Source organism: Danaus plexippus, chromosome 14, assembly GCF_018135715.1.
Source record: "Danaus plexippus chromosome 14, MEX_DaPlex, whole genome shotgun sequence".
Classification (NCBI taxonomy): domain Eukaryota; kingdom Metazoa; phylum Arthropoda; class Insecta; order Lepidoptera; family Nymphalidae; genus Danaus; species Danaus plexippus.
In genome coordinates, this window is record NC_083546.1 from 6,714,919 (window position 1) to 6,787,007 (window position 72,089).

General features: G+C 30.5%; 1 protein-coding gene and 4 long non-coding RNA genes across 6 annotated transcripts; all 5 read left to right on the forward strand.

The window, feature by feature from the left end:
* The first annotated feature begins 208 nt into the window (after positions 1-208).
* LOC133319172 (uncharacterized) lies at positions 209-24,969 on the forward strand. Of its 2 annotated transcripts, XR_009752855.1 has the most exons (3): positions 361-525; positions 728-841; positions 24,851-24,969. It is a non-coding gene; the product is annotated as an uncharacterized LOC133319172 (long non-coding RNA). The 2 variants fall into 2 exon arrangements; XR_009752854.1 differs by lacking the exon at positions 24,851-24,969 and having other exon boundaries at positions 209-525.
* LOC133319173 (uncharacterized) lies at positions 12,862-13,535 on the forward strand. Its single transcript, XR_009752856.1, has 2 exons — positions 12,862-13,251; positions 13,392-13,535. It is a non-coding gene; the product is annotated as an uncharacterized LOC133319173 (long non-coding RNA).
* Positions 24,970-30,106: 5,137 nt separating the features above from the next.
* LOC116769407 (uncharacterized) lies at positions 30,107-30,589 on the forward strand. The gene is made up of 2 exons (XR_004353462.2): positions 30,107-30,365; positions 30,467-30,589. It is a non-coding gene; the product is annotated as an uncharacterized LOC116769407 (long non-coding RNA).
* An 8,967-nt stretch (positions 30,590-39,556) lies between these two features.
* On the forward strand, positions 39,557-39,943 carry LOC116769599 (uncharacterized). Its single transcript, XR_004353478.2, has 2 exons — positions 39,557-39,762; positions 39,833-39,943. It is a non-coding gene; the product is annotated as an uncharacterized LOC116769599 (long non-coding RNA).
* Positions 39,944-48,725: 8,782 nt separating this feature from the next.
* Positions 48,726-53,706, forward strand: LOC133319192 (uncharacterized). Its single transcript, XM_061522656.1, has 5 exons — positions 48,726-48,887; positions 51,490-51,616; positions 52,444-52,589; positions 52,889-53,030; positions 53,192-53,706. The coding sequence occupies exons 1-5, from the start codon at positions 48,851-48,853 to the stop codon at positions 53,409-53,411; spliced, it is 672 nt and encodes a 223-aa protein (XP_061378640.1). The 5' UTR covers positions 48,726-48,850; the 3' UTR covers positions 53,412-53,706.
* The last annotated feature ends 18,383 nt before the right edge of the window (positions 53,707-72,089 follow it).

Genomic DNA, 72,089 nt, shown 5'->3' on the forward strand with positions numbered 1-72,089 from the left:
TTATGATAACCCCGTAATAAATAAAAATTAGTTAATTTAATTTAAATGAAACTAATATTTTTCGGATAAACCACGCGGATTTTTATTATTTTAAAAAACTACATAATCCCGACGTTTCACACATTAAACATTAATTATTTCTTAGATCTCATTAGTTAATTTAAATCATACATTTATTATTATATCGCTATTTCTTCTTTAAAATTTATTTACTATGTAGAAAATTCAATATTTCTTTGTTACCTCACTTTCGTTTTTCAATTTCCCATTCCTTGGGGGATTCCTTGTCATATAAATGTTAATTTCTCGAACACATTTTCCTTTATACAAATTTGTTACTATAAAAGCGTTGTAGCTCACCAGACTCGTTTATTTTGTTTCAGTGTCGTAAAGATGAAGGTTATGATAGTAATGTTGCTTATATCTATGGTGTAACAAATGTCTCACGGTGACACCGTCCATGGAGTGAATGTTCCTGCATCTACCACAGCTAAGTCATGGACAAGGAAGTTGGGCGAGAAAGCGGTGGGTAGAGAATGGTAGTTGTTTACTTTAACCAAAAAGCCTAAACCTTTTTATACCTTAGTCTAAACCTACCTTAGTCACTTATTTATTACGCAGCATAATAAAACAGTCTTAATTAAAAACAAATTTAAATTAAAGTGCTATTTCATTCATTGTTTAATCTATAGAAAAATTGTTTAATATAATGCTATATTGTTCTCAGAGCAAGGTACTGTATGGCCTGTCAGTGATCGGTCAGGTGCAAGGAATAGTACAAGGAGGTCGAGGAGGTCACAGACATAAAGGGACAGCTCTCAAAAAAACAACATAGTATACGGTAATACATATTCAGTACAGGTCACTAAAGTATCTTTAACAGTTTTATGTTTGTTAAAAGTTAATTAAAATTGTTATTTGAAGCTTCTAACCCGTTTATTATATGAATAGACAATAGTTATGTGTTATGTATTGTGACGATGAAAACTTGGATCATGCCTACTCACAACTGTTGTTATAATTAAAAGCACTTCTGTACCAAAACATATGTTTTTCATGACCAGTTGTTACGTAATTATATCATTATTAATATACACAGGTTTCTCCACACTATAATCGTAATGTATTTCACTGTGACACATGCCTACAATGTCTGTCTCTGGTAATAATATTATCATATAAATTGCTTGTAATAGTCATTCATCAATTAGTTTCCTAGTAGCAGCATCTCAGTCTGGATCTTTGTGAAGATTTTTGCTTAATATTTGTTTTAATTGTAAATATGTCGTTGAAAACTATAAAATTAAGAATTAAGAATAAAATTAATTGAAGGAAAAGGCATTTATGTATGTATATTAATATTATAACTTTTAGTGCATAAAAAACACCACCAATTTCAAGATATTCAAGACAACATCATGACTTCTATTTAAATTGTAATTTAACCAAGCCGTTAGCAGCGGCCGATGGAAGTTAGTTTAGTTAGTTAGTTAGTTTGTTTTTACGTTGACAGATAGCACTTTTAATAATCTTACCAAATCGTGAATCAAATGACATTAAATGTCTGTAACCATTCGTATAGCGTAATGTATTATTAAAAGTATGTAAGTGAGTGTTAAACAATGTAGGTTTAGGTGTTGTATGGGGAAGGTAAGCAGTGCTAATTGCATCTATGGTGTGCACGCCACTGAGTTTATGCCATTGTATTGTTAATAATTAAATAACGTTTACTTCAGTCTTCAGATTTAAACAAACATTTAATATTAAAATATATTTTGTCCTTCTTTTGTTCTGACATCTGGTGAATGTGTAATTGACTTATTTTACGAGATAATTCAATTATGTTAGAACAACAAAACTTACCATAAGTCATCAATCAATCAAGTTTATAAGACACTAAAACTTGTTAAAAGTGATATTTTTAAAAGTAATTTTTATTTTAACTGAAAGGGTTAATTTTTTGAGTTAAGTTCAATGAAAAGGAATAGACTCAGGTCACAGTATCACTCGGCTTCAAAAAGCAGTCAATGTTTTAGTCAAACGGTTTCTCGAAGGGAAATATAAATAATTCCTGAAAAGAACACTGCAGTCCCCCTTCCCAGAAGTCCACTTATTGGTACTTATAATATATCAATAAAATTGTACGACAACCTCATTCCTTGGCAAAAAAGAGTCAAATATTTAGGAGTCTCTTGAATGGTTGTCCAACCTGAGTCAGTCAGTCACTTACAGAGCCGCCAACCTCCTAGGCCGCCTACACCATTTAGTCTAAAAAAATCTAGTTACGTCACAAAAAGTAAACTTTAAATTATTTTTATACTTCCAGACAAGTCGTAGCCAAGCGTGTGCTCGCTCACGCTTGTCACTCAACCCTTATCAAAGGGTAGGTGCTACAAAACAAATTAAAGCACATCGGTGCCGTCCATCAGGAATTCCGATATCCACAGGATCTCCAACATCTATTATAAACCTACCTCTCCCACTACCGCAACTCCTTCATTCTTTTTTTCTCGTTTTTTTTAATGATATAGACAATACATAAAGAGGTATATATATTTTGAGTCCAATATATTGTTTCACTGCCAATAACTTTTTCCAGTATTGAACTAGCGTCAGCTGTTTTAAATCAATAGATATTTTGAGTTTGAAACTTTTCAGAAATCTGGCATTGCATTCAAATGTCAAAATATAGACAAGATTTATTAATCTCAATCGAGTTGTTACCTAAAGACGGCTCTGTTTGTCTAAATTAAAGTATTTTCTTATGTTTATCTAAGAAGCAATTGCTATTCTTCTATCAGGGTCGAGATAGCCCACGTACAAACTGGATATTACTTCTAGATTTTAAGCTTGTAAGTTTAAAGGTTGATACCTATGGGGTAATATAGAGCAAAGAGTTTTTATTGTACGATCTTAATCATATTTCGTTGCATCCAGAATGAAAGTTATATATATAGACCTCAATACATTTGGAATAAGATTATTAATTTTAAATATGTATAAATTAGTAACAATTTATAAATAGGAAAACATTTGTCTTGCGTACATACAACTTGATATCTAATAATGAGATCTAAGATTTTCGCGAGTTTTATTCATTTAAATGAAACTAGTATTATTCGGATATACTACGCGGATTTTATTATTTAAAAAACTACATAATCCCGACGTTTCGGTTACTTTGCAGCAACCGTGATCACGGGCAGACGAGATGATATCTAATGTTTAGTGATAGATATGTGAGAAATGATTTGAAGCCCATGTTAATTCCCAAGTGATTTATTCCGGGCATATATTATGTTTAATCAGAAGTCGCCTCACGTTAAGCCCATATCGAGAAGGAGATCGGTTGTTGATGTAGAAATTGAGAAACAACGACATTTTTAAGGTTCAATTAAGGAAACTTTGGTTGTTTTTATATTTATAATATTTTAAAAACTTAAATGTTTTTGTTAAATTGAGATTTATTCATTAAATTATTAAACTATTTTTATCATCGTTTCCGTTCGGTTTGGTTCGAACGTTTTGGTTTGTATTTTCTTATCATTACAATATTCGAAAACATTTTACATTATTTTAAAAATTAATTATATCTCAATAAATTACAGATATTTATTTTATTCAATACTTTTCGATCGTCGCTAATATAAAGCATTGTTTTTGATTTCGTTTTATAATCTGTAGTAAGAAAGTTGTGTTTAACGTCAGATTTTAGACTTAAAATTATAAAAACACTTCCTTGGAAGACGTGGCCGTGCAAAGATTTGGATGTCAAACTTATTTGTGGTTTAGAGAAGAAAAAATTAATTTAATTGAAGCCATCGACCAACTGCATACTCATATAATAAATTTCCCAGTCGCGAAAGGATCCTCATAGCGAGTAGTCTGATATTCTTTCAAAGTTACGTATCATTGGTTTCATGTTCAAGAAACTATTTCCCTTCTCACATTCAATTGAGTGTTGAGAGGCTCGTATGGCTGTACTGACTCAAATATTTTGTATTTGTCGCGATAAGAAGAGTAAAAATCTTTTTCTTTTGTTATACTTTGAACTCTTCGTATCTTATAATTTGTATAGAAATTGCAATCTTACAACTTACTTAAATCTCACAATGCTCTTTGTTAAAATTTTCTTGAGCACAAAGATATTTATTTGATATTGTACTAGGAAATCAAAACCGAATCAGATTTGGTGCCAAGTTTCATCAAAACATTGTTGAAACTATTTGTCTTCTCTTAAACCAAAGTTCTCAGTAATGAACTTATAATATTTATTTCTTTATTTTAAAGTGCTACGTAGGAAATCTTTTTTTATATTACTCATAACAATTTTCTTCAATGAGAAAGCTATAGACCAATGACGTCCCAAATTATCACACGATAAAAATAAATATTCCTTTTTTCAAGTATTTTTTTCAACTACAGCATTTTATTATTAATTTCCTCAAAATAGTTTGAATAATAATAAGTTACTCTTTAACAGGGTAAAACGTCTATGATTTGAAAATAAAATTACATCTTACAAGGTTTTATGTAAGATTAAGATAACGTAAACGCAGTTCAGCATGAACACAATCTGTAGAGACAATACACCTAATAATACATGCTATCTTCTTATGATTTGCTTTTCTTCTCTTTTATCTTTTAAATTTAATAAAATAAAGAGACGAAACTATTTAAAACGCGTTAAACACTTACCTCAACCGTACAAGCTCCTCTCCCTGCCAAACTAAATTTGAAAGGAGCCTACTAGGGCCGCCTTCGAAGTACGTTCCATGAACAAATTTGATGTTAGTCCTGGACCAGCCCAAGACTTTTAGTAGGTTGTAGAGAGATTAATCTGTCATAGCTTTCGCTCCCACTTCTACCGCGTACAAATCTACGACCAACCTATTCCTAGTGATTCGTTAGTGAGCTCGTAACACTCATTGAAATGGATGGCGTGGTCTTTGAGGATATCGGTTTCCCAAAGAACCGTAAGCTCAATTAACACTTAAAACACTTAAAATTCGCGAATACATAAATATGTCTGGTACGAAAGACTAATCGCTTCACGTATGATTTCTAGAACCCTATCGTGACGACGCGAATATTGACCTCCATCCAGGAGTGCCTTCTATAGCACCAGCAAATTCTTAGCAGTCACAATAAATTAAAAGTAACATAACGAAATCTTAAATTATCTGTATCGCTTGTTATTTTTTTTTATAAGTAATTATTTGTTGGCGAACTCCTTGGTACCTCTAAATTTAACTTATATAATTTGACGATAACCTTTCAGTAAGAAAATTATTTGAAAATTTACAACACAAGAGAAAGATATGTATTTTATATTTATAATCATATTTTATTCAGCATAAAAAAAAATCTAAAATCGTTTGCTATTTAAATTGAATTCTGAAAATTCATTGACCTTGACAACTTATATCGAAGTAATTCTGTGGAATCATTTTTAAGGGAAACTCATTGCAATGGATTATAATGCTTACTGAAACAAACAATTTAAATGTCTATACGAAATAATTAATGTTTAATGTGTGAAACGTCGGGATTATGTAGTTTTTTAAAATAATAAAATCCGCGTAGTATATCCGAAAAATATTAGTTTCATTTAATTTATGTTTTTTAGAAGTTACAATATGCATGACATATATGGCAATTGAAACTATTAGAGATCCGAAACAATTTCGCTACGTATATAATAAATAAAAAAAAAGTCGTACTCACAAAGCCTCTAGCCATTTCAATTATTTTACAACAGTTTATGTTGTCGTTTGCACTAACTTTATTTTGGTGTACGACCCTAAGGTTAAATTTTAACGCCTTAAGCTCACCTTTGGTTAATTTTTTTATATACGTGCAAAGAAATAAGATGAATTTTAGGTACACATTATAATATATTTACATCAAATGGAATTTGTCTTAAAATGCGTAATAAATATGTTATTTCCACAGCTCTCTCTACAGTGACTATTGAGGTACGCTCAATTCTGACTTTGGATATTATCCCTGCACACGCTAACGATTGTCCGAAGAAAACTTGTTCTTTCTAAGCAGTGAATACCCAAGCACAGGACATTCAAGTCCGTAGCAATTGTAAAATATAATACATTTTAAGTCTTTCTGTTAATCGTCTACAAAATTTTTGTGATTATTTTTTTTGAAGAATGGAAAACTTTATACAGAGTAACATTATTCTGTATCACTTTAGGATGTTATAATGATTATCAGTACATTGAATGCTATAAACATTTTTATACGGATACAAAAATGTGAAGTGACAGTGAAAAAGAGCTGATAAGATACGTCTTACACATTGGATACTTATTTATAATAATGGATACGGTTCCTTGATATAATGTACCTTCAAGTCATCAATAAGGCGCGAGAGAAGATGTTTTGAACGACCAGCGATGTGTTTATATCTTAATAACTTTGAAAATCCAAGTAGCTGACTGTAATACGTTTCTGTAATGTCATTTATTCAATTGTTTATTTATTCAGTATAAAAAAAAACCTACTGTTTTATTCTAGAAGAAAATATTCTGTATAGTTTGTATTGAAGTATGCATGCACGTGCATATAGAGAATTGTATTAATCTGTGGAAATATATTATTTTTATATATGAACGTACTCTATTTTGGTTAACAGAATAAGAAACTTAGTATCAGATATGTATTTTTTTCAACGTTTTTCTTGTCTTAAAGTTCCCTAAAAGCTTAACTAAAACTTTGAAGACATTCTTGATTATAAACTTTAAATAGGAAGGCGGACTTTAACATCGTTAAAAAGTAGCGCCTTGACTCTATAAATAAAAAAATACACAACAAAAACAGTGAAAAACATTAAAAAAATATATACTTCAGTATCTCTTGACGCTTGTGTTGAAAAAATCTACCATTTAAAAATATTAAGACAGAAGACCAGTCAGTCACAGATGAGGAAATTAAAATGACAGAGTTAAACCCTGTTTAAGATATTAAATAAGGTTTAAACAAAGTACGATATATATTACATTGATTGCGTGCGTAAGTTTGTTATCAAGTAACAAGTGTTATATATAGTAATAACATGTCATTCTGTTGTATGTCTGCTCCCCAACTTAAAGATAAAGGGATAACGTGTTAAGCGGATGACGGTCGCAATAAAACCTCTCCTCCGTGACCTTCACTGGTGATATTAAGTGACGCCAAATTACTTATATTAAAATGTGTAAGATTAAAATACTTACATTTCAAGCAACAAGTTAATTTTCAAAATATTTATATTTATGTTGTTTTCTATATATTGCAAATATAAGGTAAATTCCTATGTGTATTTCTCGTAAAGATTAAAGAAATACTACAGTAAATTTATTGTTATATATGTATATAGAAGGTATATTCATGACATTATTTATGTGTCAACGATCCTACCGATAATGCAAATTGTCAAACACCGAAAAAACCCTTTCTATAACATGCCTTTTCTTTCTCCCGTAGTTCCAAGGATGACATTGCTCTTGTTGTAACGAATGACAGGTGACAGTAGCATGTTGTATTGAGTAGACAGTCCTAATTTTATTGCTTTAGATTACAAGAGTAACATGACTAGGAATAAACAACAACACTTACATAGTAACACATTTTAATTTGAAGAAAATATGCCTAGTACTTGATGGGTTACTTGAAGGTTACGTAAGATCCCGTGCTCTTGAAGTTATGAAGTTTCTAATTTATTATTAAAGTATAAACTTCTACGTTTAATATAAAAATATGTATTGGATCAGAAAACAAACTGCGTAGTTATAAGACAAAGCTATTTAGTTTATTAAAATTGAAATTATCTTGAATATTTACATCAGAATAATTTCTGAGAAAAGTTGTATTCAATTATAATGAATTCAGTTTTAAATGATTTTAAAATATTTGAACTTTGTTCGAAAAGTCAATACAGAAATGAAGAGAGAAGAAGTAGCAAGGCATAATATATATAATTCAGAAGACAAATAGAACGATCAAATTTAATGTCTTCAATAAATTTCACATTATGGATGGAATTAAAAGATTAAGAAAATTTTTACAATTTGGTTCGATTGAATTCGTCGGTGTATATAAGATTAATAGTTGAAGCTATTTTCGCATTTCTTTAAAATTACTGCATACGTATCTGGTATCTGACTGTTCTTGTGACTTAAATAAGACTACTTAAAAGCATCATGTCGTCTATATTATGGCAGATATTGAAATAAAAATGTGTACATTTATTTGATACAAGAAAATAATAGTATTGTCAAAATAATGATAGACAATAATTATTTCTTTAGCTGTAACTGTGCGAGTAAAAATCATTGGATCGGAGCCAGTTTGCAACAGTGCAGATGAATTGTGCCACACAGCTTAAATCTTGAGTAACTTTATATTCAAACAATTCTTTAAGTCTGCTATTGAGTAAAGAATCTTTGACTCCATAGACACTCACAAACAATCGTGAATTCAAACTCGACTTGCATTATATGTTTGAAAAATAAAAACAAAAGACAAATACTACTTCGAGAAATACCTGATGTAATACAGCAATTTTGTTTTTAAGAAATAATGCTTGTGAAATACATATTACCGAAATGGAATAATTAAATTTATATGAAAAATAATATAAGAATAAACCACAAAATAATATGTTGACAAATATAATAATAATATGCTGTTAAAGCTAAATACCTTTTACTTAATATTAATATCTTTTTCAAATTGAAAACGCAATGCAATATCAAAATGAGGGCGGGATACCTCCACGAGGAAATATTCCGTCTGAGACATGACACAGGTGATGTTCTGCTTGTTATAACGTCTCTTACAGTTACCGATACTAATATTACTGTGTTTTTTTGTATCGTACTTAAGTACGTTAAGAATATGGTTTTAACGTTATTATTTGGTAAATTATAAATTTAGCAATGTCTCAGTAAAAAAAACTGAAATTGTTCTGGTAAAATGTATTGTATATAAAAATAAATATTGAATGTTAAAATAAATCTCTCTCGACTTTGTATGGCACTGAATCATCTGTATGATATCTGAGATTTTCACGAGTACACGTTTAATACAAACTACGTTTTTCGGATATGTCTAAGCCGTTTTTTTCAAATTTAGTCGACGTTTGGATTACCTTAAAGTAACCGTGATCACGGTCAGCGGAGAGGAAAGTGTCTCATTAAAAAGTGATCACGGATTTTGGCATATACCGATAAAAAATAAATTCCAATGCAAAATAAAACATAATGTATAGATTAAGTTTGGACACGTGATTACTATTAGTGACATAGATAACTTCTGAAGTTCTGAATGACCTGGAAAAGTATGATCTGGAATAGTCAAACATCAATAGATCCGGAAATGAAAATTGTTTAAAAAGAATAACGAAATATTATTTGGAAACATATTTAGTATTAAGTACTTTCTCTTCCATCAGTTAAGAGTTAGATAAGAATTACAGAGACATAATATTTAGGTCACACAGTCGTACCGACTTTTCATAACAATAATATAATACAAATACTTAGACCAACGAATAGTTAAAGAATTAGATAACGAAATACAAATATTAAATCTCTATTTCTCTTTTAGCCTCTTTTAATCGTATTATTAATATAAAATTACGCTTCTGTGTACAATGATAAAGGGTGACGTGGAAATTATTTAAGGACCAAAAAACGACCCATCGTTTTCTTTACGAATGTATTAAAACCTCAAGGTTCTTTTATAATATGTAAAATCTCTGTAATACGTAAAATATAACGGAGGAGAAAATAAAAAGTGCTTAGATGTTTCGCGAAAGTCGTTTTACGTGTTTACGTTACTGTAATAATATATATTATATTAATAAAAAGGAGCTGATAAGATGTACCGGATGTTTACGTTCATTGATGATCATAGCTTAGTTTCGAGTTAGCAACACCTTTAGGAGACGGTTGAATGTGTTACAGACGAGATGTTTACATCAGAATGACTTTGATAACGAAATACCACATTGCTCTGATGTAACCTCTTTACTTATTCATCAGATTTTTTACCCTCCTCTACGATCACACACTTTCTTTTGTATGTTGATAAATTGTTTTGATAAAAAAACTTTTTTCCTTAAACCTGTTACTAACGAATTCCTAAAAAGTACCATTCTAAATTTATGCCTATAACATTTCTTCAAAAACTTTTTTTTTTCTGAAATCATAAACTAACTCGGCGCTTTTAACTGTCTATAACATTTTCATTGTATAAACTTATATAATATATTATATGAAAGATTCAGAGAACACTACTGATATTACGTGGGGGTGAATGTCTCGTATTATAAGAAAAAAATCTTTACAGTTAGAAAAGTATTCATTATTAGTGATGTCGCTGAAGTGACAGCGTTTTTAAAGGATAAGTTAAGTGTTGGATTCGATATTTGAATTATGTTTTAACTTGAACTTTTTTAATATTTCCAGCAAGTCAAATTTATCCTAACGTTTGAAAGAACCTCATTTGATTATATTCTACTCTCTATACGAGCCACGTTGAAGACATTATTGAAGTAGCTACGTTCCTCTCAGTTTGTGAGGATGACATAAACTTTTATTGCAATGTTAAAAGTGCACTTTTGTTGTTACAGAAGTTAAAAATTAGAGAAATAAAATAAATTAAATCTCACATCACCATCGCTATACATCTGTTGTTATAATCAGAATTGAGAAAGTGTGTAACCTTAACTTGAATGGGTGGAAAAATACTTTTTATAACCATACAATCCATCCATCTGTATGATAAAGAAGAAGAATAAGAATAAAGAAGAATCAATTTGAAAGAAATTGATAAATAATTAATCGGTATTGGAATAACCTCTTTGTTAATTAATTATATTTTTATTTGAATATTGGCTTCACATGAGCTCTTATAGATCAGTAAAATTTAATGTATTGCCTGGGTTTACTCAGAAAAACAAAATTATAAGATAATTATGAATAAACTTGAAAGACTGACAAAATATAGATTTAACAAATTTCATACTAATGTTTAGTTTTTAACACTAATGAATAATAAATAGTTTGTTAATATGTGTAGTTTTCATGGACGTGTTTATAAAACATGAACATACTTAGAGATTAAAATAAAGTATTGAGGGTTGAAGTCTTGGTGGCCTGGAGGTTAAAGGTCCGCCTCTCATACGTAAAGGTGCGGGTTCGAAACCTGGCAAGTACCAATGTGATCTTTTCCGAGTCATATGTACTTTCTAAGAGTATTTAGACACCACTGACAAACGGTGAAGGAAAACATCGTGAGGAAACCTGGACTTATAAATACAATTTATAAGATTGAAATCGCCAATCTATCTTGAGCAAGCGTGGTGATTAATGCTCTTACCTTCTCCATGTGAGAAGAGGCCTTTGCTCAGCAGTGGGCTCCGGTAGGCTGATGATGATTGAAGGCTGAAACTTAAAATAATTATAGAATATCATATTATTGTTATCTCCTGACGGAGATTGGAATCAGAAGAAATCCATAACTTCCAGCCAGAAAATATAACAGAATCTCTGTTCTAAATCATTTTAAATTTGTAAAGTATAAGATGTTGTTATGATAAATAAGCATTTGTTGAATATTCAATAAGTTGAAGTCAAATGTACATTAAATTTACAAACAGAAACAATTAATTCTTGGATGCTTCCTTTGGCTTCTGTCCAAATGATCGTCCTCTCAAACAAATGTCCAGTGAAAATTTTACTCTTTTAAAATATAATATAAAAATTACTGATACGAATAATTCTGTAATACGAACGACTGAAAACTTTTCTTATTTGGTAGGATTCAGTGAATTTTTTCGATTAGGTCTTTGTTACAATTTATATAATTGAATTATTTTTATGCTTTTCTTTTGGCGAATATTTGTATTACATACGGTAACAGCCATTTAGTTCGATATTTAGGTAAGTCTGTTAAATTTTAAAAGGTTCAAAGAGACAAGGGAACACCATTGTCATATTTAATAAATTGTCTCTTTTTAAAGGAATAAAAAAATTTCACGATTGTCATTATTAATATGTGATATCAGCGGTGTGTTTATAAGTAGATTATTGCAGCTGAAAATATGAAATTTTAGAACTGTCATAATTCGGGTACCTGGCAATAGCTTTCAATTATTACCATGTATACGAACTGGGGTATTTTTGTATCGTAGAAAGAAAAAACTTACCTCTACGGCTATTATGTGTCATTGGATATTAACAATGAATGGGACGAGTTATATTTCGTACTGATAAAATCACGGAATTATAGAATTAATATAAAAACTTCGTAATGTATTGGTTTTGTGAATTGGCGGCAAAATAATACATACTTTTATAGACTAAGACAATATTGTTTAGCACATGCTATGTTTAGTTAAAGTTACAAGGTGAGAAGTTTGTAAAGATAAAGAAATTTAAATAAAATAGAAAGAAGATTAGTACATCTTTCTAAGATTTATTGAGTCATTGATTCCAAAGAAATTCCAGTATAGAAGAAGACATATATGAGGCCAGCCTAACCTAATGATTTATGATTGGCTGAGAAACTTATTTAGGTTTGTTCACATTTTAACTTTATTACTAACTTGAATAATAAAGACTTATCATCTACTTCACGAGAAGTGTTCAAACATTTGTGACATTTATCTGTAATCCTGATGTTTTCTGTTCTGCAGATCCAGTAACATGAACGAAATGCCTTACGGTTAATAGCCAAATATATTAAAATTAATTTTGTCCATGAGCGTGCTGATAATGGAATCAAATACATGATAAATGAAACTAGTATTATTCGGATTTACTACGCGGATTTTATTATTTAAAAACTACATAATCCCGACGTTTCGGTTACTTTGCAGCAACCGTGATCACGGTAGTAGTTTTTAAATAATAAAATCCGCGTAGTAAATCCGAATAATACTAGTTTCATTTAAATGAATACTCGCGAAAATCTTAGATCTCATCAAATACATGATAGTTTTCTAATGAATCGGAAGATCCTAATGCTCTTGGTTAGTCCAATGTCAATGTATTAGAACATTAACGTCCTTTAAATAGTGTGAGATGTGATTGCTGAATATCATTAGGCGTGCTATCAAGTGCCGAGTATATTGTATTATAATAACTAAATATGAAGTTCTCATTAGTGTGCGTGTTGTTGATGTCTGTGTTTATGTTGTTTATTACACAGAGCTCTGCCAACCCTAGAGTTAACTTCGGAGCTATTGTGAGTTTTGTTATTTTTGAAGTTTTTATTTTTAATATCACATTTCAAACACTTGACCCCTCTTCCAGCGACATTAACATTTACAACTAATTTAAGTGTATCCAGTTCAATGTTTTTGACAATTACAATTTATATTTCAGAAGAAAGGCCTCGGTATTCTGAGCGCGGCGGGAACGGCTGAGAACATATACGAGGAGTGGAAACACAGACACGGATAAAGAAACACAAAATTGTTAGATTGAAAATTCCACTAATATGATTTTAATAAAGAATTTCTTTGGCTATTCTTTTAATTTTATTTACTCTATTATAAAAACATCCTCAAGCAACTTCCATGGTATTTAATTTATTACATATCAAATAAAATAAATGAATTTTAATTTTTAAGAACATTAACGTCCTTTAAATAGTGTGAGATAGAAGAACTTTTATATTTCAACACGACGTTAGACCTAATCCTTAATATAAATTGGTCTGTTTTAAGTTAAATTGAATATTTGTACCTGAATTTATTGGCAGTTTTATAACTTTATGAACTTTGATCTCCTTTCAATTATTACGAGTGAAGTAGTCAAGACATTATGTTCTATTGTTCAATGGATTCTCAATGTTTCAATATGATTCCGTTGACCAAATCCTAAATATGTTAGAAGTTTTTGCAAACAATTATATTTTAAAGTTTTTTTAATGATGCTTTTGTTTTAAAGTGAAATATATTTTTAAATACTATCACTTTGACATGGATATAAATAAGCACAATTATTTAAGGACTGATTTCTCTTAGGGTCATATATATTTGTCTTTTATATGTAGGTGTAACATATACATATTATAAATTTATATACCTATGTGTGTATTTTTATATAGAACTTGCGTGTATCAGATTCAATCTCAATTAAGTTTAACACAGAAGGTAAAACAAGTTAGGTTTTGACTCTGTAATTTATATCATAATTGATTGATAATTGTATATCCTGTGTGTAGTATAAGTGAACCTATTAATACACTACTTACAAAAATTTCAGTTTCTAAATTGTCTCATTTATAGGTTCGGGTGTCTTTGCTATGTAATAACTACTCACAGACAATGTTTATCCAGCTTATTCCTGGTCCGAGGCAGACCAAGTGGAGTACGAGGAGTTTTATCTACACGCACCTTCCACTCCTGAGGGTCACAGCTGACTTCACTTCTCTCAGCTCCACCGCCGTCTACATCTCAAAATCAGAATATGCACATTTTAATTCCCTACAAATCGATAATTATAAAATCGACTTTATATGATTATTTATCTATTTTTTTTTCAATACGTCGGTTAAAGTCTTATGTAAGTTTTTTGAGAATTTGTAAAGTTTCTAAATTTATCTGTACGTCTCTCTGTCTGAACTAGACACAATTTATCCATAATATGCCAGCTAAAATTCTTTCACGATCACCTATGAGTATCATTGAGTTCTGATTATTTTAATGTTATTAATTAATAATTTATATCAAAATCATATAATGTAATGTCATTATGGAAGTTTTTATTACCATATTAATATATTTATTAATATTATTAATATTACACCTGTTCATTATATAATACAGTAAATAGGTAATATTATCATGATATAATTATAGAGCTAGAACAACGTAACGTCGATAAGGTACTTGTTATTTCAATCATGTATGCTGTCATGTCTTGACTACGTTGATATTTGTAGCTTTAAAATTACCCAAAGTAACTTCAATGTGTTCTTGAAAAAAAACCTTAATACATGAGTTATTAAGGTTTGTTTCGGAATGCAAAAATACGATTGTAATTATTTTTTTGTTATAATAGTTACTTTCACTACACTTTATAGGTGGTAGAGCCCAGCTGCGGTCAAGTAACTATAGCTCGAACATGGCTGGCTCGAACGGATAAGTACCACTCTATCACAGATCGGCCTGAAGTAGTCATTTATGACTGCGTATCGTCCGATGAGTGAGAGAGCCGGTTACCCTTTTCCTGTTCTCACCCTTTCCTGCCATTTCCTTATTCCCACCCCTCCCTCTCCATCAACAACCAAGGTTGGCAACGCGTCCCTAATTAGTAGCTTCATTTATCACAAGGTGATAAAAAATATATAATGTTAATAATAATTTCATTGATATAGTAGATTATAATTTATGCACGTAATTGCATGTTCCACGTCAAAACCGACAGTGCTTTGATGTGGTGCAATCAACATATAACCCGTTCATTATTAGCAATTACCTTCGTTAAACCTGTAATCCATACTAATAAATGAAATTGAAATGTCCATTTGTAATTTCGTATCATCAGACTTTCATTGAACTCATATAGAAATCGACATTTATAAAAAAAATATTCCCTTTTACTAAATTTCTGCACTTATGACTTTTCATAAAATGTATTAATAAAAAAAAATTGGATTTTTTTACATAGGTCATGACAATTATGAAGGATGACATAAAAAAATGATTTTCAATGTAAACCAAATGACTGTATGGAAAAGTATGAATTGTATGGACTAAAAAAACTAAAACGATTAAATATTTAAAATCCCAATAGTCGGGTCAAATTAGTCATTCAAGGTTACAAAAATTCCGACTTGGCTGAATATTGGTAGGATTGTTCAAAACACTAAGTCTTCATCCAGCACGTGCAAAAATATTTACTCGGGGCCAAAGGACACAAAACGGGTTTTTCCCGATATTCAGCAAAACAGTACGTTTTATCATAAAATTAGTTCAGACAAAAATTGTAGATCAGAAAATAAAAAATATCTCAATCCTTTTTTGTCCTAAGAGTCACCAGTTTCGTGATATAACGATTCAAAAAATTTAAAGAGTTTGAATAGTCATAGTATGCACTCGTTTCCAGGCCATCTTTCAGGTAGTGTACTGAGCGCGTTTTTTATGTGGTTTTCCCGGTAGGCCTATTCCACTGATCTCTTGTGATTCTGTTTAGTTTGAAAATATTGAATGAATGTAGATAGTGACAAGGATTTAAAACGATAAAAGGGGTGTCATTTTCTACATTTCATTTATAATAGTGTTTTGAACAATCCTACCAATATTCAGCCAAGTCGGAATTTTTGTAACCTTGGATGTCTAAATTTAACGGACTAATAATAGATCAAATCTTTGGATACCTGAAATGTGTAACAAGTTATAAAAGGTAGTGAAAAAATATATATTGATCAAATAGGAATCCAACACCAGTAAATCCGGTGGAAATCTAAATTGAGAAAGTACATTATAGAGGTAGATACTAAATATTTTGAATTATAAGTTAGTACTATATACAAGACGCTCACACTAAAAATTACTAGGAGATCTTCGCCTTAATTTTTTTCTTTCGCTCGAAAAAATCGTGACGCGATGTCATCGTTTCGGTACAGAACCGATTTTATGGACATCGGTTTCGTTTTCCAGCCTTGAAATTGATATTGGTGGTCCGATATAATATTTTTTAGATAAAAGCCACCCCAGATAATTGGTATATCGAAAAGAAAAAAACCTCGAATCAATCGGATACTCGCTCGCCGAAATCATCTCTGAATGACTGAATGAAATAATGACTCAGGAGTACTCAATTGAGGGTGAAGTATATTTATAAGTCTAGTTTTAGTCTGTTGAGATTTATTGCGAAAATGTTTCAATAAAATAAAAACCATAGATAATGAATTTGTCAAATTTAAAGAATCCTAATAATAAGTTTAAATATCAGCGACCTGTCAAAGAACGTACGAAAAAGTTTTTATATTTACAATAAAAACTATACTCTGGTTTTTAAGGGAACAGATACTTCACTTGACATATCAGCGACTGTTGCTCTATATGGTTTTGATAATTAACCTGTGTGTGTTTTTTTATATTCTTTGATCAATCCATAATATTTTCTATCTTAGAAGAAATTGTCTTCTTGACAAATACACAATCACTGATGACCAAATATAACAATATATATAGCATATGTCCCTTTGATTATATTTGTAAGGGCCTAATTACTTTAAGTCTTTTACTTTTAAGTATTTTTGTATTAAGGAAACTCAAAATTATAACCTTAATATTTAAAACCAAACTACAGTCGTCTTCAGTAATAACTCCTTTAACAGAATCACACCTTGAGTTCAAATTTGACATATTTATTCAATAAAAAAAATCATAAATGCTTACCAATATAACTCCGTACTAATTGAGTGGAACGTGGCGTCATGTTATACCACAAATTTCCTTTACTTATATTTGAAATTTTATATTTGAAATTATGTTACTATAACTATTTTGTATCTTAGAAATTTTACAATTAATAATTATCAAAAACTAAAACGTTTATAAGTTACAGTTGAGTTGTATTGTAACATATCTGATTACTAAAAAAATTCCTAACATCATAAGAGATAATCGTGTTTATTTGACAACTACTTTTGTTTCATGTTTATTAATTATATAGGGTGGTAAGCGGAGGTTCCAGGAAAACTACGAAACTTACTTTTATGTATATTATAAAAAGAATTACATATTAAAACTTATAACCTATACCTAAGACTATTGCCCCGATGTTAGGATAGCCATGTCATTCCATTGCTTGTGTGGTATCAGGAATTTTCTGGTTCACACGGCCTGGTGTTCGTTCTGCGGACACAGCAACCTCACTCATTGTATGATATTTCATCCATACAACGAGGTAGCCTCGGCTATATAAATTTTTTTTCAATACGTTGCGCGTACGTTACATAATTTTAAATATTTACTTTGTTTACCCTCATTCAGTTTTTTTAGAAGCAAGTATTTTAATTACTTATATCATATGTATAATATTGTAAAATTTTAAGCAAGTTGTTTTTCATTGAGGCTATAATATTTCTACGAAAAATTATATCTATATCTATTGACTGATAGTAATTTTAATATGTCTTTATAATTTCTAATCTGATTTAAGAAATTTCATTATAAAACAGAAATCTCACTTTAATAATATGAGTACATGGTTACTGTGGAAACAGTCTTATAAATATTATTAAATTTTATAAGGGTAGATCAGATACATCACATTATACTGAGTCGAGCACACGTGTACCTCAAATTACGTCTCAAGATATTAGTACATAACTTGATTGCATAAATTTTTTTGTTAAAATCTATGTTATACTTTATAACATTATATTTCTTCTATTCCATTAGACTTATTTTATTTCTTTGTTAATTTACATAGAAAAAAAAGATATTTTATTGTTTAAATTATATATATTATTACTTTATCCGTGTCTGTGTTTCCATTCCTCGTATATGTTCTCAGCCGTTCCCGCCGCGCTCAGAATACCGAGGCCTTTCTTCTGAAATATAAATTGTAATTGTCAAAAACATTGAACTGGATACACTTAAATTAGTTGTACATGTTAATGTCGCTGGAAGAGGAGTTAAGTGTTTGAAATGTGATATTAAAATTAAAAACTTCAAAAATAACAATACTCACAATAGCTCCGAAGTTAACTCTAGGGTTGGCAGAGCTCTGTGCAATAAACAACATAAACACAGACATCAACAACACGCACACTAATGAGAACTTCATGTTTAGTTATTATAATACAATATACTAGGCACTAGATATAACGCCTAATGATATTCAGCAATCACTTCTCACACTATTTAAAGGACGCTAATGTTCTAACACATTGACATTGGACTAACCAAGACCATGAGAAATACCTGCCCGTTATGAAAATAACAGATAATTGATGTTCTAATTAAAGGGCTTTTATTTTTATTAAATAAAATTTATAATTAAGAGTGATTAAACAATAATATCAACATTAATTTTGATAGGTTTTTCCACGCTGTTACAGGAATATTTAAGTATGAAATAGGTACAATTACAATATCAATGTATCTTTTAATTATATATGGATAATATAATAAAAAACTAACGTATTGTCCATTCATCAAACGTTTTTCAAAAGTATATTAATATAAATCTATGAAAAACGTTTTGTTTTTTTCTATGTTTATTAGTTTTCGTTTATACGTGAAAATTAAAAATAAAAACATCATTTTCGGATCGTCGTGATGAAGTACCAAAAATTAATTTTATATCAGACCTAATAAGATGAAACCTCTTTGGAATTTATTCATTTAAAGCCTGATTCTTTTTTCATATATATTAAGTTCTGAATTGAACACTTAAACATTATTTTGTGGAGTGTACGCAGTACGAAGACATTTAAAAGAAAATTTTGATGGTTTCCATTTCAATGCAGTCATTGATATGTATGGGGTTTTCCAATAGGGACGCTTGAACTTTGACAGCTGATTGCGGCCATGTTGTTTGAGTGACAGCTGTCAAATGCAGTGTGTTATATTCATTCCGTCCTCCCAAACCACCATGACAGGTTACAGTGTCGAGCAGCACGTGCAAATCATAAAATTGTTTTATGAAAATGGGTCTTCAGTTCGAGCAACGTTCCGCGCACTTCGCCCGTTTTACGGTCGCGATGATCGTCCTGCCGAGTCGACTATCCGTCGATTGGTGGACAAATTCGAGTCAACCGGGTCAGTTAACAATCAGCCGGTTCCCGTGCGTCAACGTAACGCGAGATCTGCCGAGAATATCGCCGCTGTGCGCGACAGTGTCCTCGAAAACCCGCGGCAGTCAATTCCGCGTCGCGCACAGGAACTCGGCCTTTCGCAGACGACAACTTGGCGAATTTTGCGTTGTGACTTGAGCCTGCACCCGTACAAGATCCAGCTGACCCAAGAGCTCAAGGTTAATGACCATAGACAGCGCCGTGTGTTCGCTGACTGGGCATTAGAGCAGTTGGAAGTTGACGCCGATTTTGGCGAAAAAATCATCTTCAGCGACGAGGCGCATTTTTGGATGAATGGCTATGTCAACAAGCAAAATTGCCGTATTTGGGACGAGACCAATCCACACGAGGTTCACCAAGTGGCAATGCACCCGCAGAAAGTGACTGTTTGGTGCGGATTTTGGGCCGGAGGCGTGATTGGTCCGTATTTTTTCGAAAACGATAATGGTGTGGCCGTCACCGTCAATGGTGAGCGATACCGGTCGATGATAACCAACTTCTTTTGGCCTGAAATCGAGAATATGGATCTGGACAACATGTGGTTTCAACAGGACGGCGCTACGTGCCACACAGCACACGCTACGATGGAAGTTCTGCACGAGCAATTTCTGGACATGGTCATCTCGCGCGGAGGCGACGTGAACTGGCCACCGAGATCGTGCGATTTGACCCCGCTGGACTTTTTCTTGTGGGGTTTTCTTAAGTCGCAGGTCTATGCCAACAAGCCGCAAACCACCGATGCCATCAAAGTCAACATACGCCACGCCATCGATCAAATACAGCCCGATTTGTGCGCCAGAGTCATCGAAAATTGGACCTTTCGTGTGCGCGCCACCAACCGAAGCCGTGGCGGTCATTTGAATGATGTCATATTCCATACATAATGGGGTCGATAGACCTTCCAAATAAAAAAAAAATTTCGTAAATATCTTTCCTACATGTATTTTTTTTTGCATTTCAAAGATTAAGCGCCCTTAATGGAAAACCCTATAATTATTAAATGAACCTAATATTTTTCGGATATACTATGGGTGATTTATTTTTGTAAAAAACTACATACTCCCGATGTTTCGGTTACTTTTCAGCAACCGTAATCAAAGGCAGACGAAATGTGAGTGTCTGTCAGTTGGTCCTGTTGGTTATCATCTACCGCCAACGATTTCTTAATTTTCTGGTCTACTTCTCTATTGAAATTGGGATGTTTTTTAATTTCAATAGCCTCGCGGATTAACCTCGGTATATACTTCACGAGCGAGGATTTGTGGTTTATCAAGCCGAATGTAGTGGCCCGGTTTGTCCATTGTGTGTTCATACGCTACTGACTTCGACGCGCCCCTATTTGTGATATCTGAGATGTGTTCTTAAACCCTTGTACCGATGCTCCTCTTTGTCGGTCCAAACTCCAATGTAAGACAAGCCACAGTCACAATCGAGTTTGTATACACCCGCTTGTTGCAAAGGAATGTTGATTGATCTTACGAATTGGCTCACTTTCTTGTGTGGTTTGTATATAGTCTTGATGGAATTCTTCTTCAAAATGTTGTCTATTCTGTCAGTACCTCCCTTCACATATCCCTCCTAGGTCATCGGCTTTCGACGCCCTTACATACATTATGGAATGAAAAACTGGTAACAGGAAACACAGAATAAGCGTACTTACTTATCAATTATCATACAACTGTATCAATTACAACCAGATATTAATATCGGTTTTAAATTATGGATCGTAATATTTTCTTGTATTAAAGTATTTTATAAGCTTTTTTTAGTTTTAAAATAACTTATGCTATCGTGGCAAGAATAACCATTGTCCTTAAAGAGAAGTAGCAGGCCACTGTACAGTCAAAATTACATTTACGGTCTCATCAATAAGTTAAAATGCAAATGCGGTAATTAGTTTTCTATTTATTTACTAAATATATATTATTCTCCGCGTTTCTGTTTCCGATTTTCATACACTCGTATTTTTTTAGCAAATTGCTGAGGAATCCCCTTGGAATTATTTTCTGGAAAAAAAAAAATCATAGTTGTAAAAAAATATTCAGTTGAAAATGGAACCTTAAATGATATATTTATTCTATTATATATAAATATCTTACATACAGCCTTTTATAACTCATCGGTTGTTGCAAAGTAACCGAAACGTCGGGAGTTTGTAATTTTTTTAAAAATAATAAAATACGCGTAGTAATGCGAAAATATTAGTTTCGTTTAAATGAATACTCGCGTTAGTCTTAGATCTTCCACATTTAAATAATGAGGAAAATTCTTTGTCAGCATAAATAAAACCAAGATTTTGTCTCTCTGCCAATAACTTGTTCGAATTATTGAATTGTCGCCAGATGTTATGAGCCATGCTTCAATAGATATTTGTAGTTTTCAACTTTTTTGATGCTGAATTTTAGTTAAATGTCATAAAATATATCATTAATATATATTTATACTTCGATAGGGTTGTCTTTTTAATTGTTTTTTAATCAGTCATCTATATTCACCTGTTAGCCTAACATACTGCTTATATACAGGTTTTATTAAATAAGATAAAATAAAAATAAAAAATTAATCGTAGACATCAAAGATTTCCTAGAGAGATACAATAGGTATAGGCGGAAGATCGAATAAATACTAAAAACTATTCTAATTTAAATTAAATCTTAAAATGTAAGCGTAACTTACACTTACTAAATGACCTACTCGATGCAGGCTTGCGAGGTGTATGGTGATTAGTTAAATTAAATACTGAATTAATATAACTTATAAATTGCGACTTATTGTTCCTGATTATAGTACGTTATTATACGTTTTAATGGAATTCTACATTGATTAATACTGGATTACATTGAGAAACGAGAAAAAATGTTATTCCTAGGTGTTAATCTATCATTCTTTATAAATGTACATTGTTCCTTCATTCAAAGGGAATTTTACATTAGCTAACTTCTTGTATTACGGCGAGGAAAATTATAATAAAGAATGTTATATCCAATTTACAATGTTAACATTCTTCATAATTGTGCATTCCTTGTTTTTATATATATATATATATATATATATATATATATATATATATATATATATATAGAAACAAGGAATGCACAATATAAGAGTATATTGTTACAAGTGGCGCCATCCGTGCCGTACTAATTACACCATACTATAATCCTTACAAATATTTTTATACTGATTATAATTAATAATTATATTAAACCATTGTAATTTTTCAATGGCAACATTTAAGTATTAAGATGTATTTGAAAACCATTAATACTGACTTCCGCCATTTTGTAAAACATTACTGGAAGTAACGCTGAACATTGATAAACAAATCTGAGACTATACCTCGAACGGTATATCATTTATCTTGTAGCGCGTTTATGTAACTAAATAAGAAACATGAAATATTTATGAACTATGAGTATTCGTGACGGCTGTACATTTAAATGAATTATCGTTAGGAATTTTGTATGTTCATTTGTAAACAGATGTGTCGTGATATGGGAAGCGCACGTGAAACCTGGTGCTATATATTTTGGTCAATTACTATGTTCATAGTTAGACGTCTTCACATTGATCTAACGTATTATATAATACATCGTTGAAACGATAATTAATGCAAATCATTACTAAACTTACTTTTTAAATATATTTAAAAAGAAATTTAACCAAAAGATATGTCTCTCAATTAAATTATATTTTTTATATCTTTAAAAATATTTAAAATCTAATAGTGATCTCCTTGGATGTAATCCAGTCCTTTAAACGTAGAGGCTAGTTACCAATTGGAACATTCACTCTTTCTATAGAAAAAATCTTCTCTGAAAAATGCTATTGATTTGCTATAGCTATAGCATTAATAGTAAGCCAACCTCGAAAACTTGTCAGAAATCAAATTTCTGTCAATTAAGATCAGGATGGTCAACTGATCCGTCTCCAGCTCTGATAAAGTCCGCAATTTTCTTATCAAGATTAGATTGATCGAGCGTCATGACCCGGAGTCTCGCTGAAAGGAGCATTCTTGGTCATTGAACATGGTGTTGTTAAGAGGCTTAACTCCCTTTTCAATAATAGTGTCATAGACGGTTATTTTAATAGCTTTTTCTCAAAAATATGGCTCGGCCACTCTTTCGCAGCTAATACAAATTCCTTCTTAAATTCACATTTTGTTTATTTTTAATTGTAAGAGTAGGAATAGACTGAGTATTTAAGATCAAAGTACATTTGCTTAAGCAGAATTTAAGAGAAGACGAGCTCTTTTGTTACAGCAAACGGAAATGTCTTGAAAGTTGTAATTGCTTCGCTCTGAATTTATTGTGCATCTGAGTTCTTCTTTCCTTTCGTATGATATTAATTAAATAATTTAATAAAACAATTTCTCAAAAGACAATAGTTAGACGTCATTTTAACAAAGTGAAATCCTTCAACGTGACAAAAGATAAAATTCCTCAGCTTCTTTGAAAAATACGACTTTTAAAGTAGCAGTTAGATAGTATTGATAGAATTGCATATAAAGCAACTTTACAATGACAGTTTTTAACCAAAATTATGCATGAGATGTATTTTTTGCACAATTTACAGAAAGACAGATTGATTATCACGAGTCGTTTAAGATTGATACGTTTATTAATGATTCGGACACGAGCTTGATGATTGTGTCATTCATTAGATAATGTCTTTCTAATGACTCGGAAGATCCTAATGCTCTTGGTTAGTCCAATGTCAATGTATTAGAACATTAGGGTCCTTTAAATAGTGTGAGATGTGATTGCTGAATATCAGAAGGCGTGATATCAAGTGCCGAGTATATTGTATTATAATAACTAAATATGAAGTTCTCATTAGTGTGTGTGTTGTTGATGTCCGTGTTTATGTTGTTTATTACAAAGAGCTCTGCCAACCCTAAAGTTAACTTCGGAGCTATTGTGAGTATTGTTACGTTATGTTAACCTTTAATATACAAAGATGCAAAGTGAAATTTACTATTTCTTTCTTATTATCTTAATAATTAAGGATAATATGTTTTCAGAAAAAAGGCCTCGGTGTTCTGAGTGCGGCGGGCATGGCTGAAAACTTATATGAAGAATGGAAACACAAACATGGACACTGATATAGATTTAGTTCAATAAATAATAAATGTTGACACGATTTTATTGTTTCTTTATTTAATTTTATAATTTAAAAGAAGATTTCACATTTATAAAGTAATGAACTGCTTTGATTATCAATAACTTAAAGATGATTCAAGAGTATTTCCTATTTATAACTCACCAAATAAAAATTATTTATGGTTGTATTTTGTTGGGATTTTATATTGATACAATTAAATATTTTCAATCACTTATATATTAATGTTTATCTCCAGTTACTGCCATTGATAAAATTTTATAATTTAAACATATATTATTCTTGTACTCTGTGAAAGATCACAGAAAATAAAAAAAATTGTACAATAAAGATATTCAACCATCGAAATTATACATCTTTGTTAAAATAACATTTTATTTTCTTACAAATTTAAAAGTAATGTTAAAGAGGAATTAGGGATAACAATTATTAAACATTAAAAGTAATAATTATTATGTTAGCTTTGTAAAGTCCAAACCGTTAATACGATGATTTAAAATGTTGAGTATATGTAATTAAATACTTATGTATACCTAATAAGTCATATTTCTTTAACATCAAATTTCAAAAATATAAGAATATGTTCCCAACAAATGTAGTTCTCAATGAATATTCCTTCAATATTATGTTCCATTGTTGTCTTGTCAAAACATTCCCCTGATTCACATTCAACGTTGTTAATAAACACGTAAATGATTGAACCGATTCCTTACATTAAGTATAGTACAAATATTCAGTTTTTTTTTATCTAGTAATTTTGACAGCCTTGACGTATTAGAATAGATAATCTATACATTGAAAACTGTATTCAATTAAATGAAACATAAACTTTAAGCCATTTGTCGTCTTCTAACTATACAGGCACGTTTCAGACACTGCGAAAAGCATACGCCAAAACTGCCTTACTTCATATCGGAAAAGACCTGATGTTTCAAACTGGTAGACATTATCCAAAAACATTTAAGAGTCAGCTAACGGCAACGAGCTTTCAAATTAAAAGAATCAGTAAATCCGTTTGAGAGCTACGATGCTTCAGATATACACACAACTTGAAATTAAGTTTTTTGTTTAATATTATTGTATAATAGCTTTTTCATCCAATGTAAAGTTTTTTTGATCACAAAGGTAATAACTAATGATATTTTAAAACAGTTTTTAATAGTGATTATAAATTTTAAGTATTATTTTTCACTTCTTTTCTAGCTCAAAGGTTGCTCGTTGGAAATATATCAGACTATTATATTTTTTATTTATTAATATATAGTTATAGGCGGAACCTGTAACATATTAAAGCTGACATTATGATTCGTACATTAACACAAAAGAAAAAAAAAAACAACGTCTTTATGTTTGGATTTGTTTCAAATTAGGTTTAAAAACCAGACACTTATGTACACACATATTCTAAAAACCAATAATGAACGTAATTATCAAACGATATCGTTTCATCTATCTAATACTTCTGATAGAAAAAATAATGCCTTTTAACATCGGTAGTAAACCTAATTGGCACTTGTTATTATAGTGCATTACTCGTGGAAGGTATGGTGACTGTACTATCAATCTACTCATATTGAAATTAAGAATAAGGAATGTCGGAATAAAAAAAATAGCTTCAGATGTAGTACTATCCAGTAATATAAAAATGATAATAATTATCTCGATATATTTATCTTCTTCCTAATCCTTACATAATTCATTCGTACTAAATCGTATAAATGAGTGTCATATTTCTCACTCTAGTTACATCTCATGGACGAATACTGAAATAGTCACGTACAGCATTCACATCACGTACAAACTCCCATACAACATCTGCATACATTAAAAAATCCTTCATCGTAACATACTTTTCACTGTTTTGACAATAAAAATACAAATCTAAGTTAATTTTTACGTATTATATACGTTAACTATATTAGGACGGAACTAAAATCCATTAGGACTAAAACTACAAAAGCACCTGAACAATTAAAAGAATACTATAGATAGAAACTGAAATAAATGTGAAAAGGAAAATATATATTTGACTTAAAATATATTTGTGTTGAAATGTTTTTCAAAATAAAAGAGTGTTATAAAACATACACTAATAATTGTGACTGTGAACTAAGCTCGACTAGACTCATTCTACGAAGCTGTGATTCGGATGCATCTTGAAACGTGAATAGACGGGAGGCATGGGACTTTAATTGTCCATATTAGATGATTGATGATGATGATTTGACGGTTCCGTAAGAGCGTCATGGTCAATTGCGCTAGCGACTCCGTGGTACTCCCCTAAGCCGATTACGGCAACCATTGGGGTATCGAAGGTAGTCTCAGCCTTATGCTGGAGAGTCTCATCAACCCTTAAACTTCTCCCTTTGGATCGGACGTAAATAATAAAACGTTTAATCAATGCTACAAAAATTTCTAAAAGTCAAATCTTTTTTGGCAGCAACATAAGTAATATTAGTAAATCGATGAGCACCAGCAAGTTTTCTCAACACAAATAATAATAAATAATTTATAAGATACTTCAATCTGATATTTATTTCAAACATTCCTTTTCCTTACCTCCATGAAAATTTCGCTTTTAGTCTCTGGTACGAGAAAAAAAAAGTGACTGATTTTTTCCGGTAAGACAGGCCTTAATTCTCCTTTATTTATAGCCATATGTTTATTTAAGCGGTTACAATGAAAATATTTCCAATAGTATATAGTAAATTTTTAATTATTTTTGCAATTAAAATTGAAAATGAAATAGAAATATAGAGCAAGGAGGACATACAATTTTTTGATTGGAGGGTGGAGACTCCTAAACGCCGCTGGGTTTTCACCGCTTAACCTCGCTTGGCGGGGCCCTTCTGGACCTTCCCTTCTAAGATGAGATTGAGTTTCTCATAGCGATGAGAAATAATATCGTATACCAACCACAGGAGATAAAAACACATTTTCACCCGCAAATATTTGGCGGTATTTTTTCGTTTATATTAAAGAGATATCGGAAAGTTGTACGCCAACTACTTTGTGGATTACACGGTCTTGCTGGGATCCACGACGTCAATACTGCGAAATACAAATCTTGAATCGTATTGTCGCCTAAAAATATTGTATTTGAGAAATTATAATTTATTGAAATAAAATGAAAACATGAAAAACAGAAAAAAAACGAAAGTATAATTTCAATTCAGTTTAAAAAAAGTTAAAGTTAGTGTAAGTTAATGTAATGTATCGGAAAACAGGTTTTAGTAATGTTGAAACAAATTGTATAGAATAAAATTTTAAATGGTGCTTTAATGTATTAATATCGTAATAATTGGAAAATGCGATTCATAACAATATGTAAACTAGTATGTATGAATTGTAGAAACATGGGACCAACTGAGAGAGGGAGAAAATATTATCTTATCTTTTACCAAGTTTATATGATAGTTTTTAACCACAGATATAAATGTTTTCTAAAGAAATGTTTACTTTTTCATCTTAGATAAAAACATGAATGTTTTTGAAGATATTTTCTTAGGTTTTTCGTCTGGATGTACATTTTTTTTTTTAACAATAAGAATGTTTGTATAGTGAGGTGTCCTTGAAACTTGATTAAGGAAAAAATGACGATAATATTACGATAAACTGTTTATTTATTTAATTTAAAACTTTAAAATAATATAGTCGAGTTTAAAATTCAAATAAGAAATCTTTATTTTAGAGTAGTATCTGATAAATGTGCAACAAGCCCAAATAATTATTACATTAAATGTAGATGCAAAGCTAAACTATTAATAATTTCCGTAGCTTTTGGCTCTTGACCCTATGACTTTGTTCTAGAAAAAAACATTCACTTCTTAATATCACAGTGCCATTTACTAGCATTCTTTAAATGTTGAAAACCATTTAAAGGTATGTACATACGAGGAATAATAAAATATTGTTTAAAGCTTTTGCCTATAAAACTGTTATAGTGACATTTTTTTAAAAATTTCTTTTATATATTTTATACAATACTTTTACTTGTAACGTCGTACAATACTCACTAACACATTTATCATCACTATTTATAGATATTTAATGTTTCTTTTACAAATAGTTGTACTTTAAAACTTGTGTTTAGATTGACGAGCGGTGTCTGATATAGTTTGATGTAATAAACGATTCTTCCGAGTATTATCGAACCAGAGAACAAAGAAATATCAAAATACAAATAAAGTACAAAATTATCGGTTATTAACAAACAATCTATGATCTGAATTCGGAATCGATGGAAATAATACACATTGCCTGTAAAGGTTACACGGCTTCCAGGAAATATGTCGAAGCAATGACAGCATTACGATGCGGTACTTGAGCGAGGAAATAGTTCCTTTGAAGTGAGGAATGTTTATGTACTGTTAGAGTGACTCCTGTATTTACTCTCTATATATATATACTTTATTACATACATTTTGATAGAATATATTTATATTTATAGGCTCTTCAGGATTCCGGAAACATATAATTATCAGATATATTAATTAAATGACATTGAACATTTAACATTTTTACATATTATTTTTATATATTTATAAGTATATCGTACTTTAAGTTGATCCTGGATTACAGAGGATTGCACTAGATTTGAATTTTTTAAATGTACATTCAAATATAAAGGTTTTGGAGGCTTACATGACCACACTTTCTAGACCTCTGGCTCTGGTTTTAAACACTTTAGATATGTTCCGAAAATTATCGTTTTGTTTCGTGAAAAGTTTGATAAGTAACAACTATTTTTCGAAAAATTCTGTTGCATTTTAAAATATAATATAAAATCATTACTAGTATAATTTCAATTCAATTTAAAAAAATTTAAAGTTAGTGTAAGTTAGTGGAATCACAAACGAGGATTGTATTTGTTTTATAGCTTTGTATTTTTGCGAGCCAGTTGAAATTAAATTAAATATACTTTAATCACGCATCAACTACCTCAAGAGTTAATGGCTCTACTAATGAAGGAGAATTTAAACTATTATTAAAATCCCGTGTCCTGTTTAATGTAAATTGTCTAACAATTACTTTGTATATTGATAACATTGATACTTTTAGGCGATCACATCGATTATCAAGAACGAAATTTGGGAACTGATTGAGAAATAGTTTTTATTATAGATTAAGACACGAGCATGTTAAATGTTGTATCAATTACACGATAACTTTCTAATGACTCGGAAGATCCTAATGCTCTTGGTTAGTCCAATGTCAATGTATTAGAACATTAGCGTCCTTTAAATAGTGTGAGATGTGATTGCTGAATATCAGTAGGCGTGCTATCAAGTGCCGAGTATATTGTATTATAATAACTAAACATGAAGTTCTCATTAGTGTGTGTGTTGTTGATGTCCGTGTTTATGTTGTTTATTACAAAGAGCTCTGCCAACCCTAAAGTTAACTTCGGAGCTATTGTGAGTATTGTTACGTTATGTTAACCTTTAATATACAAAGATGCAAAGTGAAATATTTTTTTTTCTAATTATCTTAATAACTAAGGATAATATGTTTTCAGAAAAAAGGCCTCGGTGTTCTGAGTGCGGCGGGCATGGCTGAAAACTTATATGAAGAATGGAAACACAAACATGGACACTAATATAGATTTAGTTCAATAAATAAAATTTTAACACGATCTTGATTTTTGCTTATTGATAACACAAGAATAAAACATAAACCTTTGACATTGATTTCATGATTATTTACAAGCTTTACATCATTATTAAAACTTACTTAGCTTCACATTTAAAAACTCTTTTACGAAATTGACATCATTCAGAACGGAATGCATCGTTCAGTCATCAACGAGAATACTAAAATTAAGCTGAAAGTACCCGAATATAGAAAAGTTTTTTGCAAAAAAATACTTTTTATTGACATTGTATATTATACTAGGTTTTGCCCGCGACTCCGTCCACGTTAAAATCATAGTTGTTTTCTGACACTACGGCCACTGAACTCGAATTGTACTTCATGGTTCCACCTGTGTAGTTTTGGGATCGGGGTTGGGATTCGGGATCGGGATTAAAGGTAGCCTATGTCTTTTTCCAGGGTTCCATATATCTATATTCCAAAATTCATCAAGCGGTTTAGGCTTGAGAACGTAACAGACTAAGACCTTAAATAAAATTAAGTGATTTGATGATTTTAATGACAATTTTGTTCACTACGAAATACTAAAGATTAATATTAGGTTTATTTTGTTGTCAAAACTTTTTGGCAAATAATTCATTCTAAGCTTCTTATACTCGTGATAACTTTAAATAAATATCCGATTGGGATGAACCAAAAAGTATTCTGCTTCTACGTAAATGCCCTTGATAACAAAATGTTTCATTTGAATAAGGATCTATATTGCGATACAAAGTTAATGTACTTTCTGTCTTGTATCGATTTAATTTTTTTTTTATATAAAAGAGGATATTGTGACTAAACTATGGCAGTTGGGTATATGCTCTCCAGAAGTTTTTCTAGATATTAATGGAACCTACACATACACATTATTTGTTTGTATTATCAATAGTTTTTGCGGCGCATGCCAAAATAGATTTTCGATTTTACTCCTTTGGTAACAAAGTATCCAGTTTCCTACGGATTTCATTTTTTTTTAATATAAAATAAAGTTTATAGCTTTTCTCAATAAATGGACTATCCAATACTAGAAGAATTTTGCAAATCAGATCAGTAGTTTCCGAGATAAGCGCGTTCAAACAAACAAACTGCAGTTTTATAAGTAGTTAGTTTTAGTATAAATTATGGTAACATATAAAAATTATCTTTTTGTAGAGGTATATATATGTATATACACTTTTTTTTTGAATCGGTCAAGAAGAAAGTCAATGTTGATACTTTTTTCACCAATTTGCACAGGTTTTGTAATAGAACCTTCTACCCTTTTTTGGTCACTGAACAAATTTTACATTAAATGTGATTCTGTTTTCAAGTTCTTTAATATATTTGAACTTTCGTTAACAAATGTAGAACATTCATTTTACGTAACAATTGTTTATATGATATAATAGTTCTGATCAGTGATCACATACTGAAGCCGGAATGTTTAGAAAGGTTTATGTGTGAGTTGATGCATGGATTCATTTAAGTTAACGTAGCGTTGTATTCAAATTCGGCGTCGGGACGTGACCACCCCATCGCCACGGGTTATGCGGTGAAGTCAGTCACGGGGAGCGGAGAGTCCTCCCTGCGAGGTCTTGGTTCAGACTGGAGGATCAGCCCTGAGTGGAGGGTTGGACAAAGCTGGACCAACTGAGTGGAGGGTTGGACTAACCTGGGCTTGACATAGGGTTGGCTATAGAGCTCTGCCACGCCAGTCCCTCGCGTTGGGTCAGACGTCTACCGCCCTGCTTATGTTCAACCTTGTACGTTGTTTGGTGGTTTCAGATGTGGAGGTCACTGGTATCGTAGCAACGCCCGGTCATGCCCACGCTGATATCTGTCGCCGGTTGGGGTTGAAATCGGGGAGAATTCAGGCAGCCACCTTCGACATCCAATATCGTCGGGCTGTATCTGTTGCTGTCATTTGGGGTAGAGAAAGATAGGTGGCCCGAGGTCCTTACTACGTGTGCGATGTTAGGGTTTGTTCTTTATGAGCGGCTTTTGCTACCGGATCGTCGCGGACGAATGCCTCGAGCGATTACCGTGGCGATTCCTTGGCGAGGAGAAAAAATTACCGCTTGTGTTTTAGTGGGTCACATGGTGCCCTTTTGGCCCTCGAGTCCCACAAAACCATATCCATCGCCCTCGAACAGAGTATGTATACAAAATTTCATCGCATTAAAGAAAAAATTGTATTCGTTGATACTTCCCGTATTAAAAAAAAAATATTTTCGTTTTTTTTGAAGATATGCATTTGGCAATGGAGCATATCACATAACATCTCCGAAAATTGCATAATATAACATGCTTCATCTATTTTAAGGTTATTATATGTTTTGGCTATGAAATTTTTAACATTATTCAAAAGTGTTAAATTTATAACATTCAGTCGTGGAGAATCCAACCAATTTTATCATTATTTTCTGCCCAAAACCAAATTTAATTTTCGTTTCTAATCGACTTCATTATGTTATCAAGCAGCAGTCCGTTCATAACGATGTGGGTTAGACCCGCCTAAATAGATTCATGAATTAGCGTCGCTTAAATAGAGGTGAGACAGACCTTAAGACATCATTACAATATCTAATATTGAGTCGATTGTGTCATTCTACTGAACAAAACAAAACTATGAAGTTTTCTTTGATGATTGTATTATTAATGTCGGTGTTAGCTTTGTTTGTAACACGGAGTACTGCGAGCCCGAAAGTTAACTTGGGTGCTATTGTGAGTGTGTAACAGTTTTATATTATCATTTACTTGAAGTTTGAGAATAACTTTGTTTAAAGAGATATCTTATTGATTTTTTGATGTTTTTTTTTATCTCACATTCAACTTTAACATAAATGCATATTTACTAAAAAAATATATTTTTCCAGAAAAAAGGTCTCGCTATTCTGAGTGCGGCGGGCACGGCTGAAAATATATACGAGGAATGGAAACACAGACATGGATAAGGAGGCACCTTTTCATCTTATTGAGAAAATTACGAGTTTTATTTGAAAGTAATAATAAAACTTAATAATAAATTATACGTAAAGAGTTTAATAAATGATAAAATATTTACCTTTTCTATATAAAGTTCTCAAGTAGAGTCCATTGTTTTAATTAATTATGATTCAAGAAAAATGATCACATTTAAAAAGGGAATTTAGATTGCACGATACACTAATGTTACGGCTTATTTATTGCCCAGTGAAGAAATATTTACTTTGCTTTTGAAAATCTTTTTCTCGAATAAAACGTTTACATTTTTTGGAGTTGTACTCCTTTAATGATGTGATGAATGATGATTGAGAGCTGTGGCGTGATGAAACAAGACACCGGCGACCATATCTAAGACATTCACGAGTACATGTTTTAATATAGCTATGATGAAAGTATTCTTGTTAATCTAATATATTTATATATATATATGTGTGTGTGTATATAGAGGTGTAGGTATTGTACCTCATTAGAGTTGGAGGTCTATCTGTTGTTGAACGATCCTTTGTTTTTGTTGATACGTGTCATGGGGGTCTGATATGCACTGGATAAACAAAAAAATTCAATAAATAAGTTATAATTGGTAGAATTAAAAAGGTCAATATTTAAAGAAACTTTCGTTTTACAAATTGATGTCACACGTCATCTGTAATATGGATTGGGAGGAAAATGAAAAGAAGAGCTTTAAATTGAATTTGAGTATCTTCAAAGTTTGATAACTTTATTAAATTTGGTTGTTTTTCAAATATTATTACTAAAGGAATTTGAAATGAATTAAAGACAATCTTCTCATGTAATTCGTTCGATTTATATGAAACTTATACACATATATATTTGTCTGTTAAATGTCTAGTGTTTTATATTTAGAGTTTTTAAAGTATTATGGCGAAGGTGAGACGAGTTACATTTTGTGCTCAAATACAAATATTCTAGGGTCTTATTTCTAGGGTCCTGTTTAATGACTTCTTACAGGCAATTTTTGTCCATTTTCTCCCTGGTCACGGCAGACCAACTGGAGTGCGAGGACTTCCATCTACACACACCTTCAACTCCTGAGGGTCACAGCTGTCTTCACTTGTGTGAGTTCCACCACCATCTACATCATACAATCAAGGTATGACTTATTTAAAGCCCCACAAATTACTGTTTATAGAATGCAAATGTAAGCGTGGGTTTTTGGGTCTAAATTGAATTTCTATGCTCAAAGTATGTACTCGTTCGCATTACTTACAAGTATGTGTTATTTTAAGATAAAAGGTTAATATTTAATTTTTATTTAGGTATGGTGATCTTTTTTATTCATTTTGAATCTTAAATCTCTTGTAAGTTCAGACATGCAGCTTCCAAACTTTGTCCGTGACTATTGTAACAGTATTTGAGAACCCGTTACGTTGAGAAGCAATGAAAAGTTTGAGATGCAATGAATAGCGCGCAAATAGACGAAGGATAATTCTTGACAGCAGAAATTAAAATTTTGAATACTAAAACGCAAGTTTTCTGGGAATTAAAATAACTAGCATATTTTGCTTGGTCTTCATTCAAGTTAAATAGTTATTAGATAATAATTTCAGCTGATTATACTCACTAACAGTCGCTCACTTAGTGACTGCTTACTTTAAGATAAACGTGGTTATTTATTTCTGAACAAGAAACTTACAATTTCTTTTTACTTTTTGATATTTTAATCGGTAGATCGAGACTGAAGTTGGCTAAGATTTGAAATTTATTTAATATAAAATTTCCTAGTATTTTACATATGTTTTGTGTACATATGTACTATGCATATAAAATAAGAAAAAAAAAATTAAAATAATAATGAATAAATTACAGTAAAACTCTTAAAAATCAATTCAGTAGCTGTTGTGATCGTAAATATGTTTTATTTATACTAAATGTACTTAATAAGCAATACTTTACCGATAGCCTTACTACAAGCGATAAATTACAATGTATAATACGTATTTATACTTCATAAACTGAAGTCGTTACGTATTGTCTTGGTAACAACAAATTATCATTAAAAGAAAATATTGATTAACCGTCTGTTATCTAGATAAGGGTAATATGTTATATATAGCCAATTATATTCACATACGGCTTCCTAGCAATGAGTTTCAGAGGAAATTCAATACGAGTTCTGTGGATACAGAAATTCATAGAAGAATGGTAAAATTCAACTAATACGTATAATGTATTGGGATACAACAATACGATAAAAAGTATACTTAAAGTAGTTTCAATAATTTGATGCAACACTATTATAACTGTTGTTTTTTTATTTTAATTTAAAAAAATCTATATAATAATAAAAACAAAACTCATTTAAAGGTAACTTCAATTAAAACACTAATAACTTATAAAGACACTGGCAGACCGGTGATAGTGATTTAAATAGGTTTAAACATTAACATTGTTTAAATAAACCGTTTCAAGAAATTAAATGTCACTGTATTGAATATAACTCGGCAAGAATATTCTTAGTAACAGCGAAAATGAAACTGTCGCTCATTTTGTTGTTTTTCACATCAATATTTTCGTTATTTGTAGTACAGAGTGACGCAAGGCCGGGAATTAATATCGGTGCTATTGTGAGTACTGTGAACAATTGCATTTTAAATACCTTATGGGATCGTTTTTTGTGTAATACCTATCTCATCTTCATAAGTTCGGAAGAGTAGGTTACAAATTTTAATAAAGGCGGGAAACTTTTATGACATTTACATATAATCAATGGCGGAACAGACATCATCATTGAAAATGATTTTTAATTTGGACCACCGTTACTAATTTCTTTACTTTTACTAGTCTCTCTTTCCGTTTCTTTATCCGTTACTTGACATCGTGGGGCAGAAAAATTTGACCATCTTAAAACATTTTACGTTGTAAAAATGAAAAATATTAACATTCAAAATGTTGCCATACAAAATTAAGACACGTATGAGAAACAATGCAAAATCCGAGCGGATATTTGTGCGTCGGCGTCCAGACAGACTGTATTCGCAAACTTTAAATTCGCGTTATGTTAATAGAGTACATTTACATAAACAGTAGAAATATATTAAGTCACTAATAAACAATATAAATTTAAATTGAAACTGTGAGCTGCGTATGTGATTATGTTAATTTTATATCATAACCAATTTCAGCGCAACTTGTTTCTTGCAAACGACTTGGCTAATAAACGATTTGGCTAAATTGTTAGTTTTATACTCGACTTGAAATGTTAGGAATGTGTGTGTTGTAAAGAGTATATGAATGTGACATAATAAGAGTGCTGTTAAAACATTGGGTTGCAAACAAAATATTATTTAATGTAATACTTAATTAATAAGTAATTTATACCCATGAAAAAGAATTGAGTAAATTAATTAGTTAAGACATTTGTATTATTTGTTCCGAAGTTATAATTGGATGTTATAATTAAGTTATTTTTACTCAAATAGATCACTTCAAGAACAAGAACTGAAACACGACATTTTTTCATCGGCTTAATGACGTGGTCTTCAATACTGTGTAATATTGTAATTGTATTGTATTGTATTGTAATAATATTTGTGTAATATTTAAATGCTAATCGTAATTCTTTTTAATGAATTTTTGAATAAAAATAAATTAAACAATTATATATATTTTTTATTTACAAAATTTGCTTGCAACATGAAAAGTACTTTAATAAGTTATAATAACAATCCTTATGTTAAACAAAAAAAAAAAATGTTTCCTATGCTTAATAATTTTAAATAAATATATTTTGCAAGGATAACTAGACACTGTGGATCGTCGACAACAATAATTTTTTAATGTCAATTTTTTAACCAAACAAAAAACTATAAAAGCAAAAACATTAATTCATTTAGTATATTAATTTTAACCAGACTACAACAATTGGTTCAACATGAAGGGGATACTTGTGTTGCTAGTGATACTGAACGTGTTGTTGCTGTTGCTGGGATCCGGTGAAGCGAGAGCTAAACCAAGATTCTGTAGAAAACTCGTAAGTATTTCTTTTGTTTTGTCAAAATCTGATGTATTTTATATCTGACTATACATTTCTGATTCCAGGTTATTCAACGATGCTAGTACTGTTTATTATTATGAAAAATATCTTTGAATTTATTAGACTACAAAAATAAACGGCTATATTAACTAAAATATCCTCATTCATTCACTTAAACTTGTTGTAATAATTATTATTATTATTCAGATACCTGATGTTTTTATTGGCTTTCCTTATTTAGATATATAATTTAAGATAATTGCTTTTCTATGAAGATATGTCTGCTAAGGGAACCGTATCCGAAAATTTATTTCAAGTATAAATAGCAAGTTATAATTACGAAGTATCGAAATTAGATCAGTATAAATCGTATCTGAATTTTGATTTCCAAATATTTTGTTGTAATTTTAAAATAGAAATATATAAATATAAAATGAAAGTAAAGTAGGCGAATAAAAATAATACTTCAGAAACATAAAATATGTTATTGTAAGCCCATTATTGCTTGCATTTTTCAAATAATGCCTTTACAATCTGTGCACATAAAATTAAGTTATTTCGTTTACGATAAATATCAAGCATTAAACAAAGATATTTTCCTTACATTGTATTAGAAAATAGGGTTTTACAAAACTCCTATATAGGGGCACCTTAAACCTACACCTGGGTCGCAAGGTCCCAGGCACTGGTTAAGCTCCTCTCCCTGCAACGCCATGGACCCGTCACCGGCACGGTGAATCCATTGAATGCTGAGAAGTTTCGTCTCATTGTATTTAAATTTCCCTGTGGTAACTTTAATTCACCTCCCTTTACAGTCACATGTAATATTTAAGTTACTTACCCAATAACAATATTTTTAATAATCTGAATTTAATATTTGAATGTCAAGCAGAGTGATATTATTTCGTTTATTTGGAAATATTATTGTTTAGGAAAACCAGTAAATTTTATTGACACTGAAGAAATTCAGCTCATGAGGGTTTTAAAATATTCTTTTGTAAGCAAAGGCAGGGATCAATTAGGTATTATTCTTTAGTACAATATTTATCTTCCCTACAAAAAATATCTGTTTAAAAGCAGCCTTTTTACAATTCATTTATGTTAAATCTTTAGTGTTAATTGCATATCTTTAATTTTTTTCTACTTAAAGATTTAATACTGTTATAAAATTTAGACCTATTTTAGTTCTAAATAAAAGATAAATTGATAGAAATAATTAATGCACCAAAAAAAAATTATGTCAAATTTTATATTGAAGCTGTTAATTACGATGTACACTGGTATCAGTAAAAAACTAGGTAGTAAAAATGTTGCCAGTCTTTTGTACATTTCGAATATAAGAAAAAAGAAAAAAAATATATTCTAATACGTCAAAAGAAAGAAAAAAAATATATATAAAAAAGAAAAAAAATATATTCTAATACGTCAAGTAATATAAGAAAAAAGAAAAAAAATATATTCTAATACGTCCAAAATAAAATTGTTTATCATATAAGACAAAATGTTTTTTCTCTTTCTAAGAGCTAAATAAGCTTGTAATTAAATTAATCAACGTTTATTCATATATAGCAAAGTTGTTATTGAGCGCTGTTTTTAGTGTTTTGTTACTAGTGTTGATCATGTCTTAAAAACCAGAATCCAAAATATTGGACACGAAACCAAAAACCAGAATATTAGACACGGTGGTTTAATGCCCTGGTCTTTTATACAACAACAATATTTTGATAAATAATTATTGATTACTAATTGAATACAATAAGCTTTAAGTCTTCTTATTTAATTTTTTGGAATTAAGTTAAATAAAGTCTCTAAATATAAAAAAAAATTGTATAAAATAACTTTCCTAACTTGCTTCTAAATTATATTTGTAGCGTATTACAATAAATGAAATTACAAATTTTCTGATACCTAATACACATTGGGATATGTATGAAAAAAATATATGTCCTATAATTTTTTTAATAAAGTATAGGTTCAATGTCAATTCCCGCCAATTACTTGTCATTGTCAGTTCATAACTAGTATAAAAGCGGAGGCCTCAATTCATTTATTTATTTATCTAGACTACAAGAGTTCGTTTAACATGAAGAGGATACTTGTGTTGCTAGTTATACTGAACGTGTTGTTGCTGTTGCTGGGATCCGGTGAAGCGAGAGCAGCTAAAATGAAATTCTGTAGAACAAGAATATTCGGCAAATGCATTGAGTAAATGCGTTCAAATTGTGAGTATTTCTTTAATTTTGAATCAATGTATTTTTTTTAATATTTCATGTATTTTTAATTTTTTTCCAGGTTAATAAAAATAAATATTACAGATTTATTAGGACAATGTTTTTAATCGAAATGAATAGAAGTTTTTCAATATTTTTTTAATAAATAACAATATTGATTAAACCAAAGCGAGTTAGTTTTTTAATTACAAAAACCAATTTTTTTTTATTTTTCAGCTTCCATACCTTTTTATTTGTTTTATTGAAGAAAATATTTCATTAATCTTCTGGTTCAAAGCAGGTTCAGGACTATGTCTCTATATTCCAATAACTAACTTTGCTTAGCTCCTACTGTTTCTCGTTTCATTTATATAAGTCCTTCTTAGTCCTCAGATTGTTAGAAGTCATAAAGCCACGTGTTTCTTCTAATACCCCAAGACAGAATTGACATATTTAGGTTAAATAGTCACACTGTTGTTCACTCTCTAACTTATTTTATAAAACGCCTTAACAAAATATACAAGTATTTTATCCTCTATAAAATGACTATACTTTGAAGGAATGCTCATAAATTTTTACTATATACTAACGTATAGGCAGGCTTTTACTTTATGACAATTAGAATAGGTATTAAAAAGTGTCCAAAATAAAGCTATAGATAACAAAAATTGTTTTTCACTTCCAAATGTAGAGTCTAGTTATTTTGAAGATCCGTTTTTATAACAAGATTATATTGTTGGTTTGCTCTATCTTAATTCTATAATCGCTAGTATTGGTGTTATATTTTTAATACTGATACAATGATCTCTCATAATCACCTTAGTAATTATAATATGTAAAATAGTGCAAAACAAATTGCAAATAAACTATGTAATTAAAAATGGGTCTTTCGAAATATAAGGTACGTATAAATTTCACACCACTAGTTATTAATTGAATTCTCTACATAGTGTTAGTAATAATTATTTATAATAATTTAAAATGTGATGTACTTTATAATTCTAAGCTGAACGTTATTTATATTCTGATATTTATTGGGAATTCTTATGATAGTTAACTAGCGCCATCTGTTTATTTGTTGTAATAGTGTGAGTTAATGTTAATAATATATCTGTACAGTAATTTAAATGTCCAAATACTTAAGAATTGTTTTTAAAATTTATAATTAGAGCCCTAGCATGTTTTACGTAATTTCGAGTGTTTTATTACATAATGGAAACTCTTATGAGGGAAACTAGCGCCCTCTGTATGATATTGTAACTTACCGTCACCTAAATGGGATGTAAGTGCTGGACTGTGATTCTGTTACGAGTTGTGGCGCAATAAACATCTAAGAGGAAGTACTGTCTAAATTTATTTCTAACAACAGTTATTCTTGTTATATCAGACCATAAAATTTGGTATTTAACTTACGTACTTATGAAATAAAACAATAAGTTTATGTGTTATAATTAAAAAACAGATATTCTATACACTTTGTGCTTGAAAATATAATTTTACAGTTCTGTCACATTATTGTTTTTATACGTCGTTATGGTTGTTCTAATTCAAGATACTTTTTAATTATTATAAGTATAAATTAAGATAATTTTCAAGTGCATCTCTATTATTAAATATCATTAATAACTTGTCCATACATATGTTAAATTTATAGCAAAACTTATAATTTCGTATGTTTATAAACAACATATTACTGAAGTACAGAAGAGGGACCCGATAAAGTCGTATTATTTTATTCCCATAGAAGCCATTCACCATACACGGGTTATAAATGTATTTTTTAAAGTCAGCAGAAACAAAGCTTGGATGTAAGTCATTTTTTTTTGCTTACACTATATATTCTTTTGCGAAATACATGAATTCCTTACAAATATTGATATTTCAGTTATCTGAATATACACTCAGTTAATAGATATTTTATATCGATAGAATACAGGAAGGTCATCATAGAATTCCCTTGTGAATTCACTGGGTGGTATAAGATAAGAAAATCGACTTAACAAAAAAAAAAAAAAAAATAAGCGAAGGCTTCATACTTTTTAACTTGATACTTACAAACCTACTGGCTTATCGGCCGATAGAATACTGAAAAAAATTTAGTTATCAATCACTATTTCACTGTATTAAACTAAGAAAAACAACAGATAATAATAACATCATTATATTGGATTCCTCAAAAAATACAATAAAATCCAGATAAAATATTTGGGCCCTATATTTTATAATGTACAAATACTTTAATATGTATGTATATGTATATTCTCTTTTATATGAGATAACGTAATAGATATTAATAGAAAATATATGACACGTATTTATAAATATATTTTACCAATGTTTTATTAAGACATATGTAAAATCTATGAGAAAAGGCCGATAACGAAGAATAGAATATTTAAAAAGCCTGGGGTCAATGTCCTCCATTGTGTCTGTTTTTCAAACTATCGTATATACTCGAAACCGTCCCAACCGCTCCTATAACTTTCAGGCCACTTTTCTGAAACAGAAAATTCATTTGAATATAATGAACAATTTAAAAAATTATGTACCAATTATTTTGGTCCAATACTTTTGTCAATGTTCAATCAATGAACGTCAGCGTCATAGGTTTTATCATAGGCTTTTTTTGTGCAAAATAAGCAAAGAGGTATCTGTCACTAAAGTTTGCCTTGCTACTTACTATAGCCCCAACGTTAATAGGTGTGGTATTACCGCATCCAACAAAAAAACTCAATACACACAGCGTTAAAAAACCGATATTTAACTTCATAATGATTATTTTGTTAGAAGAATTTTCTCCTATATATTACGTATAGTATTCAGGTAGTACTTTTAAAAAGTATTATAGTAATCTAAATGAATATATTATTCTGTTATCATAAAATCGTGAAGTCTATAAAAATATATTGCTAAATCTAACTCACGTGCAGTTGTTAAATTATTCATTAAATTTAATTTTAAATTAACTTGTAGCTTCTTTACTTCTAATGTATTAAATTAAAAAAAACATTTATTATAATAAGCATATGTCAAGATAGAAATTGGTTAAGAATAGAAGAGAGTTCAGGATAGAAATACCTTTTATGTTGCTTACTTGTAGAGACTATACAAAAACATAAATTTTCTACAAGTCTACGAATATAACATTTGTTTGTAGATACGTTTGCAGGCTGCTTATTGATCGTTATATATTATTTAGTCTACTATAGTATGGAACTGCTGAAAATAAATAAAACCTTTAAATTTACGTTGTTATATTCGTTATAATATGATATGATAATTTTATAATATGATAATTTTATAATATGATAATTTTAAAGATATTACTTTTACAAATATAACGACCAATTAAAATAAATAATTGTGTAAAATTTTTGTACTTTGTTATTTATTTACTACTTTGTCGTTCAGAATTCTCGTGTTTAAATATACTCTTTATTTCATTTTTGTTTCTTGTGCTGTTTCATAACAAAACTTTTGTACACCTTGAGGATAATAAGGCTTTAAAAAAAAAAGAATAAGATCTCTATTGAATTGTGAAACGTAAAGCTTAAATTATGGTTAGTGATTATCAATATCGGTACATGATAATATTGTAGGTATTCTTACAATTGTTAAGTATTTGAAAATATAAAAAAAAAAAACATTTTGGTCTACAAAGACAGGATAAACAGAATGAAATTTCATCAAGAAATTTAATTATAATTTATTTAAGAATTATTAACATTTACACCCGGAGTTGAGTATTAAGTATTTAATATGCGGCATTGCTCTTGGAAAATTTTCTAAGAAAAAACAATGATTTCATTCATATTAAATTTCTTTTTTTTTTTATTTGTCTTCTTTAATATAGAATATTTATAATCATGCTCACAAAAAAGTCCCGTCAATAATATATTTTTAAGAGTATAGCTAGACCCATTAGTACAATGCACATATTTATTTCTTCTTAATAGTTTGCTAGAATTTATAAGGTTTTGTGGTCCCGATACAAAGTACATTGAATAATTCTATTTTAAACATTAAAGAATTATATTATTTTCATAAAAAAATATATACATTATAATATATGAAGTTATTACATAATAATTTATATCAGGTAATATTTTTTACAGAATCATGATGAAATTGATAAAAATCGTTATAACTGACGATTGTTGTGTTGTGTACATTTATATAAAGCATAAATTATACCTCTTTGATTTGTAGCTTGTATAAAAATTATTTACATAAATAAATGTTCATGAGAAGGCTGAGTAGGAATTAAATCTCCATATCCACACATTGATTAAGTAATAGATACAGGATGAGCGTTTCAATTGGGTGTAGAAACTAGTTGGTTCTTAAGTAATCTCAAAGGTGGTGTGTATTGGTATCGTGAAAGATCAACTCGGTTTTCAACGGATTACTTCGATTTAGTTAGATTTAATATCCACACTTTAATGTCGACCGCTCAGTTTTACATGTCGTGATTAACTACCCCCTCGTCCAATGTCAGAGGGACAGCCGCCACTCTCGAATGGACAAGTGTCACTCTGACATTTGACGTTACAAAATATATTTATAATTGATAATATATGGAATCGATTTATAAAATAAATAATCGATTCTTACAATCGCAAAGATACCTTACAATACTACATCAGAAGACGACGTAATTATGTAACTACGGTTGCATGTACATGCCGTATGTATGACCTATTATCCAAAATCTCAACAATTTTAAATAATTTTGAATTCACTTTTTTATGACAAAGGTGGCAAACGAGCAGACGGCCTACTTGATGGGCAGTAGTGACCGTCGCCCATGGACATCCGCAACAGAGATGTTACGGACGCTTTGCCAACCTTGGTTGTTGAGGGAGGGGGAGGGGTGGGAATAAGGAAATGGCAGGAAAGGGTGAGAATAGGAAAAGGGCAACCGGCTCTCTCAGTCATCCGACGAAACGCACACATTATTAACTACTTCACGCCGATCTTCTGTGAGAGGGTGGTACTTCCCCGGTCGAGCCAGCCCATGTCAAAGCTGTAGTTACTTGACCACAGCTAGGCTCTATCACCTAAAAAACATTTATGTTTTTAACATTTATATTAAATAAAAAATGTAATATCCTTTATCTTTGCGCCTTTACTCTTACAACAATTTAAAAAATGTATAATAAATCGCTGAAAACTACAAGACGCTTACACGGGATTTAATATAAGCAGGTGACTCGTGTACTGAATATTAATCTTGAAGACGTACGAGGATGTTAAGATATTGCTTTGTAAGGTAATGTAGGAGTCGCCGCTTTATTAAAACGTGGCTTAAACTATTACATTTTTATGTACTTTTTATAACATATTGACATGAAGTACTTCAGCAATGAAAATGATGACTTAAAGTACACAATCTTGAGGCTGATTCGAATTTGATTTGGTCTTGATTTACTTAAATAATAAATAAAAGGCATCGATATAAAAATAACATCAGAATAAAAGAACGGAAAAAATAAGTCAGTAATTAAAACTAATATTATTTTATTTTTTGTTATTTTCTTTGTTTTAATTTTAGATCTCATTTAATAATTGCTTTTTTTTTAATACGTAATTATTGCTATCGCAAATGACTCACAGGTGTGTGTACAAAAAAACGGTCTCTGTCTCAACAAACCATGTAAACGTAGAATATCTTTTATAAAAGTCTTATTTCGTCACTCTAAATTGCTGACAGAGTTTTGTATGGACCCCTTCCACCGTGGACTTGTTTGATAAACTTGTAAATTCTCACGGACAAGTTTTTGTCATGGAAGACCTTAAACTTGTATCCTTAACATGCTAGGTGCACTTGTTTGTAATCTATACTGGACTCATATAATACTATTAAATTTAATCCTCTCTATCTCTGAAACACATTAATATTGAGCTTCTCTTTAAGGATAACATAGATTGGTCTTACTTGACGCTGTCATAACAGTTATTAAAGTAAGGCACTATCATGCTGTGTCGCTAACTGCTGACAAAATAACTTTTGTTTTCCACACCGCGAAGTAATCGCCCTAAGTATCTGTGGTATTATTTGAATCTCTCAATGGACCTACGTTTATACAATATATGTTCATAACTTAACCACTTTAATAAATCGTTAACTAAAATAAACAATTAAGAAAAGTGGGTTTTAAATGCAGCGTGGTTGTGAAAATCAATACCAGTTGGTATTAAATTTAATGTTATTTAAATTTAAAACATTATTAGTTTAACAATGACTTCATGGTTATTATTTAGTTATTTTTTTTATTTATTAATATATAATATTAATTATGTATGTATTATATTAAAAGTTTGTGTTGTTTTAAATTGTTGGTTTTTTTTTTAATTTTTCGTTACTCATACTCGTAGATTGTTAATTTAAGATCTTTCTGGCACAAAAGTGCGGACAAAGAAAATATCTTTATAACGTTGATAAATTGTTTTTATTTTATATTCAAACTTTTACAAGTTAAACACATATGTACATAATTTTACAAACAAAAAAAATAAAAAAAAATCCATTAGGCACATAAGTCAGCCTCTGCTACGTCATGTCATAAAAATGTATGAGAAAAATTAATATATTTTCATTAATTAATGTAACAAAAAATGTAATGTAAGCTTCACATTTTTATGACAAAATTTTCATTACATCATTAACATATGTATTTTTTTTATTTTCATAAACGTTGTGGATTTTAAGTTCGCACTGAAAATTAAATTGCGAAATTAATTCTTCTATTATATTAGAGATTCTCTCATGATGCTCAGAAAGGAATCACAGTTGTCAATGAAGAACAAACTCCTAATTTACAAATGTATCCTTAAGCCAATTTGGACTTACGGAGTCCAAATTGGCAACTCTGGAGCACAGCTGCTACCTCTAACCTGGAAATACTCCAAAGGTTCCAATCTAAACTTCTTAGGAATATAACAAACCAACAATTACACCAAGACCTTGAAATTACCACAGTCCAAGAACAGATCAAGCACTCAATGAAATCCTAGAAAACCATCCAAACATACTGACGACGCACTTAATGAGTAACACACAAATATTCAAAAGGCTAAAAAGAAAGTCCCTTAGAGACTTATAGGTATTCCTAAATATAAATAAAGAGCGTGCTTCACTGGACTCACCGCACTCCAAGACGGAATGCATAAATTCAAAACTGTGGGCTAAATGTTCGCGGAAACAGATTACATTAATAAATACAAAAAAATAATAATTAGAGATTCAGTTTATAAATATATAACCTTGTTTTTGTGTTATCTGTATATTTTCCTTGCACTAATGTATTTTAAAGAAGTTTCCTTCTTGGATGTAAATTCAAAACTTTTTCTATCAAGCATTTTAAATATTTAATATGAAGTTTGGTACCAGGAGTATGTTCTATGACTATAGCAAAGTGGGTGAATCATAATACTTATGTAATAAAAAAATCACAAGAAAAACAATTAATTAGACATAAAAAAAATAATCACAGATATTTTCAGTCATACCTTATACGTTACAATGCATTAAGACATAAAAATATTGAACTTTCTTTATAATAAAAAATATTACTTCACAAAGAGTATATATCAAATAAACGCTTTAATCACCAAATCATATTTTTGATAGTTTTTAGAAATCGCGTTTTTTTTGTATAGCAAACAAATAATAATGCTTTTCACACTTAAGTAATTAATTTTTAAGAAGTTTAAATGAGATCTGATAAAGTTTACACCTAAAACATCACCTTGCAATGTACAGTGGAACAGAATTCTTTCAAAATTTTATAAAGTTTTAAGTTGAAATTATTTTATTGAGATTCGTCCAACGAAAAGCGAATATTTGGTCTTATCAAATAAGATTATTCAGAGAAGATTAATTGCAGTGTCCATGGACACATACTTGAACCTAAATTTATAAACAAAACTACCTATATATGTGTAATAAATAAACATTCAATAAAATAAAAAAAAATGTTCCGACAAATAGTAATATTATATCCTATTTATAAAATAAATACATCCATCAAAGGGAACAATACGTCTTATAGCACACAATGAATAATATGTTACTTGAAAATCTGAACCATCAGTATGTTTACTCTCGATAAAATCTCACATCAGACATATTCCGTTTTGGATTGGAGCCAAAGATGTGAAAATCATCTCAATGGTAAATCATCCCTTATACCAAGTTATCATTGTTGCTTCAAATACTGAGCATTTACTGTGCTTCATTCAGAAAAGAAACAAACGAAAAACTGAAAAAACTTTTTTATGTACTGTAAAGTGAAACTTGTGATAAAGGCACAGTTCTGATAAGACTTAATAATATATACATTGCCTTAATATAAACAAGATCTTAGAACCACTTAAAAGCATGGATAATAACTTGCACTGCTTCTGTAGTTATATTTACTATTAGAGGTTTGGTTAGAGAGAGAAGCTTGGCGGTGGAGATGAGCGCTTAACCGCGTTAAATAGGGACCCTTTAAACCTATACCTGGGTCGCAAGTTTCAGGCACTGTTGAAGCTCCTCTCCCTGCAACGCGATGGACCCGGCACCCGCACGGAGACTCAATGGAATGCTGAGAATTTTTGTCTCGTCTCATTTTTCTTATTACGTGTCTTCAATTAATATAGTATGTATATATTATTTCAAATTTTTGACGTTCACAAACCAAATTTTTATAATTTTTGACCTAAAAAAAATTATTATTCATTTACTGGTATAAGGATTACCAAAGGTGCGGTATAAGAGAAAATATGAGTTACAATTAGATTTTCTTCCTAAGCGGAGTACGATATTATATAAGCCTCATTGAAATAAGTGAAATAAATATACAAACAATGTCAGTAAATGAGTAAACTCTATAATTTTGTTAATAATTTTAATTTCCTTCATAGTTAGCGAGAACATCTCATCCCAGCCTCCAGCTCGTTCCGTCGCCTCAGTCATTACACCGCGAGTGTTGAACATGAACGAACGTGTCTATGCGACGAGAGCTATGACGAACTTTTAGACTTACGATGTCTCGTTACTATTAATGACATATTGTAATTATTGTGAAGACATAACTCAGTGTTGATTTGAAAAATGATTTATTTTTTTGTATCCGTGGTATTGATTGCTGGTGAGTTATGAAATATAATAAATTATTTCAATTTACAAGTTTTATGTTACATGTGATTCAAATACTTTAAAATACTGGCGTAAAATTAATATAAATACTTTATATTTGTTTGCATTTAATGAATTGGATTGATCTGGTTGAAAATAATTTTGGTAAATATAAAAAACAAAAAAAAAAAACTATAATAATATTATGTTTAGTCAAAAGTGGAGAACCATAAAAACGCTAACCTCAAGCTTAGATAATAATCTTATTTGTCAGGTTTAAGTCATTCATACACGGCAGACCGAACAGAAATTTTATTTGATACTAGCAAACAATTTGATGTCAAAATCTCTTGAATGCAACGTTATTACAAAAGTCCAATAGTTAACGAAGGGACATGTTAATTTTTACAAAATAAGGGAGAAATCGCAAACCCTTTTTATTTAATATATCTAATTGACATATTTACTCTTCTGATTTTTATTTTTAGTCAACAGTATGACGAGAGTTAAATATGAAATATTTATTCATATTTTATATAAGTTTCTCATAAAAAATAAAAAGAAATTTTTAATTATTTTTTTATTTTTATTAGTTTTAAGTGCTGGACATCACTACGGACATTAAATTAAAAGCCACAAGGCACCGCATGTTTAATTGCTTACGTTGTAATTTGGTTCTCTTGTATAAAATAATTGAATAAATTTTTGCAGCATAAGAAATAAAAATTTTTATTTTTTTTTTTGTCCATTATTAGGAAATACAGTTTGGAGGATAAAGATTTATTATAGGGCTCTTAAGGATTTGCAATAATTATAATAATCACATATATTTAATAATTGAAATAAATTGAAGGCGTATTGTGGTAATCACGTAATATATATATATATATATATATATATATATATATATGTTTTCAGTTTATTTGAAAACTAACTTTAAGTTTGTTAAATTAGTCATCACGAGTACATAAAATTTTGTTTCAAGGACCTATCAGTCAAAAAAGGAAAATAACTCAAATGTCAGAATGAGATGGATGATGTCCTTCGTAATAAATATACAAAGTAATAAAAAAAGTTATTAACATATCTTTCTTCTAACTGATAAGTCCTTAAAATAATATTTATGTACAATAAAGGAACATTGTCATTATAGTGTACATTACCGTTCTTATGACGAGTGTATTGAGATTGGAATCGTTTGTCAAACAGTCACCTTGTGCCTCGTCTCGCGACTCGTACGCGATTGTAAATCCCGGGTAAGAAATATATTAGAAAAATATGATTATTATTACCATCAAACATGAATTAAAAATACACAAAAAAGTAAAGTAACAAAATAATGTAATAATCCAATCATTAATTAATTTACCTATAAACTTAAAATTTTAAATGTCAAAGTTTGTAAATTTCTTAACCGTTTTGAACGTCAAAGCTAATTTTATGAAATTTTATTTCAACGTCGCAAATAAGATTGAATATAATTTTGTTTTATTTTGCTCCATGTTTATTGGAAATAAGTACAGTCTTATTTCAAGAATAGTTAAATTTTATACTTATTTAGACTAACACTAATATTATTGTAGGGAAATAGGTTCTCCTCATCAAGTAATTATTGTTGTGATCTATACACGTTAGATAGGATTGCTTAAATTTAAATGAGAGTTCAATATTTGTTCTTGATGCTCCAAAAAAGAAAGAGTAAAAGTAAAGAGCTTTCTCACTTCTTTCATCCTTAGTGAGGAAAAAAATAATGTTGACATAGTATGGAATATCATAATAATTTTCGTTTTGTAAATTTGAAACAAGAAATAATTAAAAAAATAATAGAAGTGCTTATACGTTACAACGTAACAATTGCATTCAGCAGTCCTCCTGAAAATTATTTGAAAAAACGATTTGAGGATTCTGGGAAGACGTCTTTTGATATTTTTCGTAAACTGTTAAGTAAAAACAAGAAATAACTATGTGGTTTTAAATATAAAAGAAAAAGTCTGATTCCGTCATCTTCACTGAATTATTACAAAACAATTTTTATTTTTTTCTTCTACACGTAATCAATTACTCCTTAGGTCATTTATATACTTAAACAGCTATACATTTTAACTGAATTTAACTGTAATCTGTCTTTGCCTTCTCGGCGGTAGCGATATGTTTAATGATATAGATTTAATAAATGGAATATCAAAATAATGATAAGAAATCCCCCCTCTCAAATAATCTCCATTGCGAGATATAATTTATTTTTACAGGAATGTTTCAGTTTTAAATTGATTTAAAATTAAAAATTTACCTTAACATGTTTTTTGTCTATTTTTAACTCTCAATCCATTTTTTTTAATATGATTTATATATACGACACTGTTTATGAAATCAAAAAAAAATTTTTAATAATGAGCTATACTCTACTTTTTCTAAACAAAGTGTGAAATTACTTAAATCAGACTTTCAAGACTATGAGTTATTTAGTACCTTTTTAAAAGGCTCAGTGTGTCTTAAAATTATATTGTATTACACCAAAATACTTTGAAAATAAAAAAAAAACACATAAGAAGCAATAAATTGAAAAAGTTATTATTGGGGTGTAGATTAAATCGTATTTCGGTTGTGGAATGTAGATGGTGGTGGAGCTCAGACAAGTGAAGACAGCTGTGACCCTCAGGAGTTGAAGGTGTGCGTAGACGGAACTCCTCGTACTCCAGTTGGTCTGCCTCGGACCAGGGAGGAACTGGACAAACATTGTCTGTGAGTAGAAATTATACAAGAAAGACATCCTCACCCTAAGATAAAACTAATAATAGGATAATGTAATATTGTGAACATTCTACATTGATCCTACATTCCACTACAATTCGTCTGCTTGTAAAAATTAAAATATTTTTATACAGTAACAGAATTCATCACTAAATTCTCCCTCTGAAATACATTTCTGATTGTTCTTAGACAAAAAATATATAACTAGGATTTGTGAAGATTGCAGTGTATTTATTCTAAATAAAAGTTAATAACCAAACTACTACTTAACTTTACTTCAAAATGTTACACCGTGGTAGGTGGAAATGAAAACGTAGGTGATGAACACCCTGTATAAGTAACAATGCATTCACCTTTTTTTTGAAGACACTCAAATTTTAATTGAACGGAAACACAGATGCAAGCAAACTGTTCCGATCCTTTATTGTGCACATGAGGAGGCTGGAATTTTACCGCCTTGTCAGAATGCAAGGAAGGTAAACAACGATAGGATGGAAGGAAGCCAACGTACTTCTTGTCCGATGTTAAAAAGGAGATACAGGAATTAAAGTGTTCAATTCCTGCGGACTTGTCACTTCTCTTTCTCATGATTAATAAATATTTGGAAACTGATAAAAATCCATAAAATTAAAAGAGTTTCAAAATATTCAAATTAAATTTAAAACTTTCTATTTCACTTTCCTTCCAATATAATTTTGATGTGGCATGAAAAGGAGTTTGGAAAATATATCTTTAAACTAACTTTTCATTTAGGGGTGATATAAATATATCTTTTATATGTTGTCAATGTATATGGTATGTTAGTTTTATTTATCCAGTGCATATCAGACGGGCATGTCATGTATGGACACGTGGATCAAGAGATGTCTACCGACGGACGGACAGAAGATCGTTCAACAACAGATCGGTGGAGCCCGGGCTCTGATGAGATATTTATGTACCAACGATACTGCTCTACGGAGAGGTAACATATATATATAACATATACCTATGCTTTTAAATCAAAACTTTTTGTCGTATCAGAATAGAAAGCTTCCTTAAAAATTACAACGATATAAGGGATAATTAGTTAACGCTTTTAAAAGGTTAAGTCTGGTCTTTCGAATCTTGACAAACTTTATTCAGGACAAGCAATCACTATCAAATAGAATTAGTAAAATTTTATCACAATAATGTACTTTACATTTACATTTTATTATATAAATTATTAAATTTTAATATTGTGAACATTTTCGTGTTGGTTTTATTATATTGTTGTGTCAGACTTCCTGAAGGAGCCCTCGTGCTGGTCGCTAGTGTCCTCGGAGTGGTCTCAATGTGTGGATGAACTGCAGCTGGCTGCGAGAGCCATCTCCGAGCGTTCACATCACATAGTATACTTCAACAAGAACAGTGAACTCTGCTGGTAATGTATTATACTAGCATAAAAACACTCTCAAGGTGTATTTTATGGTAAAATTAAAGTAATAGAAAATTTAGAAGTATTAACTATACCATAAGTGTTTTTTATTTCTCTTTTATGAAAACTCAATAAAAGGGTTCCTTATATGTAGAATGTTTCCTCAGTGCTCGAGACGCGTTCATGTCGTGCGTGAGTCGAGCCGGACGCGTGTGTTCGTCGTCGGCGGGTGATCTACTGCGTCGTATGTCGTGGGTGTTAGCTCAGGACGTGGCTGCGTGTAGTCAGCACCCTCGAGCACACTGTGCTGCTCCTCACACACAACGCAGACAACTCTCACTCATCACAGCTCTATCAGGACTGGTGCTCTTTCCGTACGGGTTCTGATACGTTTTAGCATATTCTGCAAATATTAATAAATAGAATGATTTAATCTTAAGTACTTTATTAGTTTACTATGACAATAGAAATTTGTTTAGTTATAATAAGTTAATGTTTGTATTATTATGTCAATTATTTTTATTATCGTATTAATATGTAAATCTCCATATATGTTTCTTGTGCTCACAATAGGAGTTGTATAAAAATATTTTGCTTTACTTTTGAACGATAAACGTTCTCAATGCTGCTGATTAATTTCTAAATTAAAAATGTATTAAAACTTCATTAAAATTATATAGTACATGGTATTTTTAATTTATAACTCCTCGGCCAATTTTTTCTTCAATCTTTTCATCTTACTTTAAAACAAGTTTAATATTAAAAAATATGTCCGCATCATATCATACCACACAGTCTTTGACTACCTACTCATCATACTACCTTTTAACTATAGGATTACTCGTTAGATCCGAGACATCATTTCATGTAGATTGAAGTAAATTGTTATATAATTTTTAAAGAACTTACAATTTTTTTATTAAGTCCCATGACTGTGAAAATTTAATATGATTAAAGGTAACATCGTCTTGAAGCGAAAAAAGCGTAAAATAAAAGTAAACGTAAATATTAATTTTCATAATATTTTTTTGAGATTTAGTTCGTAAATTTTTAACATCATATTTAGTAATAAAATTGAATTATACATAAAGTTAATTATTAAACAAGTTTGTTTCTCGTGTATTCTTTCATTGAAGTCCAAGTTGATTAAGTTGGGAAGAATTAGTTCTCTTTAATTCCTTTGAATGGACGGCGGCGATTAGTCTTGGAAATATTTAAGTACGTCTTTTTTTCAATTTTGTCACATTTTTTTTGTATGAAAACAACTCATATAAATTTAATAAACATCGTACGTAAAGCGTATTCAGACGATTTTAATAAATTTAATTTAATTTTACGCTGAGCATTTATAATGAGTACCGTTATATTGAGTGACATTTTATAACGACGCGTTCTGAATACCAATATTCGTTAAATTACTGAAATTTTCTTCCCCAAATGAGAAATATAAAAAATAACTTAGTTAAGTAAAAATAAATAGTCTGTATGTTATTTTAATTTATATGCTCAATCACTGCCAAGTTCTGATGCCAAGAGCAAAGAGCTACTATGAGTCTAGCTAAATGTAGTATCTGATATTATCTTAGAAGAATTTGCCAATAAAAATAATACAGTTCAAAGAGGCCTTATATGTCAACTCAATTAATTTTAGTTTAAATAAAAAAGTTTATTTACTAATGGTGATTGACATTTTAGATTCTTATTATATAAATTAATAAATTTAACGGAACATAACGGACACATTGACTTCGGAATATTTATAATTATAATACAAAAATTTATACGAAATAGTTGAGATCTAACTAATATATTCGGAAACAGAACACATCTACCTTCTTCTTAGAATTCCAGCACTTCTACAATTCCTGATGTGTGTTGACTTTGTATTATTCAAAGAGGATATTACAATCGCTTTAAATTTAGTTTTAGTCGTTTCTGTTGGGTTTTTAATAGAAAATATTTAGACGATAACAGTTAAAGCTGTCTTAGATATTATAAGATTATATTTTTTGAAATAAATTTTATAATATCAATTGTTTATTACACATGAAAATTTAATTGTAATTAATAGTGTGAAATCGATTATTTTCAAATATAAAACAACAAAACAAACTATTCCTTAATTAATTAAAAAATTATATCAATGAAAAATTATTCATCACATTTATATCAGCCTTACTCATTCATAGTAGAGGGACAACACTTATGACTTTCACACAAAAATTCAGCTTGTATATGGGTACAGTGCTAAAGATAAAGGTGGCTAAATTTTCTATCTAATGAAGAATCACAGGTTAAGATAATCAGTGTTAGCTTTTCATGGAATAACATAACACGTTAAACCGTCTCGTTTAAATTGAAAGCCCAAAGAGAATTTGTCCAAATGCAAATTATCTTTAAAAATTTTATTATCTGATTTGCTTAATATATTCTTGTTATGAATTTATTACTGTCTATATATCGTTTAACCGACCACGAGAAAGGAAGTGTAATGTTTATTTCCGTCATTGCTCTCACTTTATTCACTTGAACAAGTTGAACAGTAATTAATTTAGTGAGATATATGTCTTAGATGTTATTTACATAAAATAGTAAAAGTTATATTAAGGCATTATACAGTAATAACAACCCTTAAAGAAACAGTACTTTATTTTTATGTACATTTAAATAATACTTAAAATATATTTTAAATGAACATACTTAAAAGACAAGACTACAAGTACAGTAATATTAGTATCAGTAACTGTAAGAGACGTTATAACAAGCAGTACATCACCTGTGTCATATCTCAGATGGAATATTTACTCGTGGAGGTATCTCGCCCTCATTATGTATGTTATAGTATTGCGATTTCAATTTGAAAAAGATATTAATATCAAATAAAAAGTAAAAGTTTAAATTTAAGTTTAAAACTGAATTCATTATAAGTGAATGCAACATTACTCACAAGTTATTCTGAAGTAAATATACAAGATCTTGTTTGAATTGTAAGTATTTCATTTATCTTATACATTTTAATATAAGTAATTTGGCCTCCATAATATCACCAGTGAAGGTCACGGAGGGGAGGTTTTATTGCGACCGTCATCCGCTTAACACGTTATCCCTTTATCTTTAAGTTGGGGAACAGACATACAACAGAATGACATGTTATTACTATATATAACACTTGTTACTTGATAACAAACTTACGAACGCAACCAATGTAATATATGTCGTACTTTATTTAAACCTTATTTAATATCTTAAACAGGGTTTAACTCTGTCATTTTAATTTCCTCATCTGTGACTGACTGGTCTTCTGTCTTAATATTATAAAATGAAATTTTTTTCCAACACAAGTATCGAATACAGTATTATATTTTATTATTTCTAAAAGCGTTTTTGTTGTGTATTATTTATTTTTAGAGTGGAGACGTTACTTTTTAACTATATACAAACTCGCCTTATTATTTAAAGTTTATAATTCAAAGTACAGCTTTAAAGTTTTAAGTACGCTTTTCTGGAGCTTTAAGAAAAGGAAAACAAAGAAAAATAATGTCTGATTATAAGCTTGTTATTCTGTTAATATAAAACAATTAATACAATTGTATATATGCACGCGTCATTCAATCCAAACTATGGGACTAACGCCGATGATATTTCGTTTTAGAATAAAACATGAGGTTTTATCTTATACTTAATAAATAAACATTTGAATGACTGACATTATAGAATATTATTACAATTAGCTACTTGGATTTTCAAAGTTATTTAGACATTAACATTATTATTAAGGCATAAACACGTCGTTGGTCGTTCAAAACATCTTCTCTCGCGCCTTATTGATGACTTGAAGGTACATTATATCAAGGAACCGTATCCATTATTATAAATAAGTATCCAATGTGTAAGACGTATCTTATCAGCTCTTTTTCACTGTCACTTCACATTTTTGTATCCGTATAAAAATGTTTATAGCATTCAATGTACTGATAATCATTATAAGATCCTAAAGTGATACAGAATAATGTTACTGTCTATAAAGTTTTGATTGTTTATAAAATTATAAAAAGAAACAACATGTAATATTTAATAATAATCACAAAAATGATGTAGAAAAATAACTGAAAGACTTAAAATGTATTGTTGTGATTGAGAATAATTTGATTGTCCTGTGTTTGTGTATTTGCTACTTGGAAGAATTAGTTTCCTTCGGATAATCGTTAGTGTACGAAGCGATATTGTCCAATGTTAGGATCGAACTGGCCTCGATAGTCAATGCAGTAGGAATTTGAAAAAATATATTCATTATGTATTTTAAAACAATATTCTTTTGATGTAGGCGTGTTATTATAAGTGCGTGATGAAAGGCTTTACCAAAGAGTGTTATATATATAATACAATCCATGATACCTTCCGGCATCCTTCCCAATATTATTTTAATTTTCTGTACGTAAATTCATAATAAAACTTCCAAAAGTTATTGAATATTTATTATTACGTTTTATTCATATGATTTATGGCAGCTTTCGTTTTAAAATCCAATATGTAAAATTTAAACATAAATTGCTGCGATGAAGGTTGTAAAGTTCAATAAAGTTTCCGAATTCTATTTCAATATAAAGCGACATCAGTGTTCACTGCCGTTGTTATAATATTATTATAAATATTAATAAAAAATATATAATAAGAAATTACTTACAAATATTTTCATGTTATAAATCCAATAAAGGTTTTGAAAGATTACAATTACCTACGTAAAATGCTTAAGTCACAAGCTTTGTGTAAATCGGAAAAGGTTGGTCTGTGATGAGAAACGCTCAGACCTAGCATTCACCTCAAAGTATAGGCGAACCTAACTAAGGCATTAGTTACTCCCCCTTCAATGACGTTCTAAGCCGAGGTGCGGCCTCTTAGGGGCACCCTTGGGACTGGCGTACCCCCCCCCCACCGGGCCCTTCAGGCCCATATTTAAAGTATAGAACAAATCGGACCACGCACTCCTCTCGGTGAGGCTGTCAAAGCCATCAGGGTTAACAGCTACAGTCAATTGGAAATTGAAGGTATTTGTCGAAATGGCTCTCGACTCTGCTTTAAATATGTAATGTCGATTCCTCAACCACAAACGAACTTATTCTATACGTAGATTTAAACTAGAATAAAATGATGATCCGTCGCGATATTTTCTAATAAAGTTAAACGAATTCATTCTACTCCCAGACATGGACAGCACAGAATATAGAAGAGTTGATTGTCACAGAGAGTACATTTCTATATATATTTAAACCCTTTTTGTGTTCTTAAAGTTAGAGAATTTTTTTTCAAAACTTTCAGATTAAAATCAAGATTTTTAAACCATTATAGTAACTGGCAATTGTATTCGTAAATTAAATTCTGAAAGTTTCTCGACTATTCTTAGACGATCTGAAGCATTCCACTGAATGTAAATGGTGACAGTGCATAGATCTTCTTATCCTCGATAGTATTTTTTGCTTTCCTATATTGTCAGAATTAAAATTGTACTGGTAATTATCTCAAAATTAAACTTTTCTCTAAGAAAATATAAAATACAATTAACAATGTATGGCCTCAAGAAATTAGCGGGGCTTTCTGCGTGCATTCATTGCCTTTTAATTTTTTTCATTTCTCCTTGTCATCATCACGTCATTGCTCCTGGATTTTTCAAACTAAATTCTATTCAAGTATCACAAAAATATTACGTGACATTTAAGTCACGATTCCTTTTTTCGTTGCTTTAAACTGCTGCTTTAGTTTTCTATTTCTTGTTTTTAATCTTCCATCATGAAAGATATGTACATACAATATAAGTGAAGTTTAAATTGGACCATTGTTTGTGTGTTTCTAAAAAAAAAGATTGTTTCGCTTAATATCTCTGACAAACTTTTAGAAACCTAATTTAATCCGTATTTAACGGCTTCAGTTTAGGTCACAATTGAATTGTATTGTTAAAACTGGCATAGACCCAATAGTTCTTTTTCACTTCAGTACTTTTAGATTATGCTCATTGGTATGTAAATAGTAATCTTCAGTAATGTCATTTATTATTACTAAGTGAATATTCGAGGAAAATATATAAGTTAACTATAACGTTATAGTTGGAACAATCTAGAAATTAATCAAGTAGTTCAAATATAGAATAATATTTAATGTTATAATAAATTAATAAAACATTTGATCACAAAGAGATTTCAAATCGACAGAAATAAATATTATATTGACATAACTAGGAACTCAAGACTGCAAGATGTCCAATAGATTTAAAATGATTTTGTTCAATCTTGGCACCAATTCTTATTTGGTTTGATTTCCTAGAATAATAGCGAGTACGTTAGAAACGTTGTTGTCCAAGAAAATTATAATAAAAATTTCTATTATATAATAATTCAAATAAAATTATGATAAACAAAAGGTATCAATACAACCAAATAGAAAAAAAGCGAATGTTCTTACTGTTACCACAGAGAATAAAAAACATTTGAATCAGAATTATAATATAGGATTGTCAACACGTTATTGCAAGTGAGACGTAAGTAGAGTTTCTTGAAAATCATGACAAAGAATCATAGTAATATAGAAGTAGTAGAAATCCTTCAACAGTTTTAAAGCCTCTGAAAGTTATTTTTTTAATATGTATTTTAAACAAACAACACACACTAATGAGACCTTCATATTTAATTATTATAATACAATATCCTCGGCACTCGATATCACACTTAATGATATTTAGTAGTCACATCTCATACTGTTTGAGCGATCTTAAGGAACCTTCGCCCTTCGGGCCCGAATTAAAATGGGTTTGCCCCACCGGGCCTCCCACCCCTCCCGGTTACGCTGTAACAGCCATTAGGGCTAACAGCAACAGACAAATCGAAACAAAAAAAAAGGTTCATTCATAAAAATTGGAGTAGACCAGTTCTTTGGGATCTTCCAAGTTATTACAAAGGTTGTTTGAATTGATGTTACAACCAACATGCTTGTAATGAATACAATCGTTTTGTAAGCAGTGTTTACATATTACATTCATAAAAGACAATATGTTTTTTTTAATTAGGTACCAAATAATTTTTAAATACCAAAGAGAAATTAAAGCAATTCATTTAGTAAAAATCCCACCAGACGCTTTCTATAATTTTTTTCTAGGCCAGCAGTGGATAAAAATATGTAATCTGAAAAAAGGCACCGAAAAACTAGTTAAGGATTTTCAACAGTTTTTTATTTCTTTAGATTTACCATTGTACATAAATAGCCATCAACTTTTATCACCTCATTTCCTGGTACTCAGCCAAGTGACCACAATTTGGTAAAATCCAATCTATTCCACAGTATACACTCTGGAGAGTGCGCGCAAGAATTACACTCTTTAATTCATGCAAATAAAAAAATAATATTTTCAGAAAACACAAACAGCTGGTGACAATTTTAGAAAATAATGTACGGTATGCAATTCTGTAAGCCACCAAGGAATTTTGAAAGTGAATCAAATTTTTCATTTTATCCAGGCAAAGGAAATACACAAAGCATAACTCAAAATATCAATTAAACTATGATTCATAACAACTAAATACAATTCAATAGCTCGAACATGGTCTTAGCAAAACGATAAGATATTGGTTTCAATATATCTAGATAAAGTATAGTCTCCATTATTTAAAAGTAAGAACCATGACAATACAAATAAAATACCCATAACATTTAAATCTTTTTAAATAAATTGTATTTCAGAATTATTTAAAAGCCTGACGAGTTCGACGAAATACATGTTCAGAATAAATTTTGAATATAACTTAAGGTAGCAAACGTTTCTTTCTATACCTTCTCGTTTTATTAATGGTTAGTCCCTTATATGTGATGCCAGGTGTAATTTGAGAACGCTATTATTAATGAAAGTTATAAATCTTTCAATATACACATTCGAATGGACTATAACGATTTATGATTAGTGACTCTATGTAATAGCTACAGTTATATAGAGTTTTTACAAAATTTTGTAGTCATATTTAGGTTCGCTAAGAGGCTTCTTTCTTTTTTTTTTTCAAAGACACTGTAACTGTTAGCTCCATTAACTTTGATAGCGTTACTGAAAAGGTTGGTTGATTGTCGAAACTTTGCTTAGAACGACATGAGCGGAGGAATACAAGCATTCTAACGTGTTACCTTATTTCTGAGGGACATTAATTTTTTTTTTATCCTATAGCCTAACAAGAAACCAGCTCTGTAACCAACAGATTGTATCTGAAGAAGACATAAGTCTTCTTTCTTTAGAACAAACTATACAGAATAACTTATACATTTTTTTTTCACGGAATGAGGTGTCTTAATATTTTATTTGTATCTTGGGAAAGCCACAACGGCGATTACCAGCATAGAAGAATGCGGTACTCTTTTCAAAACTTATCTCTTTTCTCCATTACAGAAGCCCAAAGTTGGCTATTTATGGAAGGCGAGTGATGATGTAATCTTGGGACCTGCATGACGTACAAATGCAATATCATCCAGGATATAGTATATTTTGGAATAAAAATGGTTTTGCGGGACCATCAAGAAAAAAGTTTATGTTTTATACTGAAGTTCTTAAGCCAATAAAGAGCTAAAATAAATTTAAAATTAAATTCAGCTTAAATTTTTTTAATAATATTATTCTTTGAAAAAATTTTATCGATCTCCGAAAGTATTTCTTTTCTTGGAGCTCAATAACAAACAAATGAAATCTTCCAGTTAAAATTAAAATTACATTTTAAAATATGATTTTCGGAACGCTCCACTGTTTAATAAGTTCCTTGTTAACGTTGAGTCCTTTTCTTTATTACTAAATTAATGTAAACATCGGAACAATATCAAAATTATTTCGAGGAGGATAAAATAGAATTGATTTTTGTTTTCAATTTACATGTTATTCTAATATGGTTTTTGATGTGAGAAAATTATGTAATAAATATTCTAATCAATGTCTTTTGTATGGAGTATTTGGAATTTCAATTCTATTTCAATTCTCGTAAGACAGAATTTGTTTTAAATTAATTCTTTGACAGAGAAATATAATTAGTGACGTCATTATCGTATAACTTTTAGTATATTATGATATTAACATCATTGTCTGTACGTACGAGTATGTGTTATCATGTTTAATTAATATGTAGGCCAAGATGTCATCTATAATTGAGATGGAAATCAGTATTTGGATACATATGCATGCATATTAAGGAAGAAACGTACTAAGTAATTCATCTTATTGACAAACTCTCTTGATTGAAACGTATCTGTTACCGTTATTACCGTTTCTATGCAGTTTTTTTAAATCCTCGTATACAAAAGTAGCGACGAATGAAATAAAGACTAACTAAAGAATAAGGTTTGTATATAAAAATTAATCAATTATTTCATATATATGGATTATAAATTTAGCGCATAAACCATGGATCAAACTATATATTGTAGTAAAAATGTGTTATTGAAGCTAAAGGAAAGTTATTTATTTGTTTTTAATGACAAACTCTGTAAAGCGAAATAGATATTATAAAAAATGTATTATCAAGACTTTTCCGTGTACGGTAATCAGCGTTAAAAAGTTACACAAAGTATTTCATAATATTAGTTTTTAATCATTTACGACAAAATTATTTAAAATATATAAATAAAATATATACGCAATGGACCCGGCACCCGCACGGTGAATCCATTGAATGCTAAGAGGTTTCGTCTCATTTAAAACGACTGCCCGGAGAGTCGGGCTGACGCTGGAAAGACAGTTGACGCTGGAAAGACAGATGGCGCTGGAAAGACAGATGACTGCTGGAAAGACAGCCGAGGGCAACGGCCTAGCAAGCCCAGCCCGGGATTTATGAAGCTAAAAGTCCTATTAAGAAAAATACCCCTAGGACAGTCCGAGAGGGGGGGCGAAAGATCTGTCCACCGGTCGATGTTAACGGCGAAAACGGCGCGAATACGGATTTGAAATGCCCTACGTGCGGGAAAAATTACAAGAGACGAGCCTGGTACTTTAAACATCTAAAAACACATAATGGTGTTGAAGCACGACAATCGTCGGTAAGTTCTTCAACTTTCACTGCGGATAGAGTTGACCCTCATGTATCCCATGGTGAACTATTAACTGGAAACTACCAGGAGTCCATTGACATCCGGACACGTCTTAGCATTCCAAACATGAAACAATCGACTTGGAAAGTTCACGACGACAATTTAGCGGACCTGTTAGAGCATCCGGGCTCGAAGCAGGATTTGAACTCGCGAGTAGAAACTTTCCAAAATACTATTTACGACTACTTTAACGAGCAATATCCACCTCGAAATCATTACGCTCGCAAAAATAAAGACAATTCTTTCAAGATAAAAATGAGGAGGAAAAAACGGGAATTAATAAAAAATCTACGTATAGCCAAAGCCCTAGGCGACAATCACCTTAGTCATCAACTAGCTAGGGCGTTAAGATCAATTCTAAAATTAATTCAAGGAATATCGGCGCAAACCGCAAAAAATCGCGATAATTTTGACCGGGCAAAACAGGAAGTAGATTTTGATAAAAACCCTTTTGAGTATTCGAAAACCATTTTTAAGAAAGAACGCGGACAGCTTCTCTTGACCAATGAACAAATTTACGATCATTTTAAGAGCACATACGAAGTGCCAAAAAGTGTAAGACTCTATGCGGATCCCAACGATCAAAAACCTGGAATTCCTCGTTTCGATTTCCACGGCATCCCTCCAACGCTAGATGAGATAAGTATTCAGATAAAGAAAAAATCGTCTAAATCTGCGCCGGGACCCGATGGTATCCCATATATAGTCTTTAAAAAATGTCCATCGGTTCGTAAACATCTCACATATATATACGATAAAATCTGGTCAAGGAAGCAAATCCCGGAGTGCTTCGGGAAAGCAATTTTTGTCCTCATTCCCAAAAAAGACCGAGTCACAGATCCGAAAGATACTAGACCGATAGCCTTAACAAATACTATATCCAAAATCTTTTTCTCAGTTCTACAAACGAGAATGACGCGATTCATGCTCAGCAACAGGTATTTTAGGCCAAATCACCAGAAAGGGTTTTTACCCGGAATTTCTGGATGCCTAGAACACAACACTTTGCTGTCGGAGAGTTTAAAAGATGCTAGGAAAAGCGAGAGGCAAATTACAGTTTGTTGGATAGACTTAGAGAACGCGTTCGGGTCGATACAACACGAATTGATGCTATTCGCGCTGAGATGGTACAACTTTCCGCCCCTAGTTACCGATATGATCGCGTCGTACTACTCAAAATTAAAGTTTTCTATAACAACTAAAGAAGGCCATTCAAAAACTTTTAGTTACAATGTAGGACTATTTCAAGGTTGCTGTTTGTCTCCAATTTATATACAATACTGACACGTAACCCCAAACACTGTCAAGTACTATTAGATGAAGTGGATAGATTCTGTGAGTGGACCGATGGATTGAGGACAAAACCAAGTAAATGTCACTGTCTGTGTCTCGGTAGGCGGAGTATAAGATACACCTCATACGATCCGGGATTATCGTTAGGCGGTCAATGCATTTCTACGGTTACAGAAAATGCACCATTTAAATTTCTCGGTCGGAAGATTGATAATATAGGTCGTACTCCATCTTTAGAAGGTATAGTAGATAGCTTTTTAAACGATGTCAACAAGGTAGATAGCCAACAGATCAGTAACGTTAAAAAAGCTTGGATCTACGATAATTATCTGACTTCACGTTTAAATTGGCCTTTCCTCGTTTATGATTTCAATAAAACCCTTTTGTCAAAGTTAGATGCAGGCGTCATAAAGATGTTGAAGTTGTGGCTCGGGCTCGCGCTAACGGCTGATTCATCGGCTTTATTTAGGGATCGCAATAGTTTTGGGATGAGTCTAAAAAGGCCATCGGAGCTCTACAAACACCTGAGAGTTTCCAAGAGATACATCCTGGGGAAATCCCAGGATGACGTCGTTACATCGCTCCCAAAAGACAAAGATGCCCCAGAGCTAGAGTCAAGGCTTCAATTCCACAAGCAGTTTATGATAGGAGCGCAAAGTAACAGAGTAGGGTTAGGATCAAGTAGGAAGGTCCAAGATACGGATATATTGAAGTCTTTTATTCGGCAAGATGAGAATGATAAATATAAGATCCATGCAATAAGTTTAGAAATGCAGAACGAGTGGTTAGACATAGGAGATTTTTGCATCCCATTAGCACTAAAATGGCGCACCTTAATCCATGATTGGTCGCCAGCATTGCTAAAATTCTATCTCAATGCGTTCCAGATGACTCTCCCAGATCAAAGTAATTTAGTAAGATGGGGTAAAGGTACCGAAAAGACTTGCTATATCTGTGGGAAGGCAGTTGGAACTGCTAGGCACTTGTTAGTGGGATGTAAGGTACTCCTCGATAGCGGTCAATACTCGCGTCGTCACGATAGGGTTCTGGAAATCATACGTGAAGCGGTTAGTCTTTCGGTAGCCAGAGCGCAAAAGGAAATAACCACAAACGAGCGATCAGTAGGTTTTGTGAGAGAGGGCACTAGGGCTATAAAAACAAATGTCAAGCCTTACTCCATCCTTAAAGCGGCTACGGATTGGACTATAATGATGGATACGTATGAAAAACAATACAAAATCCCCGAGGATATTTGTGCGTCGGCCTCCAGACCAGACATATTTATGTATTCGCGAATCTTAAAGCGCGTTGTGATGATAGAGCTTACGGTTCCTTGGGAAACCAACATCCCCAAAGACCATACCATCAAGGTCAACAAATATTACGAGCTCACAAACGAACTCACTCGAAATAGGTTCGTCGTGGATTTATACGCGGTAGAAGTGGGAGCGAGAGGTATAACGGCTAAATCTCTCTACAACCTGCTAAAAGACTTGGGCCTGTCCAGAACTCACATCAATTCGTTCTTGGAACGTACTTCGAAGGCAGCCCTAGTAGGTTCTTTTCAAATATGGTTAGGTAGGGGGAGGAGCTTGGACAGTGGAGGTGAGCGTTTAACGCGCGTTAGTTAGGGGCCCCTTAAACCTACACCTGGGTCGCAAGTCCCAGGCACTGTTGAAGCTCCACTCCCTGCAACGCAATGGACCCGGCACCCGCACGGTGAATCCATTGAATGCTAAGAGGTTTCGTCTCTTATATAAATGTGAATTCCAGTTAAGAATAAATTTTATTGCTTGCAAATCTAATATTTTAACTAGGACTGAGATGCTGCTACTAGGAAACTAATTGATGAATGTCTATTACAAGCAATTTATATGATAATATTATTACCAGAGACAGACATTGTAGGCATGTGTCACAGTGAAATACATTACGATTATAGTGTAGAGAAAGCTGTGTACATTAATATTGATATAATTACGTAACAACTGGTCATTAAAAACATATGTTTTGGTACAGAAGTGCTTTTAATTACAACAACAGTTGTCAGTAGTCATGATCCAAGTTTTCATCGTCACATTACAAGCGTTTCCCGTTTTTCATTCGATAACCTACGTTAGTACTATGATGTAAGAATATTTATCTATGAAAAACTGGTAACTCTCCGTATGTAGTGTGCCGATGCTAACTTGGACTAAGAATACAGTTCATTGAGTAATGTTTATCAGCGTGTACGTTAACGTTGTCTGACTTTTCGCTATCATAAAAATTACATACTTTAGTGTCACGGCTTTACTTATTTATTTTTGTTTTATGGATAATAATATTATTTGGTGTTTACTTGATGAAGCTGAAGATAACTTAAATAAATTGTATTTTAATATTAGTACACAGAATATATTATGAACAATAATTACTTCTGTTTTTCTCAAAATTTGTTTTATAATATAATATTGATGGATTAAAAATTACGGTTGTGAGACTTTGAAGAAAATATAAATCCGTGTGTGTACGTGCGTGCTTGCATGCGTGTGTGCGTGTGGGTGTGTGTGTCTGTGTATGTTTGTGTAGCTTTGTAGCCCAAACAAACTTTATTTGCAATAAAACCAAACATATGTATCTACGTCACATGATAATTTTCTTTAATATTATCTTCTTTTGAAAGATAAATTCTGCTATATACATTATACATGTACGTAAATCTGGGAAATAAGCAATTTAAGTTTCATTTTAAGGAAATGTCGTATTTTCCGTTTTTAGAAGCAAAGTAAAAGAAATTATTAAAAATTGTGTAACCGTCGCAACATACTCGATATTTCGCTGCACTATTCATGTCAAAATTTTCACCTAGAAAATACCGAGCAAACCTCAATAACTAGATACCTATTTGACAGGTGATATATATTTGAATTGCCCCAATTAGGTTACACCCTCTATATTATAAAATCTCATAAATTACGAACCATAAATTTTTCAATTATAAAGGAAACTATATCATGTGTTACAGACAAAACTTTAATTTTTTTAACGGATGAAGTAAATTCAGATCAATTATATCATAGAGGAAAAAACAACCCCAATGAAAACAACGGGACTTTTAATAAAAGACAAGAATCCAAAATTATTCAGAAAATAAATAATCGAAAGATTACACGGAAGGACACGACGAAATCTGAATTTGTATGCAAAGTCCATTAACATTTGATAATTCCATATTTCACAGACGGCAGTGTTGCCAAAGATAAGATAAGAACTTAATTGAAAGCCGTACTTATGTCATGAAATTATGGAATCTCACTTCCAAGTTACCAACACATGGTACAAGATATTAAACTTTTAAAACTACCCTATTTTCTTTTAATTAAAATTTTGGTTATATATTTGGTGACTTATTTTTTCACTCGCATCCAGGAAAATTGCATTTTGTTAGAATATATAATAAAAAGAAGGTTGCCCATAGAATATTGTGTTTAATTTTTCTTATTAAAAAGATTTGAAGTATTATGTAACAATTTGTAATATAAAAAATGTACTTGAACTGTGTTTGAATATAGGCCTTGCTAACCTCACATAACATGGACGGAAAAAATTAAATAAATTACTAAATCCTGCATTGTATTTGACAAAATAGAGATGCCTTCTGAAAGGCGCTGATAAGTAATTTGAAGGCTTCAAGGACTTTTAATAATTTGATACATCCGTTTGTATAAATATTTATAATAGTAAACATAAATCAAATTTTAAAATTTGATAAACAGTTCTACCAATATAAAATTTTTAATGGGTTCAAAAAGTCTATCACTGTCGTAATTTGTTTTCAACCTGTTGAATTCTTTCTGAACTAGCAAAAGATATTTATAACAGAAAAAATTTAGATGATAAAGTTTACCAAAACGATAGATAACAACAAATATCATTAATTCACTATATCTATTAACGTGTGCGTCGGTTTAGTATAACAGAAAAAATACTACACAAGAAAAATTAAGAAATTAAAACCAAGTACCCATGCATCGGAGATATTGTTATTAAAATTATTATTTACAAATACAATTAAAGACACACAGTTTTAATATATATGCGAACTTTGTTATCTTTCGTAGAAACATTGAATAAAGAATAAATTTAGAAAATGCAACATCTAGTTTGGAATTAAGACCTTTGAGTTTTTAATTATTGACTAGTGAATCAGTTTTTTTTAACGAACCGGTTGAAAGTTTTGCTTTTAAAGTTTCTCGTAATGTCGTTGAAGATTTATTTTTGTTTCCGAACTTATATTGACGATGCAAGCTCAAGTTGGAAGTGTAATTACGACATTTGAGAGTGCAATTAGCAAGGAGTATATTCTACGAAGTAGTACACTACAAGCTTAAAATATATATAATTGAAAAATCTCATTATTCTTAACGTTTGTTACTTGTAAGTATGTTACGGATATACAACCTTTTTGCTAGAAACTTGATTGTATAACTTTTTGAAGTTATGTATTAAAGCCATTGGTAACATTAAGTGCAATTTATTTGTTTTAATCCTTAAATAAAAATATGTTTTACTTCTTGTATAAAATAAACAATGCTATACGTGACTTTATTTATTTACGCTTATTTCAATAGATTGAGGCAATTTGAATGTGTTCAGTTCTATTAAATTTTAAATTTATTGTTTTGTTTCCTATACCTTGACATACTATAGTATACTAAATTATATTAATATATGTATGTATATGTATAATAAGGTTACAATGAAATAATTAAAATTAATTAAAAAAAACTATTTTAACAATAAATTAAATAATGGTTTCATTTAGATTGAGTTATTCGTGAATGTTTCGATATTTTGAACATTTATTACTTTGGATAATATAAAGGAAATAATTTTATAACAACCGAAAGACTTACACAATACTAGAAGTAGAAATGAAGACAAATTTCACTTAGATAAAGTTAGTACATAATAACAACATCAATATTACCAATAAATTAAGAACACAGCTGATACAATCTATTACACCTGTTTATCAAGTTTAATTTAAAATATGCTACAATATATTTTTCATTATCAGGACCACTTAATTTCTAAATGTCGCAATTTATTTGAGAAGTAATTGTTAGTAAGCACTAGTGAGTTAACCATCCATGAAACGCTGTCCCATCAACCGTGTATAATTCTATAGAGACTCCATCTTGTCTATTGGAGACCGGTTGAGAGGCCTCCATGATGACCACTGGCAGATTCTGGCGTCACCGCAGTCTGGAGGTCAAGCCCTAGTGAAATGTGAGTCTGGCTGTGTTTATGGGTTATAATTTCAAACCCTCCTTTTATTTCCATTTCTCATTAGGTTCAATCAGTCTCACGAAACACATTTTCCATCAGATTTTATATGACTATAAATATAGCATAACGAACAAGTAATTGTTAAATGCATGCCCAACATTTCTGCGAGCACTTAAAACTATAACTAAGGTTATTACCGCTGTATGATACTCCGCAGTTTGAGTTAAATTATTAACATAGTCTGAGAGCCCTCGGTGTAACGATGACTTTGTTATCATTAAAACAGGCAAAGTTATTTTATGTGGAGTATGAAAATGTATGATATTTTTAATTTTGTTATTTATTTTGTTAATTACATTTTTATATTCGAATATAATAGAATTAATTTAAATTTAACCCATTCACCTCAAGTTTCACAAAGGTAACTCAAATATGAGATTATGTGAAGCGAGTTAATGAGTTTTTAATTTCCTTTTATATATGATACATTGTTCTCTTACAATTAATAACGGAATTTCTATACATTATTACGTAAAAAATAGAAGAGCAATTGAAAAATTAATCAACATTTTCGAATAAATAAAATTTTAAATATACATAAGTGATTTTAAACCAAGTAATAATTATCTGTCTGACATTATAACCTCAAAATAAATGAGGTATTGTTGTGTATCTACGAGAATCGACCTTATTGGAAGAACCTTAAATTTTTCTAATAAACTATTTAGATTTATTCATTTTAGTCATATGTTGTTTTAAAAAGTATTCGTTTTCATTACTATTGTATTTTTTATTCAACAAGACAAATTTTATCTCTGGAATCATTTAATGTTGACTTACCGTGTTAACGCTGTATTTATATCTATAAATGTACGATTGACACGGTAACAGACTACTAGAGTTGGTACGTAAGCACTCCGGGCAGTTATCACTCGGTGTAGAGCTTTGAACTAATACATGAGATCTGAGACTTTCGCGAGTATTCATTTAAATATATATACACATCTGTACACGCTATTATGTACATACGAGTTTATATTCATAATCATTAAATTTATTATGATTATGTTAATACAATACTTGTTAATCTTTATATATTTGATATTATTTTTTTCCATATGAATTATGTAATTAGTATCCCTTTATTTATGAATAATGAAAGTATTTCATTACAATAATACGATAATTTTTCTCTTTGAAAGAGAAATATTTTATCACAACTTCCAAAGAGAGTTTTTTTTAATTATCTCTCATTTCTGCAGCTCTGATATAAGAGAGAGTTGATTTATTGCAGCATTTAAGTCTCTTTCAAGACCCCATTTATTTCTTTAGATCAACATTTATGTCACATTATTCGGAATTACGTAAAGATATATTTTTATTTTTGTGAATGACATAATTTTTTACATTTACTGTTCTGGTATTTATGAAACTAACATAATTATAGAATATATAAAACAATTTTATATATCGGCACTATCAGCTTTAATGACGAATGCAACGTGACAATAACTTGAGGCTGTTTACAATTACTATAAAAACTTATTGGTATTTATATTATTGTTATAAGTAAAACGATATCAAAATCAAAAGGGGAATAGAACTAAGTTTGAATTTTGGTATAATTTCGACGTCTGGAGGCACGACAAGGGAGTTCAAGGAGTGCGGACCATTGAAGAATGTGACTCTGAAGAATCTTCGAGAAATACAAGGACATTTAGAAGTATTGAAGTTTCATTTTAACATATCATGGAGCGTACTGGAAGAAAACATTAGTGACGTCAGTGAGACTGACGTGTCTCTTTGTAAAAACAACGAATTTGTATTAAATCCAATATATATAACAAATTATATAAATCTTAATGTTGAAAACACCCTAACAATAAAAATTTTATAAACGCTACAAAGTATAATTACAAATTTCACTACATAGTATAAAACAGAGCTTTTTTCTCGCCCTCTGTATGTTTAAATCTTTAAAACTACGTCACGGATTTTGATGCGTTTTTTTTTAATAGTTTGTTTGGTTGAAGAGGAAAGTTTATATGTGTAATGGAATCCATTAAATACTGTTATTTTTCAGGTTTCTAATGTGATATCGTAAGTAATTACATTTTTCCCCTTACATTGCAAACTCAGTCTGAAATCTATGAGAGTGATCAAAATAATGTACAAAGTATTATACACTTTAAAAAGTAATACAGAAAACTCTGCGACGGTATACGTCTATCTCATATGGATATCCCACAATATATCTTTTTTTTCATTAATTTTCTACGACAAACAATGGTTAATTTACGAAGCGACTTAAACCAATACAGCATTAATTCTAATCCAATTAAAAACCTTTAATACATTGCGGATTTAATATACACCTATATGACCTTTTACAGTGCATGA

Excerpts from the sequence above, each read along its gene's own strand:
- LOC133319192 (XM_061522656.1), top strand. The coding sequence starts at position 48,851 with ATGATTTATTTTTTTGTATCCGTGGTATTGATTGCTG. Across the intron at positions 48,888-51,489 it reads ATCCGTGGTATTGATTGCTG|ATGGTGGTGGAGCTCAGACA; the intron begins GTGAGTTATGAA and ends TGTGGAATGTAG. Across the intron at positions 53,031-53,191 it reads AAGAACAGTGAACTCTGCTG|TGCTCGAGACGCGTTCATGT; the intron begins GTAATGTATTAT and ends ATGTTTCCTCAG.